The sequence below is a fragment of the Pipistrellus hanaki genome (assembly GCF_964339955.1).
Source record: "Pipistrellus hanaki genome assembly, contig: scaffold_108, whole genome shotgun sequence".
NCBI lineage: Eukaryota > Metazoa > Chordata > Mammalia > Chiroptera > Vespertilionidae > Pipistrellus > Pipistrellus hanaki.
The window spans coordinates 1-53,000 of record NW_028182229.1 but is presented as its reverse complement, the minus strand read 5'-3'; the positions used below and the strand labels follow the sequence as shown (position 1 = coordinate 53,000).

The window sequence follows — 53,000 nt, the reverse complement described above, 5'->3', positions numbered from 1 at the left end:
CATACATACACTCACACACACGCTCACACACACACATACACACACTCACACACACTCACACTCACACACATACTCTCTAACACACACACACACTAACTCATACTCACATACACCCATACACACACTCACACACACACTCACACATGCTCACACACGCTCACACACACACTCACACTCACACTCACACACACACTCTCTCTAACACACACACACACTAACTCACACTCACATACACCCATACACACACACACTTACACTCACACATTCACTCACACACACTCACACACACACACACAAACTCACACTCACACTCACACACACATTCACACAGACACACACACACACTCACACACACCCCTTGCTTTATCGCCCTCCCGGCCTTTTCATGGCGACACAATGCACACAACACGCTATTTTCCACATCCGCCCGCTCAGTGCACAGCTCAGGGGCAGCGAGCATCTTGGCTCTGTTCCGCCGCCTCCACCGCCATCGTCTCTAGAACTTTCTCACCTTCCCCACAGAAGCTGCTCCTTAAGCACCAACCCCAATCCTCCTCCTCCCCAGTCCCGGTGACCGCCGTCAGCTCTGTGCACTCGCCTGCTCCGGGCCTCCCGTCCGTGGACGCCCACACACGTGTCCCCGCGAAGGCTCATCCGCTCGGCGGGTCCTCGAGACTCACGCGTGGCACCAACAGCACTGCCTTCCTCGTGCTGCAGCCTGGTCCGTGGCTCCTCCATCCCCCCGTCCACGGCCACGTGGGCTGTCTGCCCCGCTGGGCTGTCTGCCCCACTGCTCTCCTCGGGGTGTGCCCTCCGAGTGTTTGACGTGTGTCTCCGCCTCGGAGCTGTCTTGCCTCTGTTCGGGGCCAGTGCGTCCGTGTCGTCCACGGCTGTGTCCCTGACGCCAGACACGCACTGTGGCGGGGTCATGAGTATCACGGCTGGAGCACGGCAGGAGGCCAGGGTCTGCACTCCGGAGGGGTGGGCTGTCCTCCGTCCCCGAGTCCGCCCGCCCCTCCGCCCGCACCCGCCCTGCCCGTGGCCTCCCGCCCCCCCCCCCCCCCACGTTCCCTCCGCCACCTGAGCCGGCTCTGATTAAGTCCCCTCCTGCTGAGAAGAGGAGGTGACAGCGGACGGCGGGGGGAGCCGTTCATTCCAGAGAGGAAATTGGATGGCGCGTCTCAGTCCTCCCGCCCCGCCGCCCGGTCCGTCCCCGCCGCCCGGTCCGTCCCCGCCGCCCGGTCCGTCCGCGCCGCCCGGTCCGTCCCCGCCGCCCGGTCCGTCCCCGCCGCCCGGTCCGTCCCCGCCGCCCGGTCCGTCCCCGCCGCCCGGTCCGTCCCCGCCGCCCGCCGCCCGGTCCGTCCCCTCCGCCCGGTCCGTCCGCGCCGCCCGCCGCCCGGTCCGTCCCCTCCGCCCGGTCCGTCCCCGCCGCCCGGTCCGTCCCCGCCGCCCAGTCCGTCCCCGCCGCCCGGTCCGTCCCCGCCGCCCGGTCCGTCCCCGCCGCCCGCCGCCCGGTCCGTCCCCTCCGCCCGGTCCGTCCGCGCCGCCCGGTCCGTCCCCGCCGCCCGGTCCGTCCCCGCCGCCCGGTCCGTCCCGCCGCCCGCCGCCCGGTCCGTCCCCTCCCGCCCGGTCCGTCCCCGCCGCCCGGTCCGTCCCCGCCGCCCGGTCCGTCCCCGCCGCCCGGTCCGTCCCCGCCGCCCGGTCCGTCCCCGCCGCCCGGTCCGTCCGCGCCGCCCGGTCCGTCCCCGCCGCCCGGTCCGTCCCCGCCGCCCGGTCCGTCCCCTCCGCCCGGTCCGTCCCCGCCGCCCGGTCCGTCCCCGCCGCCCGGTCCGTCCCCTCCGCCCGGTCCGTCCCCGCCGCCCGCCGCCCGGTCCGTCCCCTCCGCCCGGTCCGTCCCCGCCGCCCGGTCCGTCCCCTCCGCCCGGTCCGTCCCCGCCGCCCGGTCCGTCCCCGCCGCCCGGTCCGTCCCCGCCGCCCGGTCCGTCCCCTCCGCCCGGTCCGTCCCCGCCGCCCGGTCCGTCCCCGCCGCCCGGTCCGTCCCCTCCGCCCGGTCCGTCCCCGCCGCCCGCCGCCCGGTCCGTCCCCTCCGCCCGGTCCGTCCCCGCCGCCCGGTCCGTCCCCTCCCGCCCGGTCCGTCCCCGCCGCCCGGTCCGTCCCCGCGCCCGGTCCGTCCCCCGCCGCCCGGTCCGTCCCCGCCGCCCGGTCCGTCCCCGCCGCCCGGTCCGTCCCCGCCGCCCGGTCCGTCCGCGCCGCCTGGTCCGTCCGCGCCGCCCGCCGCCCAGTCCGTCCCCGCCGCCCGGTCCGTCCCCGCCGCCCGGTCCGTCCCCTCCGCCCGGTCTGTCCCCGCCGCCCGGTCCGTCCGCGCCGCCTGGTCCGTCCGCGCCGCCCGCTGCCCGGTCCGTCCCCGTCGCCCGGTCTGTCCCCGCCGCCCACACCGCCTCCCCTCTCCCGCAGGCAGCTCCGGACGGCCCCATGCCAGCCAAACGATGACCAGTTGTGGCCAGCGGTCCCTGAACGTGCTCACCGTCCTCTCGCTGCTGGTCTCGGCAGGTAGCGCCCGGGGGAGACATGGGGAGACGCGGGGGGCAGTCCCTTCTGGGGCCAGCCCAGCCCGGCCAGGGTTCCGGGTGCTGACCGGGGTGCCCACTGCCCCCCACCTCCGGGAGGAGCTGCTGCACCGCACACACCTGCCTGGCACAGGGCTGCGGGCGGCTGGGAGGGCCTCATTGGCTCTCTCCCTCCTCCCCTTGCAGGCCAAGGCCAGGGGGTGAATGGGCACCCCTTTGGGCAGAGAGGACACTGAGGGTGGGGGAGGGCGGGGCAGGGCCCTGAACCCCGGCAGCGTGACCCTGGGCCCCACCCCGGGGCCCGGCTCCTGGGTTGCAGGTGGGCTCTGCCCTGTGTCCGAGGTGGGCAAGGGCCCGGCCCTCGGCTTCCAGAGCGGAGTGCTGGCCCCGAGGCACCCTGACCCACAGCAAGGCTGGCCCCACGCCGCCTGACTGAGCCCCGACCTGAGCCAGCCCCCCTCTTGTCTCTCCCTCCCTCTCTGTCTCTGTCTCTGTCTCTGTCTGTCTGTCTGTCTGTCTCTCTGTCTCCATCTGTCTGTTTCTCTCTATGTCTCTCTCCCTGTCTGTTTCTCCCTCTTTCTCCCTTCCCCTCTCTGTCTCTCTCTGTCTCCGTCTCGGTCCCCCATACCCCCTGCTCACCCCCTAGGCCAGGGCTCCCCAGCCGCAGCCCATCAGTCAGCATCTCCTCCGGCTGCCCCACCCCCCCAGCCCAGCGCCTAGCTCAGGAGGCCGAGGGCCCCGAGCCGCAGTGCTGAGTCCTGAGGATGAGACTCTGAGGCCCGCTCTGTGCCTCGGTCCCCCGTGTGGTGGGAGCCCACAGGGTTAAGAGAAGGTGCCCCCTCCTGAGCCCACCCAGGGTCCCCGCACCCCAGAACGGACAGAGGCTGAGAGGGGCCTGGAGCTCCCTGATCCTGAGACCTGGGACCCCCCCCCCCCCCCCCCCCCCCCCGCAGCGGCCCTGGCGTCTCCGCGGAGAGGGTGCTGAGTGGGGCGGGGCCCGGGCCTCACAAGGCCGCCAGGCGGCTCCCTGGGACCCGGGAGCGGGGGCCGGGCTCTGGCCGTGGGGCTGGAGAGATGCAGTCGCCCGCGGGCCTTCTCAGCACAGATCGGACCGGCGGCCCTGCTGCGGAGACAAATGGAGCCGCCAGTGCTCCAGGGCCTCCCCACTGGTGTGTCTGTCCGGGCTCCTCCCCGTGACCTCCAGGGGCCCCGCTGGCAGCGGCCGTCCTGGGTGGGCAGCGGCCTGGGGCCGAGCAGGGCCCCTCCTAGGCCAGGGCAGCTGGCACTGGGGGGGAGGGGCACGGGGCAGCCCCGGGGACCGGAGCTTTCGCAGAGAGCCAGGGGGGCGGGGGGCCCGTTCTCCACACGGGGCCGGTTCTTGCCTGCGTGCTACTGCCCCTCAGCAGCCTGGGCCTTCGGCCGGTCCCCAGTGCACGCTGCAGCAGGGATGGAGCCTGGAGGGGCTCAGGCAGGCAGGCCCCCGCCAGCTCAGGCCTCTGCAGGCCTCTGAGCCTCCGTTTCTGCATCAGGCCCCCTGGCGGGGTAGAGGTGGATTCAGTGAGACAGCCGGTGAGTCCACAGCTAAGTGGCCTACTGTGTGCAGAGCGGCCAGAGAGGGTCCCAGGAGGCAGCAGCTGTAGCCCCGCCCACGGGAGGGAGCCGCAGTCGGGGGGCACAGTGTAAGCAGGGCTGTCGGGGAAGGACAGAGGTGAGGCTGGCACTGGGCCCCCACCCCCGGTGCCCAGGCCTTGGTGGAGACCCCACCGAGCCCGCGACCCTGTGTTCCAGTCTGGTCGGCGCACTTCCGGGTGTGCGAGCCGTACACGGACCACAAGGGCCACTACCACTTCGGCTTCCACTGCCCCCGGCTCTCGGACAACAAGACCTTCGTCCTGTGCTGCCACCACAACAACACGGTCTTCAAGTACTGCTGCAACGAGACCGAGTTCCAGGCGGTGATGCAGGCCAACCTCACGGCCAGCCCCGAGGGCTACGCACACAAGTAGGTGCCACGCCGGCCACGCCCCCTGTGCGGGGCCTCACCCCACCCCCTGGGGTGGTGTTGGGTGCGGGGGCCTGGAAGGAACCTGGGAGAGTTCGGGAGATCCGGTTCTCTCCTCTGAGCTTTAGCCTTTCCATCTGAGAAATGGGCACACAAGGCCTGCCTTTCCTGTCTGCTACAAAATTAAGTGAAGGAAGTTGGTGGAAGGCTTGTAGGCAAAAGCCCTTGGGCCCGGAATCCACAGACCCAGGTTCCTTCCTTCCTTCGTTATTTGTTCAACAAATATCGGTTGGTCCCTTGACCCAGAGATTAAGCCGACAGCCTCTGTCCTTAAGGTGATTAGGACACACCAGGCCAGGGCCCTGATGGAGGGGACCGTGATGGGGTAAAGAAAGGAGCTCCCAACCGAAACCGGTGTGGCTCAGTGGATAGAGCGTTGGCCTGCGGACTGAAAGGTCCCAGGTTTGATTCCAGTCAAGGGCATGCACCTTGGTTTCGGGCACATCCCCAGTAGGGAGTGTGCAGGAGGCAGTTGACCAATGATTCTCTCTCATGGATGTTTCTAACTCTCTCTCCCTCTCTCTTCCTCTCTGTAAAAAAATCAATAAAATATATTTTTTTAAAAAAGAAAAAGAAAAAGAAAGGAGCTCCCCGCAGAGCAGCAGTGGGGATATGACAGACATAGCGTGTCTTTCTGTCATTGTGAGTGACACTGAGCATCGTTTCACACGTGTGAGAGCCATCTGTGTTTCTTCCACTGTGAGCTAGCTGTTCGTGTCCTTCCTCATTTCCTTATTGCATTTTTGGCCACCTTCTTATTTATTTAAAGGAACTCTTTATATATGAAGGAGCTATGCATTACAAATATTTTCTCAATGTGTCTGATTTTTTTATTTTTTTTCTCATGACTACTTTTTCATTGCTATGTAATCAAATTGTATCTAATTTTTTTCTGTGTATTTTTTTTTATGTCTTCTGGGTTTTATGTTATACTGAGAAAGGCTTTCTCTACTCTGAGATTATTAAATTTTTTCTTTTTTACTTCTTTTATGTTTTAATTTTTTTTTACTTAAAATCTTTTTTTTTTTCCTCTGTTTGTTTTGTTAATCCTCACCTCAAGATATTTTTTTCCATTGCTTTTCAGAGAGAGTGGAAGGGAGGGAGGGAGGGAGAGAGACAGAGAGAGAGAGACATCAATATGAGAGAGACACGTTGACTGGTCGCCTCCCGCACACACTCCAACTGGAAATTGAACCTGCAATGTAGGTAGGTATCCTGACTGGGAATTGAACTCACAACCTTTTGGTGTGCGGGCTGACACTCCAAGCATCTGAGCCACCCAGCTGGGCCCATCAATGTGTTTTAAAGCCTTCTGGGTTTGCTTTCCATGAACTCTAGGATTAGCTTGTGTAGTACCCCTGACCCGCCCCCTCAGTGACCCGGGAGGAGGAGGCGAGGCGAGGCGAGGCTGAGGGACTGCCTGATGGAGGCAGCGGTCAGCGGTCAGCGGTCAGCGGTCAGCGGGCCGGGAGCAGCCCCTGTCTGCAGGAGGCAGGTTTGAGCAGCAGAGGCCAAAGGCGGGGACCCCCACCGCAGCCGCCCTGGCCGCCTGGGGAAAGGCCGGGAGTGAGGGGAGCAGCCGCCACCCAGGGCTGCGGCCAGAGGGCGAGGACCTGCAGGTGTTTGCACCGCACACACCGCACACCGCACACACCGCACACCGCACACACTGCACACCACACACCGCACACCGCACACGGCACACCGCACACACCGCACACACCGCACACCGCACACCGCACACACTGCACACCACACACCGCACACCGCACACACCACAAACCGCACACACCGCACACACCGCACACCACACACCGCACACACCACAAACCGCACACACCGCACACACCGCACACACCGCACACCGCACACACCGCACACCGCACACACCGCACACACGGCACACGGCACACACCGCACACCGCACACACCGCACACACCGCACACCGCGCACACCACACACCGCACATCGCAGAGCTGGGCTAGAGCTGGGCTGGCCCCCGCTGCTCTGGCCTCAGCACTCCGCCTGTGAGCGTGGGGGTGTGGGGGGATATGAGGGAGTATGGGGGTGGGGACGGCGATGGCAGTAACGCCCCTCGCGGTCTGAGTGTTGAATGGGCCGAGGTGTGAGCCTTCAGAGCAGTGGCCACCGCGGCTCCTTCATCACTGTCACTGCTCTTGGTCCGGAGGCTCCGGGCCCAGCAGGTCCAGCGCCCTCTGAACCCACCTCCCCCCGCCCCCTGCTTGGCGTCACAGACTCCCCTCTGCAGGGCATGTCTGCCCACAGCTGCTCCTGCCTCCCTCCCGCTGCCTCCCTCCCCCCGGGCTGCTGCCATGGGAACGCGGAGGGAAGCTGGTGCTGAGAGCAGCTCTGTGGGGGCCAGGGAGGGGGAGAGGGCGCTGGGCAGAGCAGTGGTGTCCGCAGCAGCCCCCCTCTCTGCGGGACGTCCCCCCTCAGGACTCCGGCCCCCGCAGCACAGTCTGGAGTGAGGAGGGCACAGAGGGGAGTATGAAAGGCCGGTGCCAGGGCAGCCAGGACCAGGGACTGCTGCATGGGGCATGGGGCGCAGAGCGTGTGTGCGTGATGGGGGCTGGCCCAGGGTGGGTGCCCGGCTGAGTCCCACGGCCCGTGGGGGTGTGCGGTGGCCGGTGGGGGTGTGCGGTGGCCGGTGGGGGTGTGCGGTGGCCGGTGGGGGTGTGCGTGGCCCGTGGGGGTGTGCGGTGCCTGGTGGGGGTGTGCGGTGGCCGGTGGGGGTGTGCGGTGGCTGGTGGGGTGTGCGGTGGCCGGTGGGGGTGTGCAGTGGCCCAGTGGGGGTGTGCGGTGGCTGGTGGGGGTGTGCGTGGCCCGGTGGGGGTGTGCGGTGGCCCGGTGGGGGTGTGCGGTGGATGGTGGGGGTGTGCGGTGGCCGGTGGGGGTGTGCGGTGGCCGGTGGGGGTGTGCGTGGCCCGTGGGGGTGTGCGGTGGCCGGTGGGGGTGTGCGGTGGCCGGTGGGGGTGTGCGGTGGCCGGTGGGGGTGTGCGGTGGCCGGTGGGGTGTGCGGTGGCCGGTGGGGGTGTGCGGTGGATGGTGGGGGTGTGCGGTGGATGGTGGGGGTGTGCGGTGGCCCGTGGGGGTGTGCGGTGGCCCGTGGGGGTGTGCGGTGGCCGGTGGGGGTGTGCGGTGGCCGGTGGGGGTGTGCGGTGGCCGGTGGGGGTGTGCGTGGCCTGTGGGGGTGTGCGGTGGCCGGTGGGGGTGTGCAGTGGCCCGGTGGGGGTGTGCGGTGCCTGGTGGGGGTGTGCGTGGCCCGTGGGGGTGTGCGGTGGCCGGTGGGGTGTGCGGTGGCCGGTGGGGGTGTGCAGTGGCCCGGTGGGGGTGTGCGGTGCCTGGTGGGGGTGTGCGTGGCCCGTGGGGGTGTGCGGTGGCCGGTGGGGGTGTGCGGTGGCCGGTGGGGGTGTGCGGTGGCCGGTGGGGGTGTGCGGTGGCCGGTGGGGTGTGCGGTGGCCGGTGGGGGTGTGCGGTGGCCGGTGGGGGTGTGCGGTGGCCGGTGGGGTGTGCGGTGGCCGGTGGGGGTGTGCGGTGGCCCGGTGGGGGTGTGCGGTGCCTGGTGGGGGTGTGCGTGGCCCGTGGGGGTGTGCGGTGGCCGGTGGGGGTGTGCGGTGGCCGGTGGGGGTGTGCGGTGGCCGGTGGGGGTGTGCGGTGGCCAGTGGGGTGTGCGGTGGCCGGTGGGGGTGTGCGGTGGCCGGTGGGGTGTGCGGTGGCCGGTGGGGGTGTGCGGTGGCCGGTGGGGGTGTGCGGTGCCTGGTGGGGGTGTGCGTGGCCCGGTGGGGTGTGCGGTGGCCCGGTGGGGGTGCCGAGGGCAGGGGACACGGCTCTGGACCTCGGGTCGGTTTGTCCTAAGACAGCAGACTCCCTGCACTTGCCCTGGGCCCGTACGATGGGGAGGAGCTGGCATCCCTGGAGGCGGGGAGCATGAGCAGAGGCCCTGGGCGGGCAGCAGGGGGCACCCACACAGACCGCTGGCTCCCATGTGGGGGGGGCAGGAGGGTGAAGGCAGGGTGCACCCCATCCTGGGAGCCCAAAATGCCAATGGAGAATTCCTGCCCAAAGGGAGATGGGACGGCTTCCCAGGTTCCACGGTCTGGTCGAAGGCTTAGCAGCGCTCCTCCCCGCCCCCACGAAGGACTGGGGTGAGGGTGCTGCTCTGGCTGGGACAGGCCTGGGGCAGAGGACCAGGGTGTGGAGGAGGCAGACGGGGCCGGTGGGGAGAGGAGGAGGAGGAGGAGGGTGGGCACGGGGAGAGGGAGCCAGACTGCTCACCCCCTCCTCTCCGGGACCCCGGAACAGCCCGTGCCCCGTCCTAAGCAGCCCCGCCGGTCCCCCGGGCGGTGCTCCCCACTCAGCCGCCGTCCTCTCTCCGCAGCAACTACACCGCGCTGCTGGGCGTGTGGAGCTACGGCCTGTTCGTGCTGACGCTGCTGGTCCTGGACCTGCTCTACTACTCGGCCATGAACTACGACGTGTGCAAGGTGTACCTGGCGCGCTGGGGCGTGCACGGCCGCTGGATGAAGCCCGACCCGCGGCGCTGGGGGGGGCCCGCCCAGGGCGCCCGGCCCGGCCCGCCGGCCCCGCAGCCCGCGCCGCCCCCGGGCCCGCTGCCCCCCGCCCCCCCGGCCCAGCACGCGCCCCAGGGCGCCCCCCGCAGCCCGCCGCTGGTGGCCTTCCAGAGCTCGTCCGCCTGGTGAGTGCCGGCGCAGGGCCCAGCCCCCATCACTCGGCGTTGGCCCGTGGGCGCGGGGAAAACCAGATCGCTGTGTTTGCCTGTCCACTGCCCGGTCCTCTGCCGAGAAAGACCCGGGGGTCCGTGGCGGCCACGGGGCCCGGGCGGGAGAGTCGGCCGGGAGGTGGGAGCGGGTGTGGGAGCTCAGCCTGGGGTTCATTGCGCTGAGCGCTGGTGAGAGCACTGCCGCTGAGCGTTAAACTGCGTGGTGAGCTTCCTGGCAGCCAAGGCAAAAGGGGGAATTGGTGGCTTTCCGACGTCTCACCCTCTGGCCGGAGGAAGGGGTCGGTCTGCGACCGGCCGGGCCATCTTTCTCAGAATGCAAGGGGACAGTGAGCCTGTGGGGGTCCTGGGGGTTCCGTGGTGGGTGCGCTGAGTCACAGGGAGGCATCAGGCTGAGCAGGCAGCGGCGCAGTGACCCTGCAGGAGGGAAGGGAGCCAGCAGGAGGGGGTCCCAGGGATCGGCTGTGTGGGGGGGCTGCCCCTGCAGAACCTGTTCATCCTGCCGAACTGTGTGCTCCCATCCATCACCGCTGCTGCGACCCCGTGTCTGAGCAGCCCCCGTGGGTGGAGGACGGGAGTGAGCTCACGGGGGGGGGGGGGGGAGTAAGGGAGGAGGGGCTGTCCCGGGCAGTGCAGAGCTGGAGGAGGGAGGAGGTCTGTGCCTTTGGAGCAGAGAGCCACCGTGCAGCTGGCAGGAGCCCGCCCCGGCAGGAGCCCGGCTGGTGCAGGTGCCCCGTTCAGGGGTGGGGTGAGGGGTGCCGCTCAGTGGGGGCTGAAGGGCAGCCGGGGCACAGTATCCCAGGACATCACTATGCTGAGCCCCGTTTGCCAGACTGAGGTGCAGCCCCGGCCGGCGTGGCTCGGGGGGTGGGGCGTTGTCCCGGGCACCGGAGGGTGCTGGTCTGAGTCCCCGTCGGGGCACAGGCTGGGGTGCGGGCTTGGTCCCCGGCTGGGAGCATGCAGGAGGAACCATCGGTGTTTCTCTCCGCTCTCTTCCTAAAAATCAATAACAGCGTGACAAACATGGAGGTGCAGAACCGGCACCACAGTGGTCACTGCCAAGGCTTTAACTTTTCCAGGCAAACACCGATCCGGGTTCAAGTCCCGCTCTGTCCTTTACCAGCCCGAAACCTCAGCCGGCCCCGCCACCCCTCCCCTCCCAGTCCCTGCGCCCCGGCGTGTCCTCAGGGTGAGCGCGCAGAGTGGCTGCTCAGGTCGCTGTGGCTGCGTCCTCACCGGGGAGCCACAGGCCGGCAGGACCGTGTGTTAGTGGCTAACGGGCAGGACCTTTCCCATAAGGAGGGAGTAAATAATTAATAAGGCGCAGCTAAATCAGCCGTGCTCATCGATCCGCTAATGGCCCCATCGGTCTCGCAGGAGGCAAAGCCGCTGTGCTCAGCCAAGTCTGACAAACGTCCGTGAAGCAGGCCCCGGGGGCGGAGAGGGGGCGGAAGGACCCCGGCGCCCCCAGAGCACAGACAGGGAGAGGCTGCCGGCCGGCCGGGTGGGGCTCTGAGAGGCGGGCCTGGGGCGGCAGACACGCGGGGCTGCTGGGCACGGGGAGTGCGCCACAGGCTGACAGCCAGGCCAGGCGTGTCTGTGCGCGCGTGTGTGTGTGTGTGTGTGTGTGTGTGTGTGTGTGAGGCCAGGACGCTCTGCTGTGTCCCTTCAGGAGCCTCTGGGGTCACTGCGCCCGGGTCCCCTCTCGCTTTCCGCTCCAGCCTCTCTCTTTCTCCCGCCCCGTCCTGTCCTGCTCTGGGATGTGGGTGAGCCCGCTTCTCCGGCTCCTGGAGGCCTCACACCCCCACCCCACCCTGTCCCCCGTTTCCCTGCACACAGGGAGCAGGGCACAAGAAAAGACCACATGGCCCTTGAAAAAAGTCACGTGACCCTGCAGGTGTCATGTGGCCCAAGGAAGAACCAGGCCTCTGCCCTGCCCTCCCCCCATCTCTCCTCCCCCGTGCCTCTGCGGGCGCCTGAGTTCCCCCAGACCCTCTTCCTGGTGGAACGCTGTGTCCCTTCCTCCGGGCAGTGCGCCAGGCCGGGTCTGCCCTCTGAGGGGGGACCCCCGCCAACAGGGAGGAAGTCCCCCCAGAGAGCCCCCGTCAGAGCCTCCTCTCCCTCTGTCCCTGCCCCGAGGGCCACCTCCACCGACAGCCCGGAGCCCCGGGCACAGCGCCGGGTCCGAAGGAAGGACCGGGGTCCTGGCCAGTCCCTCCGCGTGAGAGCCTCGTCGGGACCAGTCCATCCGGTCACCCTCCTCAGGCGGCTCCAGCCCCAGTGAGGGCGCACGGGGAGGCACGCCCATCGGAATGTCGCCGGCACCCCGATGTCTCCCCCCCCCCACTCTCTCTAAAAACCAATGGGAAATACCCTCGGGGGAGGATTAACCACAAAGAGTCAGGACAGTGACCCTCAGGTGGCCCCGGGCTGTGCTGGTGGCCGTGCCCGCTCGGACCTCAGAGCGAGCGGAGACGCTGTGCAGGGACCCGGGCATCGGAGTCCACATCCCTCCCTCCGAGTCCTTCCGCCCGGGGGTCCCGCAGCGTCTCACCCCCCCTCCCTCCGCCCCGGAGGTCCGGGGTGCCCAGGAGGGGCCCCAGATGTGCCCAGTGATGCCGGGGAGGCCCGGCGCCTGGCCCCAGGTCAGAGGTCCTGCTCACTGGCCTTAACCACTCTCTCCCCGTCTCCCCGTCTCAGCCTCCTCCGCCTCAGCCGTCCCCAGGAGCAGCCCGCTCCTTCCTCTGTGCCCAGCTGCTCAGCACTGAGTGCCCGGCTCCTGAGGACACGGAGGGGTGCAGGTGGCCTCGGCGCCCAGCGCAGCCCCCGCCGCAGCCCCGCCGGCTCCCGCCTTCACTCACAGCTGCCCCATCCGCACATAAATCTGTGTCCGGGCTTTTAATTCGCCATCACGTCTGGCGAGCTTCCGCCTGACCGGCCCGTCCGTGGCCCCTGCCGTGCTGGCTGCCGACCGACCCGTCCGTGGCCCCTGCTGTGCTGGCTGCCGTCCCGGAGGTGATGGACGGCCGTCACCGGGGACCGGGGCCTCGCTCTGAGGCTCCTGCTCCCCGCCTGCCCTGGTCCCCCGTCCGCTCGCAGAGGCCCGCCGGCCCGGACAGGAGGGCGCTGGTCCCCGCCCTGAACCCCCCACCCTGCCCAGGCCGGGCCGCCCACGGCCCACCTCGCTCCCCCGAAGCCGAGCGCCAGCCTCTGAACCGCCCGCGGCCTCGCCCTCTTTCCCCCAGGCAGGAGGCGGAGGGGCAGGGCACAGGCCGGAAGGCTGGTGGCCCGGGTTCAGCCCGCCCCCCTGGGCTCCAGCTGGAGGGCCTCCCGCCCCAGGCGGCGGAGCCGACCCCTCACCGGGGTGGGGTGGGGTGGGGGGCGGTCAGCTGTGCCCTCTGGCCACGCACCCTCTGGCCGGAAATCTCGGTGCCTGGTGAGGGTTTCCAGGGTGAGCCGGAGTTTCCGGAGCGGAGGACGGCAGCTCAGGCTCCTCCTTCCCCCCGGGGCCTGCCGGGCACCACGGGTCCGAGCGGCCTGCCCGCCAGCAATGGCCGGCGCCCACCCTGCCCCTCCCCTCCTGCCCGTGGTCTCCGCAGGGCGCACTGCCTGCTGGTGTGTGCTCTGTGGTCTGCGGTGCGCTCCGCTGGGCACCCAGAGCCGGGCTGGTCTGTCTGCTCCTCGGCACCCCCCCGCCCCCAGCAGGGGGAGCGGGCGCTCAGTGAGCGCGTGTGGAGGGGCTGTGTCCTGGCCGCCAGGGCCTGGCGCGTGTCCGCTTTAGGTTAGCTGTCCCCCCCCCCCCCGCAGCCCCCCCCACACCCCTCTCCTCCCCTCCCCCAGGGAAGTGTTTACACAGCTGCCGGGTTTGCAGGGACACCGAGCGAGGCCACAGCACCTGTCCGAGCTGATGGGCATCCTCAGGGGATCGCTGCCCGGGATATTGGTCCCCGTGGGGGGTTATCGGTGCCCGGGATATTGGTCCCCGGTGAGGGGTTATTGGTCCCTGGTGGGGGATTATTGGTTCCCAGTGAGGGATTATTGATCCCCAGTGGGGGGTTATCGGTGCCCGGTGGGAGTTATTGATCCCCGGTGGGGGGTTATCGGTGCCCGGTGGGGGTTATTGGTCCCTGGTGAGGGGTTATCGGTGCCCGGTGAGGGATTATTGGTCCCCGGTGGGGGTTATCGGTGCCCGGTGAGGGATTATTGATCCCAGTGGGGGGTTATCGGTGCCCGATGGGGGGTTATCGGTGCCCGGTGGGGATTAGTGAGTCACAGGCCGGGCAGCCCTAGGGCTCTTTATGTCAGCTGGGGCGCTCACCCGCAGCCTGCCTCAGCCCCGCCCTGGACCGGCTCCTCTGCCGGGCCCACCTCTCCTTTCCTCCGGTAATCACCGCCTCCTCTCCGGCGCTGCCCATTTATCTCCCCGGCCCCTATGACAGGCGGGAAGCAGTCATTTCCGCAAAGCCGCGCTACTTCCCACGCCGCGCCGTTCCTCTCGGCTGCGCGCCCCCCGCCGCCTCCTTAATGCGATTTTAATGGGCTTTCCATCACGTCTCCTTCCCGGAGAACCCTGCGCGCTTCACGCCGCCGTGTGCGAGGTTTAACAGTTACTCAGCGTTCCCAGAGCCAGGAGCGGGTGCAAGGGGCGCGTGTGCAGGGGGGCTCGCCCCGCCCCCGGAGCTGCCGGCTAGGTCTGCAGGAATTGGGGGAGCTCCTGTTAAACAGCCACCGGCGAAAACGAGATGATCAAACGTCCAATTAAATCACATGTGTCAAACACAAGGCCCTCGGGCCAAATCCAGCCCGCCAGGCCTTGCAATGTGGCCCGCACCGCGCTGTCATCACTGCACTCCGCTGTCAGTTTATGACATTGTCAGTTTATGACTGTTCAGTAAACCATTCGGCCCGCGATTTAGGCTGGATTTTAGATTTTGGCCCCTTCTCTGATTGAGTTCGACACCCCTAAATTAAATGAACTGTATTAACACACACAGCAATAGAACTCTCCCCTCCTGACCGTTTTGCCACATTTGCTACCGTCTCTGCTCCTGAGTGTTGACAAGTATCGCATCCAGACAGTGAGTCAGTGGCTACCCGCACCTCCTCCCAACCCTGAGTTCGGTGCCATCACTGGCAGTATTTACACCAGGGGAATGGGCGGCAGCTGCTACAAATCAGGGCTTGCCTCCCGCTGGAGAGCTGGTGGCCAATGTTTGCCGCCACCCACTGTCTTTTCCTGTGCCCGCGCTCACATATCCAGCCCCCTGAGTGGCCAGCCTGTGGAGAAGCGCCCGTGCTTTATGCCCCTGTGAGAGAGGAGCCAGTGTTCCCGGGACACCCACCGGCAGGCAGGGGCCATGGTAGCCGGGGCCGTGGGCAGGTGATTCTGGAAGGAAAGGTCGTCCTCCGTGCAGCTCCTGGTCCTTCCGAGCGAGAGAAGGGGAGACGGACAGAGTGGTCTGCCTCCTGCCACAGCCCTGCCCTGGGCCCCACACGTCTCAGCTCCGGCCACCTCCAGCTCCAGCGTGCATCTCCTCAGAGCCTGTCCGGTGAGGAGGAGCGGAGGCTGCCAGTGCGCTTTCCTCACCAGACTCTGAGCGAGGAGCCGCTCAGCGTGTGGTAAATGCTGAGGATAGAAGATAGGAGACATCAATGCGTCCGCCACGGGCGAGTGGCTAGACCTCAGAGAAGGCGTTGGCAACGGCGCTTTGAAGATGCACCTCCAGGATCAGCCAGACTGAGCGTGGCCTCCACCACGCCTTCCAACCCCGGGCGCCGCTGTATCCGGGCTGGGGGGGGGAGGAGGCGGGGGGGTGCGCCGGGCCAGGGCCCTGGGTCCCGCCAGCCTGACCCTCAGGCCTGAGACCGCGGGCGTGTCCTTCGCTCCTCTGAAGCCCGTTAGCTCGTCTGTGCTGGGCAGGGGCTTGGGGGGCGGGGAGAGATCAGGAGGATGGAGTGTAGGGGCTGGCAAAGTAGGGGCTCCACCACGTGGCACCCCTCTTCCAGGGACACGCCGCCATCCTGCACCTGCCCAGCAGCCCGGGAGACCCGCTGCCCAGCAGCCCTGGTGGGGACCTCACTGGGATCTCCAGCCTGGTGCCGCGGCCGGCTCTGCGCAGACGCCAGTTCGCCCAGCGCGAGGGGCCTGTTTCCAGAAGCCGGCGACTCTGGCTCGTGAATCCTGGGAAAGGCCGCTCCTCGCTGCCATTGACAGGGGATCCGGGAAAGCGGGGCCGCCGTGAGGGCGGTCGCGGGGGCCTGGCTGTTCTGTCCCCGGAGCCGTCAGCTCAGACGCACAGGGCCGCTGGCCGGGAGGCCGCGGGCGGGAGGAACCCCCTCGGGGGTCGGGGCGGACACGGACTCCTGCTTCCATTGCTCCCCTGCCGCTGGGCTCGGCCGCGGCGGCTGAAGCATCTGCTTCTAAGAATAGACTAGACGCTTGTTGTGCTGCGAATGCTTCCCACGTGGCTCTGGCTCCTGCAGGGCGACGGGAGCCAGCGCCTGCCGCCGAGAGGACCCGCTGCCCAGCGCCCGGGACGGCCCGTTCCCGAGGCGCCCAGAGGTGCGGGGGGGGGGGGGGGGGGGGGCTCCCAGGCTCTGTCATGCCCGGCGCTGGACGCTGGGGCCCGTGCATGGCATCCGTAAGGGCTCAGCGCTCCCTGGCCGGCCACCGGGCTCCATGCCGCCCCGCTGTGTGTCCCTGGGCAAGCCGCCGCCCTCTCTGAGCTGGACACCGGTGGGAGCACCATCCTGCAGGGGGATCACGAGGATGGAGCCTGAGACCGAGCCCAGCACCCTCTCATGGGAACCCGCTTCCCGGTCTGTCCGTCTTTCCGTGGGGAAGGGTGCCTGGCCAGTGCTTCTCACCCCCAGTCTGTTTGCCGAGGGCTGAGGTCCCAGCCCCTCCGGCCCTGGGAGGAGGCGGGCCCCGGGGATGAAGCTGGAGGCTGTGGGGGGAGGAGGGGGAGGTCATGGAGGAAGTGATTGGGGGGCGGAGGAGGCAGGCCTGCAGAGGGACGGACGGATGTGGGGTGAAGGGTGCGCCATCGGGAGACAGGCGTGCTGCCACGGCCGGAGGAGGGGCTGGAGGAGAGGTGGGCAGGGCCTGGCAGAGCTCGGTGGGTCACTGCCACCAGCGGGGGGCGTGTTGGCGGTGGCACAGGGAGGGGGGTGTTTCCTGAGGGCTGGGAGGGCTGGGGAGGGGCATGGAGAGGCGCCAGAGGGACAGGTGCGTGCCGGGCGGGCAGAGGGAGCCAAGGAGGGGGTGGACCTGAGACACAGTGCCCATGGTGGACGGCCTCCTTCCGTCCATGGTGCCAGCCAGGAGAGACAGACTGTGTGTGTGTGTGTGTGTGTATGTGCGCGCACGCGCGCCCACGAGTGTGGTATATGTAGAGTGTAGTATGAGTGTGTGTGTGTGTAGCACTGTGTGCATGGTCGTGTGCATGAATGTGTGCCCGTGCACACTCACATACTGGGCTGTCAGGCTCCAGGCTCGCCTCGCCTGCTGCCCTGTCCTGACCAGAGGGCCCCCCGGGGCGTGGGTTGGGCGGGCATCTGAGGCCGACCAGGCTGCAGAAACAGAAACAGGACCAGGTCCCCCGCACTGAGGGCAGGAGGGCCGGGCGCTGGGCCAGGAGATGGAGCTTGGGGGGGGGGGGGGGCGCAGGTGGCACCCTCAGAGCTAGGGGGCGCCGGCGTCGGAGTTTACAGGACGGACCAGAGCCAGGCTGAGGCTCGGGCACCGCGGACCAGACCCCGCCTCTGCCCTCGAGATGCTCGCTGAGCCTGGTCTCCTCCGTGGGTGCCCCAACCCAGCTCCCCACGGCTCCTACTCACCCATCGAAGCCTCGCTCAGGCCACGCCGCCCCCAGGCCTCCCTCCCGCCCGGGGGGGGGGGACTTCCCTCCGGCCCCCACGCCAGGGCGGCCGCCGTGGCTCTGTGCCCGGGCCTGGGTGCGGAGGGACCGTCTGAGTGCCCGGAGCCCCCGCGCTGCCGCCGGGCCTGGGCGGCCGCCCCTGCGTGTGGGCGCCTCCCGGCTGTGCTGCTCGCCGGCTTCACGGGCCTTTCCGCAGAGCCTCTGCCTGCTCTGGCGGGGGGACCGCACGGCGGGGGGACCGCACAGCGGGGGGACCGCACAGCGGGGGGGGGAGGGATGTGGAAAGTGCTCTGAGGACTCAGCGGGCGGCGGCGAGGAGAGAGCGGCCGGAGCCGCAGGGGCTGGGACACAGGCTGTGAGGAAAGGGCAGGTCCTGGCACTGGTGCCATTTACCGCCGCCTCCCGCCTCCCCGCGGGGCCAGGGCATCAAATATTTACCAACCGCCCGGCAGGAAGCATTGACCTTCAGGCGCAGACGCCGGGCAGCCTGAGCTCCTGGGAAGTGTCCCAGCGGGAGTGGGGGGGGCTGCCTGCAGGGCGTGAGGAACGAATCCCAGCACCAGGGACAGCTGCCCACGGACCCCCCCCCCCCAGCCAGAGATCCTCCCTGCTGTGCTCTCTGCCCCAGGCCAAGGCCCTGTCCCCTCTCCCTCACCCCACACCGTCTGCCTTCCCACCCGCTGGTGCGTCCGAGGGCAGGGCTCTGGGGGGCCTTTGGCAGCCCTGAGAACTGGGGGGCACGCACCTGGCCGTCAGTCCTGTGGTGCCCGCGGCTGCGCTGGCCCCATCGCGGGAGAGGCACCGTTACCCAGGTGCTCGCTCCGAATGCCCAGCCAGCCGCCCGCCCCGCCCCCACCCAGCCCGCTGCCCGGCCTCCGGGGGGCCTGTGGCCCCGGCAGCTGGCAGCCCAGGCTGGATCCCAGCCCCACCACCCACTGGACACCACGTGCCCTGAGCCTCCGTGTCCTCCTCTGTGCTCCTAAGGGGGGCAGCGCCGTGTGCAGCCGTGCACCGGGGAGCGCCCGTACGCCAGCCCCCACCCCTCCGCTAGGACAGGAAGGACCCTCCCGTCCCCGCCCGGAGCCTCGTCCCCCGGAGCCCATGCCTCCACCTGCGGGGAGCGCCGGTGCTGCGCCGCCTCAGAGGCCGCCCGCCCGGAGCACCAGCTGCGCCCGGAGCTCCTCTGACCGGCCCCGGCTCAGACGGCGCCTCCTCCCGGTGCCTTCCCGGCGCTCTGACTCTCTGCTCATGCCTGGGGGTGTCTGAGGAAGGCACCCGGGAGCCGGCAGACGGGCCCGGGACGGCCGCCCGGCCCTCTCTGGCGGTGGCGTTTGGACCGGAGCCCGCCGACGGGCACCTCGCCTATTGGGGTCTCCGCGCTCACCCCCGGGGCTGCAGCGTGGGCTCCCCTGTCTGCGCCTGCCCTGGCCCAGCATCCCACTCTGCCATCAGCCCACAAACGGACCTGGGTCAGGGTGTGCACATCTGACACGTGGCGACGCCACACCGCCTCCACAGAGCGACCCCATCCCGCCCCCGTCGCCGCGGACACGCGGCACGGCTGTGTGATCTCTGCGACGTGGGGGGGGGGGGGGAATGGGGCGTGGGGGCTCCCTCTCGGCGCCCGCACCGTCTCGTCACAGCTTTCATGTGCGTCTCTCATTTCAGGCTTTGAATCTGCAATTTGCCAGTTTCCCTCTCTCCTCTTGGCAGTTCCTCTGCCGCTGCTGGGTCCTCGGAGTAATTCCCTTTTCCCTGGAAAGCCGCCCCGTCCATCACGCTCGGATCCGCTGACAGGGCTGAGCGGGGGACCCGGTTCCTCTCGTTAACGTCTGTTCGTCTGTGCTCTCTCTGCAGCCTGGCTGCTCCCTGCCCGCCCGGCCGCCCTGGGCACATAGCGGCGGCCCCAACCGGTGAAAGCTGGGCGTTTCTGGAGCCCACGGGCCAGTGAAGAAGGACCTGCTGGGTGGGGGTCGGGCTGGGGAGAGGCAGGGTGTGGCAGCAGGGGTTATGGGGGGGTTACAGGGGGGAGGTATGGGGCGGGGAGGGAGCCTGCATCTTGAGTAGGGTGCTCCAGGCGGCCGGGCATGGGTGCCCTGGAGCAGAGGGAGGCTCTGTGCCGGAGCAGAGGGAGCTGCGGTGCAGGCTGTGGGCAGCCCAGCTTCTCCGGAGACCCGGAACCGATGGGACGAAAGCGTGGCTCGGGGTTTGCTGTGAGGCCCAGCTCCTGCGGGATGGGGCGGGAGTGCCGGGGTCAGCAGCTGGCCCCGCAGGCCCTGAGACCGGCGCAGGCTCTGGGTAGAGTGCGAAGGCCCGGGAGCCAGGAGGAACCGGGGGACCCATCGTCCCAGCCCCAGTCCAGTGTGAAGGCAGGAGAGACCCAGGGCCCGGCTCCGGGACGGCTGTGCAGCCCGGCCGGTGTGGCTGAGTGGCTGAGCGTCGGCCTATGAACCAGGAGGTCATGGTTGCGGGCTCGCTCCCCGGCGGGGGTGTGCAGGAGGCAGAAAATCGATGATCTTCTTCAGCTTAGTCTGCTATTCGGATGAAGACCCCTGGTTTCTCTTGGTTTGCATTCGTTTGTTATGTTTCTGTCCACCCCTCCCCCCACCACCACGGTATTTCTCCATTGTTTATTTATCAAGAGAAACTATTCCCGAGCTCAAATAGTCATGCTTCATGGGTCAGGGGCAGGGGCAGTGACAAACTTCCGTGGAATTCAACCCGAAGACATTCCTTACGGCCCAAGGTCACTCTGCCCCTGAGCTTAGCCTCCCCGCTCCCCGGCCGCTCCCAGGACGCTCATGGCCGTGGACCTCACGGGGGCGCCTCTCGTGGCTCAGCCACCGTGGGCGGACAGGAAGCTGCAGCCCCAGGAACACAGCCGTGGCCCCGACGAGAAATCCCGACGGAGCACTGGACGAACGACCCCATTTTTTATTATTTTTAAAATATATATTTTATTGATTTTCTTACAGAGAGGAAGGGAGAGGGAGAGAGAGATAGAAACATCGATGAGAGAGGAACATCAATCAGCTGCCTCTTACACACCCCCTACCGGGGATGTGCCCACAACCAAGGTACATGCCCTTGACCGGAATCGAACCTGGGACCCTTCAGTCCGCAGGCCGACGCTCTATCCACCGAGCCACACCGGTTAGAGCCCCATTTTTTTTTTTTTTTAACTTGATGAAACACATAACAAATTTACCATTGAGCCACTGCGCACACTGTCCAGTGGCCGGAAGTCCACGTACTTGTGGCTCAGCCATCACCAGAACTTCCTGTCCTCTGTCCGTTCTTTTAGAGCACCCTTCCCGGAATCCTTCCCCCTTCCGTGGGTTCTGTGTGGAGTGGGAGTCCGCTAAGGCTGAGAGAGTCTTTTTTCCCCCTTCAGCCAGTGTGTGTGGTTCATTACCATTTCCTGAGATGGCAGACACAGTTGGCCTCGGTTCTGTCATCTTAGTTTTGATACGCTTTCTGCTTTTATCGTTTTTTGTGGGGGTTGTCAATTTTCACCATATGGCCTCTGTTTTCTCTTTTATGTGTATGTCTTCTGACAATATGGAAAGCTGTGTTCTTGTCCCATGGATATCTCCGTAATTACACTGTGATATTGTACCCTTAGCCATCTATTTCTAGACAGTGTTTATTTTCCCCCTTTTATGAGCAGTGTCCAAAAAAACCAGTCTACTTCCCCGTTCTCCCTCCAAATGATATTGTGTTATTTTTCTATTTGCCTTTGTACCTCTAATGTCATTTACACATCTAAATGATCCTTTAGGCCCAGCCAGTGTGGCTCAATGGTTGAGCATTGATCTATGAACCAGGAGGTCACAGTTTGATTCCCAGTCAGGGCATATGCCTGGGTTGTGGGCTGACTCATCAGTAGGGGGCGTGCAGGAGGCAACTGATGAATGATTCTCATCATTGAGGTTTCCCTCTCTCTCCCTCTCTGAAATAAATAAAAATATATTTAAACTAGAGGCCCGGTGCATGAAATTTATGCACTGGAGGGGGGTCCCCTAGGCCCAGCCTGCACCCTCTTCAATCCAGGACCCCTTAGGGCATGTCTGACTGCTGGTTTAGGGATCGGGTCTGAACCATCAGTTGGACATCCCTCTCACAATCCTGGACCTAATCACTCACCTGCCTGCCTGCATGGTTGCCTCTAACTGCCCCCCTCCCCCACTTGCCGGCCTGATCACCCCTCACTGCCTCTGGGTGCCGACCTGATTGCCCTTAACTCCCCCACCCTGCTGTCCTGGTCACCCCTAACTGCCCCCCACTGCCGGCCAGGTTGCCCCACGCAGCCTGCTGTTCAGACATTTGGTTGTCTCTCACTAACCCCCTGCCAACCTGGTTGCCCCATGCAGCCTACTCATGCAGACATTTGGTGGTCCCTCACTAACTCCCCTGCTGGCCTGATCTTAGGCAGCCATCTTGTAAGAGCATGAGGGTCAATTTGCATATTACCTGTTTATTATATAGGACCAGTGTTTAGACCTCCAACTATAAATGAGTAAGACATCGTTTACCTCTCCTTCCCGCCTCTGCATTCCTCACTTGCATCAGTTCTCTGTTTCCTCCTTCGTTCTTTTCGGTGGTAGTCACAGTCCTTACGTCTGACTCAGACGCAGAGTGGTCCTGCCAGTGTGCCTGGCAGTTACGCCCTCCGCCTGGGGCCTGTTCTCTAGGAATTATACAAGGAGGGACACGGGAACTACAATTCACAATAGGTTCATATTTTTTTTCTGTTGACTTTCTACGTAAAGGATGGTTCATCTGGGCTTTAAAGTCTTCATCCATCCATCCATCCACCCATCCGTTAAATATTGATTAAGCCTCTGCTACGTGTCAGTGGCTGCTCTACACCCTGGCGATAAAAAGCAAACACCGCCCACGGGCACCTCGCGCTTCCTGTGGCCGGTGAGGGAGAGGCGAGCCGTCCACCAGGCCGCCAGCGAGGCCGGAGGCGAGCTGAGAGCCGTGTGCTGGGAGGAGAGAGCCGGGCCCTGGGACCCGGCTGTGCTCCGCGCAGCAGGAGAGGCTCAGGACCCGTCTCTCCGGAGCCCGTGCCGCGCCCTGCGCCCCGCGCCCCGCTCCCCGCTCCCCACCCTCCGCGCCCCGAGCCCCAAGGGGCAGAGCTGGGGCTGGCTCAGCCCCTAAGGAGGACCCGCTCCAGAAAGATGGGCTGTGTGGCCCCATCAGAGCCGTCCCTCCGTCTCCCCATGCGGACAGCACGCCCTGGAGCTCGGCGCAGGAGGGGTTATCGGTGAGGAGCCTGGATAAGATGCAGTGGCCCTCCTCGGCCAGGGTGGCTCAGTGGGTGCCAGTGTGATTCCCAGTCAGGATGAGTGGCTGGGTGCCGGGCCGTTCCCCCATCGGGCGTGTGCAGGAGGCAGCCGACTGATGTTTCACTCTCATATCAATGTTCCTCCCTCTCCCTTCCTCTCTCCCTAAAAATCAGCAAGAAATTCTTTTTAAAAATGGAGGGGGGCGGGGGGTAACCGAAACCAGTTTGGTTCAGTGCATAGAGCATCGGCCTGCGAACTGAAGGGTCCTGGGTTCGATTCTGGTCTAGGGCATGTACCTTGGTTGTGGGCACATCCCCTGTGGGGGGCGTGCAGGAGGCAGCTGGTGAATGTTTCTCTCCCATTGATGTTTCTAACTCTATCCCTTTCCCTTCCTCTCTGTAAAAAATCAATAAAATATATATTTTTTTAAAAAGGAAAAAATATGCAAGTAGCAGAAAACCAGCTGCACCGGCGTGGAGGCGGGAAGCCAGCGGCACCACCAGCCCCGGGTTTCTCCCCGCGTTCCATCTCACTGCCTTAGTGCGGGCCCTTCCCTCTCCGCCCTTCCATTCCTGTCCCCTTCCCAACAGGCTCCCACTTGCATGGCATTGGTCAGACGGGGTCATGTGGTCACCCCTATCTGCAAGGGAGTCTGGGAAGTGAGTATCTGTGGCTGGGTAAGGGCCCTCCTATTGGATATAAGACAGGGGTTCGCAGTGCCTCCCACAGATGGAGTCTGTGCCTCTGGTCCCTGCTGTCCTTGCTGGGGGGTCATTGTGAGGGGAGAGGACTAGAGCCGTTCTGCCGATGGAAGCTGTAAATGCCGTCCCTGTGCGGGGGCCTGGTTCCCTCTCCATGACCTTGTGTGCTATGGCCCTATCCAGTGGAGGGAGTGCATGACTCACAATGGCTTTTATTATGTTTATGAAGGATATCAGGACCTGTCCTTAATAATTTTTAGTTGGTTATAGCAAAGGTGTCCATGTAGCTCTTCATCAAAATCAGAAGACTGTTGGGTGTGAATGGGAACAATGTTAAAAATTGTGTCAGGCCCTAACCGGTTTGGCTCAGTGGATAGAGCGTCGGCCTGCTGACTGAAGGGTCCCAGGTTCGATTCCGGTCAAGGGCATGCATGTACGTTGGTTGTGGACACATCCCCAGTGGGGAGTGTGCAGGAGGCAGCTGATGGATGTTTCTCTCTCATCAATGTTTCTAACTCTCTATCCCTCTCCCTTCCTCTCTGTAAAAAAAAATCAATAAAATATATATATTTTTAGAAATTATGTCAGAACAGCAGCTGTTCACTGGGACTGTCCCAAGCCAAGGCGTGTTGTTGAGGGAGAGGAACACTGTTGGTTTTGTGAGTGAATCTGATGTCTCACAGATGGAAAATGTCTGTGCTCTCTAATTTAATCGTCAGCCTGTGCTATTAGATTAGAGATTCTCTGGAATTTTCTACGTGTCTTACTTGCAAATAGTTGGTTTGGGGAATCTCCAACACACTATGCTTTTTTCTTGTCTTATTGCATGGAACAGGGTTGCTAGTACTATATGGAACCACTGGAGGCCCTGTGCACAAATTTGTGCATGGGTGGGGTACAGCTGGCTTGCCCCAATTCGGGATGGGGGGGGCAATCGGGGGCGGGGCCAGCTGGAGGGAGGGGCCACGGGCAGTTGGCCGGCCAGCCCTCCCCCTGGTTGAACTCCCAGTGGAGGGGACATTTACATATTAGCCTTTTATTATATAGAATTACATAGGTTAGTGACAGGCTAGCTTGTCTAGCTTCCAGTCGTAAAGTCAAACATTTCTCAGTTCCCAGAAGACAAAGGTGTGAGAGGAAAACTGGCTCCTCCTGGCATTGGGTCTGAGAGAAAGGTACCCCGTGTGTCCGCCGGGGGAGACACCGCTGATGTCCTGTTTCCTCTGCTTCCCCCAGAAGACCCCGTCGCCTGCCTCAGGACCGGGAGTGAGACCTGCAGTGCCGGCACAGCCTCCACGGAGGACACCTTCACCGGAGGCGCCGGGGAGAGCGAGGCGGCGGCCGCGGAGGCAGAGAGGGACCGCCTGCACCCGCACCCCGTCCTGCAGACTTTAAGACCAGGAGCAAACTCAGGCGGGTGCAGGGAGGGTGCCCAGCCGCCTGTCCACAGCAATAGTCCCATTTGGGCCGGGGGCTTCTGGGAGTGAGGCCCGTGGACTCTGGGTGGCCAGCGCAGGCTGCCCCGGCCGGCCGGCCCCGACGGGAGGATGCGGGCCTGTGCGTCTGCGGCTTCCTCACCCCGTCCCCTCCGATCGCGGCTCCTGGGCCGTGCCCGTCAGAACAGTGAGTGTGCCTGTGCGTGTGTGTGTGCGTGTGTGTGCGCGCGTGCGTGAGCGTGTGTGTGCGTGTGTGTGTGTGCGTGTGTGTGTGTGTGTGCGTGTGTGTGTGCGTGCGCGTGTGTGACTTGGGTGTCCTTTTGTTTGTCTGGTTCTTATTGGGTCCCTCCCAGTTCTCGGAGGGGCACGTGCCCCATGCGGTGGGGTCCTCGCCAGCGTCCGGGGCACCAGGGTTTGTGCGGCGGGCAGCTGGGCGCCGGAGGGGCCGGCAGGGCCCGGGGCTGCGGTGTCCTGGGCGGACGCCGGGGTTGAAGACTCCGGGGCGGGTCCATGTCACAGAGCCAGGCCCAGAGCACAGTGATCACAGGGGCGGGTCTGACTGTCGAGGGCAGGCGCCCGGCGGGGGTCTGTGCACAGCTGCTGTCTCCCCAGCGAGGGGGGCGGGGAGCCCCCTGCAGAAGCAGCTCCGAGCGAGGAGGGAGCCAGGGCCACGCTGTGACGGGGGGCTAGCCCGAGGGTTAGAGGTCAGGGGTGTAGGAACCAGAGTCCAAGCTTCCAGATCTGAACGCTAAGCCAGAGCCAGCCTGGGGTGGGAGGAGCACTGCAGGCCGCGGGCACAGCCAGGGCCGGGCGCAGGCGGCACAGGCTCCGAGGTCAGGGAGTCCGAGGAGACCTGGGGGCGGGGCCCAGCGGGAGGGCGCAGCGGGAGGGCCCAGCGGGAGGGCCCAGCGGGAGGGCCCAGCGGGAGGGCCCAGTGGGAGAGCCTCATCAGGAGGGCGCAGCGGGAGGGCCCAGCGGGAGGGCCCAGCGGGAGGGCCCAGCGGGAGGGCGGAGGGGGGGTGAGGGCCCGGACTGTGCCCGCCTCACGCTCAGATGGAGCAGAGAGAGCCGCCGGTGTGAAGTGTTAGCGGACCACCTGGCTTTTCAGCCTCCAAACAGCCCCGCCGAGAAGGGACTCTCCCATTTTATGGGCTGGGAAACTGAGGCTCAGAGCGGCCGTGGGGCTTGCCCAAGGCCCCTGGGCAGGCTGGGGCAGACCCAGGCCAAGGCCTCAGACCCTCTCCTCCTGCCTGTGGCGCCCGAGCCCAGGGGCCAGCTCAGCAGGGCCAAGTCGGGGAGCCTTCACTTGGAAGGCTCCTTTCCCTCGGGTGCCAGTCATGCCAGGACACGGGCCGGGTCTGTGGAGAAGCGGCGGCCGGGGAGGGGGTGTGGGCAGCCATGCAGCCCCTCCTGCGCCTGTGTGCGGGGCCTCGGAAACAGGAGCCTGTCCCCGGGCTCAGGGCGGCGGGCGCAGACCCCGTCCACACGTGAGCCTGCGTGAGGAGCAGTGTGACCGACCCCGGCAGGTCCATGCCCGCTGCCCTCCGTGCCCCGGAGGGAGGAGGAGGGAGGAGGAAGGGGAGGACCAGGCTGGCACCGGGAGCTGCCCCAGGTTCTGGGTGAGGAAGCCGCTCATGCCCTTCCTCTGCCAAAGGAGCTGGTGGCCGTGCCTCCTGCCCGGGGGCCTGGGCCAGAGGGCACCATCCCATGGACCCGCTGGGCTGGAGAGTGACAGCCTGAAGGAGGCGGGGCAGCCTGCAGAGTGACAGCCTGAAGGAGGCGGGGCAGCCTGCAGGGGGCGGGGCAGCCTGCAGAGTGACAGCCTGAAGGAGGCGGGGCAGCCTGCAGAGTGACAGCGCCCCTCCCCCTCCCCCCCCCCCCCCCCCCGCCCCTGGCCTTGGGCAAGCCCCCTCCTCTCTCCGCCTGTTTCTCATCTGGCACACGTGCAGGGTGGGCACGGGGAAGGTCACAGCCTCGCTGCGGGGTGCGGAGGTGAGGGGTGAGAGTGTGGGGGACATGCCAGTGGGGTCCCTGCGGGTGCGGTGCGGGTCTGACACGTTCGAGAGGGACGGACAGAGCCAGCCATCTGCAGCGACCCCCCGGCTGGCCCGGTGCCTCCGTTTCGTTCTTACGGGAGCTGCTGGCTGTGGCCCGGCGTCTGAGGCGGTGACAGGAATGACCCGGAGAGAGGCAGAGGGGACACCCGCCCGGGAGCTGGTTTCCGGCGCTTTGTGTGACTCGGGTCCGTCAGCGCTTCTTCCCGCAGGAGCCGCCGTCCCGAGCAGCTGCTTCCCCTCCAGGCCGGGCCGGGGGGGTGCGGCGCGTCCCGGACTCTGTTCGGACCGGAGCTGTGGCCCCGGCCCCTCGCCCTCCCCTCACTCTGAGCTCCCACTGCCCGGCTGCCTCGGAGCTGAGCAGGTCCAAAATGAAACAGGCCTTAACCAACGCACACGCACACTGCACACACACGCACACATGCACACACACGCACGCACATGCACACACGCACAGGCGCTGTGCATGCACACACGCACACGCACACATGCACATATGCACACACGCACAGGCGCTGTGCACGCACACACGCACGCACACGCCACACGTGATTCTGCAGGTAGATCCCGCCTCTCTCGCCGTCTCCGTTGCTTTAGGAAAACAGCCGGCAGGCAGCTGGTGGGCCGGGGGCCCAGCACCGGGAGGAAGGACTTGGGGTGTCAGGGGAAACGTGGCAGAAATGGAGGTGCGGGCTCCGCTGAGACGCCTGCCGGCTCACCAGCAGGTCCAGGTCCCACGTAGGTCCCTTCAGACATGAGGCTGTGGGGTGGCCGTGCCCGGGACCGCCCCCCAGGCCCCCAGCAGAGCCCACGAGCCCTGTCCCTCCAGGAAGGTGCCCTGCCCCCGGCCCTCCCGCTCCGTGTCTGTGGGGGGTGGTGCTGGAGACAGGCTCCGGGGCCACAGGCTTGAAAGAGACCGTGCTGCTTCTGGTACTTTCCGCCCGGCTGGTGGGTTCCATGGTGGGAGAGAGCCCTGGGCGGCCCGGGCGTGGCGGGGAGGCAGTGTGCCAGCTGAGCCGCCCCGGGGCCTCGCCTGCCCTCCCATCGGGCTCCCGGGGGCTCCTGGTCAGAGGGTGTCTGCCTGGTCCCCGCAGACATCTGAAAGGTCAGGGGGCGGCCAAGAGCCGGTGGGTGCCCGTGCCCTGCCCACCGCAGACACTGCACACCTCCCGCAGCCAGGCGGGCCAGCCCTCCTCCCGCAGGGCGGGGGCGGGCGCACGCAGCTCGGGGTCAGGGCCTGAGACGCACACGCTGAGGGCGGCAGGAGCGAGGCCAGGCCCTGGAGATCCATTGTCCACGCGCAGTCACGCACCCACTCAGCAGCCCCTGCCCGCGGCCCGCGCTCACCGGGAGGGCCGGGCGGGCGGGCGGCAGGGCAGACGCCGTCGGGGAGAGGCTGGGCCCCCTGCGGCGTGCTCAGCGGAGCCCAGGGCTTAGGGAAGCTCAGATCACAGAGCCACAGGGAGCGCTTACCTCGCTGTCCATGACAGTGACCTTGGAGGTGTGTGTGTGTGTGCCGCCCCAGTCTCTGGCCCAGGACCCCGCCGGCAGCTGGTGCTAGACTGAAGGGTGTGGGCGGTGGCTGTGGCCATGGGTCCCCGTCCCTAACGCTCCCTTCCTCACGTCAGAGCCCCGCCCGTGTGCCCGACAGCTGAACCCCGGGCCCCCTGCCCGCCGCGGGGCACCACTCCTGGCTGTGGGGCACAGGGGCTGGCTCCCCACCGTTCACGGGAGCAGCGGCTCCGGGGCTGGGCAGTGAGGGCCCCGTGGAGTGCCCTCACCTGCCTCTGCACACACAGACCAGACGCCGAGGCAGGTGGCCGGCGGCGTGGTGGGAGTGACGGAGGGTGCGGCCGCCCGGCACAGGGTGGCCACGCCGGCACCACCAGCGACCAGAAGGGCCTCTCGGCACCTCGCGGCTCCTCACGTGCGGTTTCTCCCTTCTCTCCCGTTTTCCGTGTCAGAGCCGGGAGGGGGAAGTGGGGGGGGGGTGCGGGATACATCACCGCCAAGCTACCGAGCGGCAGGGCCTGGGATGTGCAATAACCATGGGGACCCCGAGGGGGCGCTGGGTGACCCAGCCAGGCAGGGCCCCGGGGCCGGCGGGACAGGGGCCCGCAGCTCCCGGTGGGCAGAGGCGTCCCCTCCCGGGGAGCCCGTCGCCACGGGAACAGGCAGGGCGGGGGCTCCGAGCCGGTCACCGGGAAAACCAAAAACCAATATTACTCCTGATAACAATATTCCTGACAATATACGTCCCACGACGCCGTGTCTTACACTGACCGCTGTTGCACTGCTTTTGTCTTTCTATACACAGTAGTTTTTATAACGATGTCCTTAGGTTTTAATAAAGAGTGTCCGTCAGCTGGTCCCTGCCCTGTTCTTGTCACTGCCGGGGAGGGGGAGGGGGAGGGGGGGAGGAGGAGGGAAGGGGAGGGGCAGGGAGAGGAAGGGGGGAAGAGGAGGGAAGGGAGGGGAAGGGGAGAAGAGGGGGGAGGGGAGGGGGAGAGAGGGGGAAGGAGGAGGGAGGGGGAGGGGGAAGGAGGGAGGGAAGAGGAGGGAAGGGAGGGGAAGGAGAGATGAGGGGGGAGGGGAGGGGGAGAGAGGGGGAAGGAGGAGGGAGGGAGAGGGGGAGGGGGAGGGAAGGAGAGGGGAGAAGAGGGGGGAGGGGGAGGAGAGGGGGAGGAAGGGGGAAGAGGAGGAGAGGGGGAGGGGGAGGGGAGAAGAGGGGGGAGGGAGAAGGGGAGGGAGAAGGGGAGGGGGAGGAGAGGGGGAGGAAGGGCTACTTCCCCGTCCTGTGCAGGCCTCGCCCTGTCGCTGGTGCGGGTGGGAGCCCTCCCCCAGGCGGGTGGGGGGGCGGTGAGGGGAGCAGGGGGAGGTAGGGGGGACCCAGAACATGGCTGGATGCCTCTCCAGCCAGTGAGTCTGCAGGGAAGGGCCAGGCCCCAGCTTCCAAGAGGAACGAGCGTTGTCATGTGTGCCAGTTTTCATGGCTTGGACACTCTCGCCACGGCCCCCTTTAAGCTGCGCTGTGTCGTGTGTGACATGTGTGTGACATGTGTGACATGTGTGTGACATGTATTGGCCTGTCCAGCCACTGACTCGAGAAGAGATGCAGAGGCCATTACACAGCACGTTGGTGGAGGCATGACCCCCATTCTCAATGCATTTAACTATATGTTTATAGAATTTCAGTCTTCACTGGCTGCGTTTAACAACCGGCTCACAAAATTAACAACAGGCTGCCGGACCCCGTGCACGCTGCTGCCAGCATGCCCGGAGCAGGAACCCCCACGCTGCGGGAACACGCAGTCATTCAAAAGCGTGAGCGGGAGTTCTGCAGGGGACCTGGAGGGACTGCCAAGTCAGAACGGCAAAGCACAGACAAGAGAATGTAGTCTTGATCACATTTTTATGACATAGTAGCCCCTTCCCACCATAGCATGAAAGCTCAGAAAACCAAGGTGACAGCATCTGGGGTGTAGGGGTGTCTGTGGGGAGGAGAAAAGGTAGACAAGCCAAAGAGGAAAACGGAACACAGGAGCGCCAATAGAACAAACCACCCACATGCTAACACAATCTGTCATCCGTGTACACGTCTGTGCCTGTGTGTCTTCATGTCATTAGCATATACACGGAGTGGCCAGAAGATGATGATCTCTGAGCGCATAATAATCTGGCCACTCAGTGTACATCCTATATACCAAAAGGCTAATATGAAAATTGTCCTCTCAACCAGGAGTTCGACCGGCAGGCAGGCTGGCTAACCACCCATGTCCCTTCCCCCTGGCCAGGCTGGCCGGACCTCACCCATGCACGAATTCATGCACCGGGCCTCTAAAATATATATATTTTAGAGAGGGATAGAAACATCAGTGATGAGAGAGAATCATTGATTGGCTGCCTCCTACATGCCCCACACTGGGGACTGAGCCCACCGCCCAGGCGTATGCTCTGACCGGAATCAAACCCTGACCTCCAGATTCATACACAGGCCGACGCTCAACCACTGAGCCCACCAGCGAGGCTAAAATTCATTCTAAAAGCCAGTCCTCACTTGGACATTTGTTTAGGTTGTTTGTTGTGGTATAACAAGCCATCCCCAAACCCAGTGGCTCAGCACAGCCACGGCTGTGGGACTCTGTGGGGTGAGTGTGGGAGTTCCCCACTTCCCAGGATGGCCGGGATCACATGACCTGCCTCACACGCTGGCCCTTGAAGCTGGCGACAAGCTGGGGACCCAGCTGGGGCTCTCGGGTGGGACCTGGGTTCCCCCCGGGGGGAAGAGGGGGGTCTGAATACAGCTGCCTGGGCTTCCTCACAGCATGGCCACTGGAGTGAGCAAGGGGGGGGGGCAGAGGGGGTGACCGAGAGGAGGTACAAGAGTCAGATTATAATGGACCCTGCAGACCCCCGTAGGAGGGGCTGGGGCTCCGATGAAGCCTGGGAGCCTTTGCCAGGCTTTGGGCAGAGGAGCGACAGACCCTGGCTCAGTGCTCCGAAAGGCTCCTTCTGCTGGCTGCGCGGAGAACAGACTTCAGGGATCGGAAGGAGGGGCTTCTTCCTGGCAGAGGCAGCGGTGGTGAGGTGAGGTTGGAGTCGGAAATCATGTTGCAAGTGAGCTACTCTGTTTCCTGACAGCTCTGAGGCGGGACGGGGGGGGGGGGGGGGGGAGGACAAGGAGCACCAAGGGTGAGTGCAGGGGGAGGGAAGGGACAGAGGAGCACCAAGGGTGAACTCGGGGGGAGGGGGGAGGGACAAGATGCACCACGGTGACCCCAGGCCCCGGGCGGTGCAAGAGAAAGACCAGGCTGCAGCCAGCAGGACGGGCTTGGGGGCAGTCGGGAGCTCAGTGGTGGCCACAGAGCTTCAGAAGACCCGGAATTGACGCCCATGGGACTGTCGTGGAGGGCCTGCTGGAACAGGAAGAGGTGCCCAGGCCAGAGGAATGGCGTGGTCTTCACCGGCCTCTCGGCGGTGGTTAAAGCCTCGAGACAGGATCACTGAGGGAGCCAGCGGTTAATGCAAGGAGACAGAGCAAGAAATGAATTCTCCCGAACCCTAACCCTAACCCTAACCCCTAACCCTAACCCTAACCCTAACCCTAACCCTAACCCTAACCCTAACCCTAAACCAACACTAACCCTAACCCTAACCCTAACCCCTAACCCTAACCCTAACCCATAACCCTAAGCCTAAACCAACACTAACCCTAACCCTAACCCTAACCCTAACCCTAACGCCTAACCCTAACCCTAAACCAACACTAACCCTAACCCTAACCCTAACCCTAACCCTACCCCTAACCCTAACCCTACCCCTACCCCTAACCCTAACCCAAACCAACACTAACCCTAACCCTAACACTAACCCTAACCCTAACCCTAACCCTACCCCTAACCCTAACCCTAAACCAACACTAACCCTAACCCTAACCCTAACCCTAACCCTACCCCTAACCCTAACCCTACCCCTAACCCAAACCAACACTAACCCTAACCCTAACCCTACCCCTAACCCTAACCCAAACCAACACTAACCCTAACCCTAACACTAACCCTAACCCTAACCCTACACCGACCCTAACCCTAACCCTAAACCAACACTAACCCTAACCCTAACCCTAACCCTAAACCAACACTAACCCTAACCCTAACACTAACACTAACCCTAACCCTAACCCTAACCCTAACCCTCACCCTCCAAGCCATACCCTATCTCCAAACATAACCCTAACCCTAAACCTCACCCTAGTCCTAACCTTAATCCTAACCCTAACCCTAACCCTAACCCTCACCCTCCAAGCCATACCCTATCTCCAAACATAACCCTAACCCTAAACCTCACCCTAGTCCTAACCTTAATCCTAACCCTAACCCAAACGCTAAACCTAACCCTCACCCTAGCCCTAAACTTAATCCTAACCCTCTCACCCTAGCCCTAACCCTAACCCTAACCGTAACCATAAACCACACCCTAGACCTAGTCCTAGCCCTAACCCTTGCCCTCCAACATGTTCAAGGTCAAGGGGATAGGAAGAACCAGCAGAGTAGGAGGCACTGGCAGAGGGCGCAGGGTCCTGGGTGCAGGTGAGGAGAGGGCGGCCAGGAGCTGGGCCGAGGGGCATGCTGCTGACCCGGGAGGCCAGGAGCTGGCTCTGGCTGAGGACTGAGGGTTCAGGTTGTGGTCAGTCTTCCTTCAGAGCAGTTTTAGGGAGTCCATGGGGCAAAGAACTTGCTTGGGGGTCAGAAGAAGTAAAAAAAAAATTTTAAAAAAATGGGGCTATTTGCTTTTTCAAGAGGGAAAGGGATGGGGCCAGAGGGCCAAGCAGTGGGGGTCGAGGGCTTGCGTGGCACTGGGAGAACCACTGGGTGTGTGGACGCTGTGCTGAGAGCTGATGACCGGGGAGCTGGCCCAACACCTGTCCTCCGCCTGCACCCACGGGCGGGGCCTGGCGCCCAACAGGGACCCACACAGGCGGCCCGGCCCCCTGCGCCTGGGCTCTGATGGCCCTCACCCACGTGCCCTGGCTCTGCCCTGACCCCCCCCTCCCCCGCCTCCGAGAGGAGTGGGAGCCCTGAGCCGGGCAGAGGCCCAGCGCCCTGATGGGTGTGGTCTGGGCAGCTGACATCCTTTTAAAAGAGCACCCTGTGCTGTCAGTCACCCCCTTTTCGTTAACCGCCTCAGAAAATCACCCAGCGGCTGGCGGATAGGCAGGCCAAACCCCAGTGGGGGGGGGGGGGGGGCGGCAGCACGCGTGACTGCCCGGGGAACTGTAGCCGGAGGGAGGCGGGATGTGTCTGTGGCTCCTGGCCGCGCTTCTGAACATGACAGCGCATGGCTACCTGCTTCCCTTCCACAGCCTGTCCATCCGGGCTCAGCCAGCAGGGGCTGCCGCCTCTGTTTCTCTAGAACCGGGGAGACGGGGCCCAGAGCGGGAGGGCAGGCGTGGGCATGGGGTGTCACAGGGCATTTCTTATCGGGAGAGGCGGCGAGTGCAATGTGTGCTCAGTGACCCGAAAGGGTTTGAAGCTCGTGTCACATTTTCCTAAACACACATCCACACGGGGGGTGGGGAGGGGGGCAGGGGGCCTCTTTGTCAGACCAGGTCCTGGCAGCAGCCCAGGCCGCCCGCACGCCTGCCGGCTGTGCCGGGGGAGCAGCCAGAGCCTGCCAGCCAGCACCGGGCCGCTCCCTTCCCGCTCCCCTCGGCCTGCCCAGGTGGCCGGGGAGGCCCTGCTGTGGAGGAACGTTGTCTGCACCAGGGGGTGGGGGGGCGGGGCGTCCCCTGGGGGAGCAGCCTGACGCGGGCCAGCTGTCCGCGGGGCCACAGCTCCTTCCCCTCTGGGCTGCCCGGCCTGTGCGTCTGGGCAGGACCCTCCTCTGGCTGGTGCCTCCGCCGCCCAGCGCCTCGGGGCCCTGGCTCTGGTCTCATGGAGGCCGCTCCCTGCGTCTCCGGCTCTCCAAGGCCAAGTGCACGGCAGCCCGAGACTGCCGGCCACAGAGCCCGCGAAGCCTGCCGCCTGACTTCCGGCCTGACTTCCGGCTGGGGTCACCTTGGCAGCAGCTTCCTCCGGGACCCCGAGCCCGCTGTCCTGCTGCGGGAAGCCCGGGGGCATGGAGCCGCCCTGGGCACCAGTGCACCAGCATGCCGAGGCCGAACCCGGCGCGGACCAGACAGGCGTCAGCCGAGCTGCCTCGGGGGACCCCTGACCAGGAAGAAGCACCGACGCAGGAAGCCCAGTCCCTCCCAGGAAGTCACAGCAGACAAAGGGCCGATGGGGATTTGAACCCAGACGCCCCGCCTTCAAGGCCAGTTCCCACCGTGCTGGAGGGCGGGAGGGGGAGGGGGAGAGTGATGGACTCGATTCGGGCCCAGGCTGGGAAAGGTCCGAAGGGGGAGTGAGGGGCCTCCACTGGGAGGAGCACTGACCTATGAACCAGGAGGTCACTGGATGATTCGGTCAGGGCACAGGCCTGGGTTGCGGGCTTGATCCCCAGTGTGGGGCGTGCAGGAGGCAGCCGATCAGTGATTCTCTCTCGGCATTGATGTGTCTATCTCTCCCCATCTCCTGTCTCTCTCTAATCAATAAAAATCCTATATAATAATAGAGGAATATGCAAATCGTCCAGGACACCATAAGGTCACGACTGCTCAGCAGGCGGCATGCACAGCAGGTGCGGGTGGGCGGGGCCTTACAGCGTTGGGTCCTTGGGGACGGGGTGGGGCTGCAGCAGGGGGGTGGGGTGAGGGTTAGACAGGCACACACAGAGGGAGGCCTCTGCTGCAGACCCGCCCCTGGGGGTCCGCAGGTCTCCCCCGGCTCTGGCCTACCTCTTTGGGCCAATCCATCCAGGAGCTCCCGATGGGTGGGCGGGGCCTACCTCTTTGGGGCGATGGATCTCGGGGTTCCCGCACTGTGACCGGGCACAGGCCAGGATCCCCCCACACACACACACACACACCCTGCCGAGTGCGTGAATTTCGTGCACCAGGCCACTCGTATATTTAAAAAGGGAGAAGCTGCAGAGTGTTCCAGCCCTGGGGTCCTGAGACAGCCTCCCAGCACAGCCCCGTTCACTCACACGGTTCCCGGTGTGCGGGCCCAGAGCTCTGGTTTCTGCACCTGGACCAGGCCCGGCGCTCGGCGGGCGGCCGCCCATCGTGGCCCTCGCTCTGGCTCAGCACGCTCGCCCTCAGGAAGGGCGGCCACTTGCCAGGACCGTGCAGCTGCGAAGAGGCCCCGGGGGCTTGGAGCGCGGGCCACCCCCGAGGCCACGCCGCTCCCGTGGCCGCAGACGGCGAGGGGAGGACGGCCTGGAGCTGCGGGCCTCCATGGCTGAGCTGGTGGCCTGACCCACTGGCCTCGCTCATGGCGGAGGGCACAGCCAGAGGTCAGAGCAGCGAGCCCGGAGCCGAGCACAGCGTGACGCTGGTGTGCGGGGTGTGTGTGTGCGGTGTGTGTGTGTGGGGTGTGTGTGTGCAGGGTGTGTGTGTGTGTGCGGGGTGTGTGTGTGCGGTGTGTGTGTGCGGGGGTGTGTGCGGGGTGTGTGTGTGCGGGGGGTGTGTGTGCGGTGTGTGTGGGGGGGGTGTGTGTGTGCGGGGTGTGTGTGCGGGGGTGTGTGCGGGGTGTGTGTGTGCGGGGTGTGTGTGTGGGGGAGTGTGTGGGAGTGTGTGTGGGGGTGTGTGTGCGGGGTGTGTGTGTGGGGGGTGTGTTTGTGTGCGGGGGTGTGTGCGGGGTGTGTGTGGGCTGTGTGGGGGTTCAGCCCGCTGGGTGGGCTCACGTCCCTGAGGATGGCCAGTGCACAGGGTTGTGGAGGTAGAAGCCGCCTGGGCACCGATGCCCTACGAGGCACCCTGTGCCGGCTGATTGGAACACTCGCGGTTAATCAGTGAGTGAGTTTGCACCTGTTGGTCCCCCCGGGCACCTGGCCGGCTCTCTCTGGAAGAACCGGCTCTGGAACATCCCATTGTTCCCTTTCCCGCCATCCAGGCCCCCAGAGGCTGCTGTCCCAGCTCCACGGAACACAAGCACAGAAGGCCGGGTGCCCCCTGGCCAACCAGCCAGCGGGGAGGGCCCTGAGCACTGAGGGGAGAGGCTGGTGCCCTCTGCCGGGGTCTCACCGGGAGGAGCTGAGGCAGGCCCGGGGAGGCGGCGTTGAGCTGTGAGCACGCAGCGGCGGGAGGAGCGCGGTCTGCAGGCCAGCTGCTCGCTCCCAGCTGGCTTCGGAAAAAGACAGAATATTCCTCGTGCCATCTGTTCCCGGCGCGGCGCCGCGGGCCGGGGCTCCAGACCCCGTGCCAGGCCCGAGCCAGCTGCCCCGGGCTATTTAGGGAAGCGGCTCGGCTCCTGCACCTCCGCCTTCGAGGCATTTCCCGCGTCACTCACTGGGAGCGGCTGCCCGCCTGCCCGCCTGCCAGCTCCCCGCCCCGCACGGCCTCGGCCGGGAAGACCCGCCTCCAGCTCCCGCCGCCCGGTGTCTGGGCTGGAGGGCAGGGAGGCAGGGAGAGCCAGGGTGCTGGGTGGCAGGCGACACGGAGGGAGGGGTCCCTGCACCCCCTCAGTCTCCTTTGTGGGAGCCACTCCTTCTGCCCACCCCCAGGCACCGGGCCCCCAGGCGTCCTCCCTGTCCAGGGCCCATGCCTCCTCCCTTCTCTCCTCAAGGACGGCCCCCGCCTATGAAGGACAGGTGCTGGGTGGCCGGGCGGACAGCGGTCAGCGTGGAGAGCTGGGGTGGGGCAGGGGACAGACGGGGTCCGTGGGGAGGTCAGAGCCTCCGGCACCTCCTGGGGACAGACTGCGAGACTCTGAGCCACTCCCCACCCACCCAAGCTGTAATGGCCATGGCTCCCGATTTCACCACGGGGTGGCCTGGGCCTCGGGGCCTCGGGGCCTCGGCAATAACTGGGCTCACTTCCCCGCGTGGCTGGGGAACGTGCGTGTGGAGTTACGTGGGCTCCTACCGCTGGACGGTGATCCAGGCACCGTCTCCCTGGGCGGCAGCGCTGAGGGAGGGCAGGCCGGGGCCTCTGGCCATCACCCTGACACCGGAGAGCCTGCTGCCCTCCAAGCCAGACCTCGAACCCCAGTGCGGGTCACCTGGCTGCCCCAGGGGGTGGGGGGAGGGCCCGCCAAGGGCACAGGCGCACCTCCATGGCAGCCCTGTGGGGAGCAGGCTGTGCCTGGGTCACCTTGGGTTTATGCACATGTCACGCCCTCCCAGGACCCAGGCAGGCTCCCCAGATCCTCCCAGAAGCACTTGTGCTGGAATAAAGCGAGCGAGGCCGGAGGCTGGCTCAGAGCGGATTGAGGTCTCCGGGGTCACAGGCACTCAGGCAGAGGGACACGGGGGTGGGGTCGAGCGCGGGCCCGGGCCAGGGAAGTGGCTGGGCAGCAGCGGGGGCAGTGAGGTCAGCTCGGGGGGTCCCGGGGACCCCCGTCCGTGCCATCCTTCAGCTTGTGCTTGCAGAAGAGGCTGTAGAGCACCCGCAGCGTGCTCTTGCTGTCCTTGTTCACGATGTCTGTCCGGGAGAGAGGCCGCCGGTCAGCCCGGGCAGGGTGGCCGTCCCCGTGCCGGGCCCCAGGGCTGTGCGGGGACTGGGGCCCCAGTGCTAACTCCCCGAACCCCAGGCATGCCGGGCAGCTGGGCATGCTCAGCCCGAGGCCCAGGCGGGACCCACCACACAGCCCCGCCCTCCCGCCACCCCGTCCTTCCCACACCCTCCTCCGGGGCAGCTCGGCCTCCGGGTCTCACCTTTGCAGCTGCCCATCACCAGGGCGCGTCCCCCACCTCCTCTCCGGGACCCTCCCCCACGGGGTGAAGCCACACTGCCCCCCACAGAGCAGGCGGCTGGGTGCACCCACAGGCCCTGTCTGCCCCCCGCACCGCCCACCCCCTCCACACCGGCCCCCTGGCCCCGCTCACCTTCCGGGCGGACGGGGCAGTCGAGCAGCCCTTCCTCCTTCAGCAGCTCCAGGGCCAGGGTGACGTTGTGCAGCTACGACGACAAGACCCACAGAAGCTGGCAAACGAGGCAGCCCCAGCCCAGCCCCGGCCCCGTGCCAGACCCCCCTCCCCCACCACGGCCAACCACGCACCAGGAGGCCGCCTCTAGTGGGAATGCAGCCCCTGCGGAGAGCACCCCGGGGGCCAGCCAGTCAGGGAGGGCTTCCTGGTGGAGGCAGCCTGGAGGTAAGGCCGCCATGGGAGGGGCTTGGCCAGGGGTGGGAGCACCGGTCCCTGCTGGCCTCCTCTGAGGTCGCCCCGGGCTCTGGGGGTGGCAGACACCCTCAGAACCACCTGCGTTTCACGGGCAAAGCACGGACGAGGGGCCCCAGGCTGCCGGAGGCCACGGGGATGGTCTGAGCTCACAGGACGGAAAGGGCTGGAACCAGGGCCTCGCTCTGATGCCGAGCACAGCAGGCTGGAGATGGGGGTGGGCGAGGGGGGCCGCCGGGCCCAGGCCTCCGGGGCTCTGACCCCGGCTTGGCCGCTGGATGGCCGGGAGCAGGGAGCAGGGCGCTCGGTCCCAGCCTCCCCTTACTCACCGGCGGAGTGGGTCCCACCCCTCCCTGTGTCCTCAGGGGGTCCTGGGTGGGGAGCCCTGTCGGCCCCCGGCTCAGAGCAGACCCTGGGTCTGGTCACCTCCCTTCCCACATCTCCTCTCTCCCCTGGGCCTCCGGGACCGTCAGGTGGAGCCTCCCCTTCCGTGTGGGCAGCGGAGAGAGGAGTGGGGGGAAGTGGGACGGCGAGCCCTAGAGCTGGCTGAACCCCCGGTTCCCTGGGACCCCCAGCAGGTCCTTCCTCCCAGGGTCTCAGCACCCCACAGTCCCCTGGGGGCTGGACATCCCAGACTGGTGGCCGGCCTTCCCAGCCCTGCCCACAGCGGGCAGTGCACATGCCGGGCAGTTCCCATGGCAACCCAGCCAGGGCCAGAGGCAGGGCCGGGCGGGGAGTCCAGCCTCGCCCAGGCTGCCTCTGGTCAGCTGGGAGGTCGGGGCATCTAGGTTGGATGTCTGTGTCACCCCTCTGGGTCAAAGGTCACAGGTCAGACAAGTCCCGGGGCCTGGCTGGGCTCAGTCCCTCATCTGGGCCGTGGAAAAGCCCACCTTCCTGCCTGCCATTCCCAGGCTGCTGTGGGGTCGGTGGAGACCACACCCACTGAGGGCAGAGACCACGCCTGTTGGAGGCAGGTGCAGAGGGATGAATAGCAGGCCCGGATGTGAGGAGAGGGGCTAAGGGACCTGGATAAATCAATGGATGGATGGATGGGTGGATGGATGGATGGATGGATGGATGGATGGATGGATGGATGGACAAGTGGGTGGATAGGTAGGTGGATGGATGGGTGAATGGGTGGACAAGTGGGTGGATGGATGGATGGATGGATAGGTGGATGGATGGATGGATGGATGGATGGATGGATGGATGAATGAGTGGGTGGGTGGGTGGGTGGACAGGTGGGTGGGTGGATGGATGGATGGATGGATGTGCGGGTGGGTGGATGGGTGGACGGGCAGATGAGTAAATGCATGGATGGATGGTGGAAGGGAGGAGGGGAGGGATGGGTGGGCAGCAGGTGAAGGGTTTAATTAATTGGGTGAATGAGTGAACCAGAAAGTCAACAGATAGGTGTGCGGTGGTGGGAGGGGGAGTGGATGAGAGGCCCCCCGGCAAACACACGTTCTCCCCACGCTTCACGGCACTGGAGGTGAGGGGGCAAAGACGGCCGAGCCCACTGCACAGATCTGTCCACCCAGAGGCAGACCTCAGGGACGGTGTGGACACTCACCATCTCCGCAGGGGAGCTGGGCGTGAGGTGGAATTCCTTCAGGTTCAGGAAGAAGCCTTCCAGCTGTCCGATCAGCAGGAGTAAGATGACGCCATCTGCAAACTGCAGAGGGGGGTGCTGGGCACAGGGCCTGGGGGTCCCCTTCTCCTTTCCCAGGCCCAGCGGCCCTACCAAGCTCACACGGCCTCTCTGGGCCTCAGCTTCCGGGTCTGAGAAATGGGGCCGCGTCCCTGACCTCGAGGCATTGCTGTAAACGCAGCCACAGCAGGCACGGAGCAGCTCTTGGTGCCAGCACTCGTGTGTGCTGAGGAGAAGGCGCTGTTCTCCAGGCAAAGAGCCCCTTATTGCGTGTGCAGCCGCACCCGGGCCCGGCAGCTCCGGAAGCTCAGGAGCGAGTGGAGTTAACGGTAAAATTGTTCCCCGGGGAGGAGGCACAGCAGCACACGCTCCCGGCGGCCGCCGATTAGTATTCCTGCGGGTCCCGCCTGTGTGCGCGGAGATAAAGTGCGTCCTGGCACCGGCGTGTCCTGTGCCAATGCGGCCAGCCCAGCACTTCAGAGACAGCACGCGCCCGGATCTCGGAGGAAGGCGAAGACCTCCATGGAGATGCCTTCCGTGGGGCTCTGCAGGGCCTGGCTGGCCTGGACCCCTTCCTGCTGGCACACCCTGGTGGTGCCACCAGACCCCAGGCCTCCAGAGCCCTCCGCCCACCGCCTCTAACCGGCCTCGCCTGTGCCGCCCTCCCCGGACACCGCCGCTGTCCCAGGGGAGAGAGGGAGAGGGGGATGCGAACCCCAGAGCCACCCACCTGGGTGTCCAGGTCCTGCACGGACAGGCCCAGGCGTTCCACCTTCTGGTTGACGAAGGTCACGATGGCCTGCCCGGGGAGAGCAGGGACCAGCCGGGCTCAGGGCGCCACCCTCCCCTCAGGGACAGGAAGCCCCCTCCACCCCACAGCACCCAGCGCCGCAGGTGTGGGCCAGGGCCCCGATTCTTCTCCGTTATCCCCTGGCAGGTCCAGTGGATGGACGGGCGGCTGGCTGGGTGGATGGGTGAATGGATGGATGGATGGGTGGGTGGGTGGGTGGGTGGGTAGATGGGTGGATGGGTGGGTAGATGGATGGGTGGGTGGGTAGATGGGTGGCTGGGTGGATGGATGGATGGGTGGGTGGATGGGTGGGTGGGTAGATGGGTGGGTGGGTGGATGGATGGATGGGTGGATGGGTGGATGGGTGGGTGGGTAGATGGGTGGATGGGTGGGTGGATGGATGGGTGGGTGGGTAGATGGGTGGCTGGGTGGCTGGGTGAATGGATGGATGGATGGATGGGTGGGTGGGTGGGTGGGTAGATGGGTGGATGGGTGGGTAGATGGATGGGTGGGTGGGTAGATGGGTGGCTGGGTGGATGGATGGATGGGTGGGTGGATGGGTGGTGGGTAGATGGGTGGGTGGGTGGATGGATGGATGGGTGGATGGGTGGATGGGTGGGTGGGTAGATGGGTGGATGGGTGGGTGGATGGATGGGTGGGTGGGTAGATGGGTGGCTGGGTGGATGGATGGATGGGTGGGTGGATGGGTGGGTGGGTGGGTGGATGGGTGGGTGGGTGGATGGATGGATGGGTGGATGGGTGGATGGGTGGGTGGATGGGTGGGTGGATGGATGGGTGGATGGGTGGGTGGGTAGATGGGTGGATGGGCGGGTAGATGGATGGATAGGTGGCTGGGCAGGTGGATGGGTGGGCGGGTGGGTGGGTGGATTGGCAGGTGGATGGATGGATAGGTGGGTGGGCAGGTGGATGGATGGGTGGCTGGGCGGGTGGATGGGTGGGCGGGTGGGTGGGTGGATTGGCGGGTGGATGGATGGGTGGCTGGGTGGGTGGATGGGTGGGCGGGTGGGTGGGTGGATTGGCGGGTGGATGGATGGGTGGCTGGGTGGGTGGATGGGTGGGCGGGTGGGCGGGTGGGTGGGTGGATTGGCGGGTGGATGGATGTAAACTCTGTTTATAGGCTCGGGGCCCGGTCATCCTTTACCCTGCGGCACGTGGAGCCCCACCCCCCATGCTCCACGGGAAACGGCCCGGGTGGGTGGGTGGGGGCGTGCGGGGGCGTGCAGGGGCGTGCGGGGCGGGGAGAGGCGGGGCCAGAGCTCGGGGACTGGGGTCTCTCACCTCCTTCACGGCGCCCACCTTCTCGGGAGCCAGCCGGAATAGCTCATCGAATACGTCCTCTGCAGATAGACCACAGACTGCGGTGACTCGCTGTGACCTCGGAGCCGAACTTCGAAGCCGAACGGCTTTCTCCCACCCGCTCCTCGGCGACCCCGGGCCTGGGGGCTGGGTTTTAGCTCAGGCTCCTGGAGTTTAACATCGGGCCTGGTCCCAGCCCTGCCTCCCTGCTGAGTGGCTCAGGAGCATGGCCACCCTCTCTGTGCCTTCGCTTCCTCCCTGTGAAGTACGGCTGATGATGCTCACCGGCTAGGGTCATTGCGATCACATTTGTAGCAAAGATGGAATTCGGTGTCGGGGCTGGGCCGCCATGACCTTCAGTAACGTCCCTCCCTCTGCCACACGCCCCATCCCTTCCTCTGGAAACTACCAGTCTCCTCCAGCTCCCTGCTCCAGCCCAGGCCACGGAGCTGCCTGCCTGGCAGGGGCCAGCCCGGGCTGACACGGCCCCGGGTCCCTGGGCGGGCCGCGGTGGACTGGCAGAATGAGGGCAGCGAGCTCCCCCCGAGGCCCGAGCCTCAGCGCACACGGCCGGGGAGGCAGCTGAGCCACGGCCACGGGGCCTGGGGACCAAGCATCTTGGCAGCTCGGGCTCCTGGTCCAGCCTCAGACGCCCGGGCCCAAGGCCTGCATTCTCACTCTCGGCAGCTGACACTCTCCCCCAGGGAGACGGGTTCTCACACAGACTGAGCGGAAATGACCTTCAGCTTCTGCCACGCAGCCGCTGTGGGACTCCCGGCAGCCACTTGCCCTCTCTGTGCCTGCTGTTCCTTCGTTAGTGAGGGGAGGAGCGGCACACGGGAAGCCCCGTAAACCAAGAACCACAGTGCAGACCCGGGGCCCCTACCGGACCGCTCGGCCAGCGGGCAGGGAAGTGTCCCCGGAAGAGCCAGGAACAGAGCAGACAAGACCAGCGCAGCACGAATGGCCAGAAACGGTGTGAGGAGGCCCTGCCCCTGACCATGTGACCGGTCTTCATGCCGCCGCTAACAAACACTGCTCCTGGGCAACCCAGTGTCCTCCTGCCGCCCCCACATACACACACTCACTCTCCTCCGGCCGGGCCCCGCCCTCGCTTCCTGCCTCAGGCACCCTCCCTCCGCCCTGTTCCTAGAAGCCCTGGCCAGTCATTATTTCCATCGCCAGGAGAGGTGCCCTTGGCACAGCCCCTGCCCAGACAGCCCTGTGTCCTGTGTGGTGGGAGAAATGTCAGGGTGGATGGATGGATGGATGGATGGATCGTGAATTAATAGATTGGTGGGTGATGGATGGATGGTGGATAGATGAATGGATGGGTAGATAGATGGATGGATTGGTGAGTAGATGGATGGATGGATGGATGGATGGGTGAGTGGATGGATGGATTGGTGGGTGGATGAATGGATGGATGGGTGAGTGGATGGATGGGTGAGTGGATGGATGGATTGGTGGGTGGATGGTTGATGATCAGAAAGAGATAGATGGTGGATGAATGGATTGGTGTGTGGGTGGATGAATGGATTGGAAGACAGATTGGTGGGTAAGTAAATGGATTAATAGATGAACAGCTGGCCAGTCCAGTTGCCTGAGGAATGAGTGAGTCAGTGTATGAAGGAAGGAAGGAAGGAAGGAAGGAAGGAAGGAGGGAAGGAAGGAGGGAAGGAAGGAAGGAAGGAAGGAAGGAAGGAACGAAAGAAGGAAGGAATGCTGGGTCAGTAAGTGACCGGTGAGGACCGGTGTACAAAAGCAGCAGCCACAATCACTGTTAAGCACCCGCTATGTGCTGAGCACAAAACCCTCTCTGAGCCTCATCACCAGCCTGAGGTGTGTGCCATCATCACCCCATTTACAGAGGAGGGAAGGGAGTCCCCGGGGTGAGAGCTTCCCCAATCTCATGACTAACAAACGGGAGGCTCCCTGTGCGGGCCCAGGCCACCTGGCCCCGGAGCCCAACCCTTCACAGCTCCGCCCTCACCCCATGGGGACGGAACATCTGTCTGCCTACAGGAGCCAGAGCCTGAGCGGGAGCAGCCAGGGCCAGGCACGGACAGACGGGCCAGCAGGAAGCTCAGGCACATCAGGCCCCCACGGAGCGGGCACAGAGCCGCCCCCGGGCCTGCACGCCGCTGTCACACGCACACCACAGATGGACTCCCGCACGGCCGGCGGCACTCACTGGCAGCTTGGTCCTTGTCTGCGCTGGGGGGGGGGGGGGGGGGGGGGGGGGAGAAAAATGCAGAGAAATGGTTAAAAACCTTGAGACCCAACCTTTTTACCACGACGAGGCCTGACCCTGGCAAGGTTTCAGAGAAACCGGCGTCTGGTGCCCCTGGTGCTGCGTAAGGGGGGGGGCTTGTTTTGGGGTCGCTCTTTAGTTCGGGGAGGGCTGTGTGCTATTCAGACAGTAAAACGCACCAGTCCTCCGCGCAGCTTCCACACTGTCCCGCACATGTGCGGCCCCGCCCTTCTCGGGGTGTGGAGCCGTCCTGGCACCCGTGTGCCCTCCGCCCCCCACGCCCTCCCCCGCGGATGGCACCCTGCTCTGGTTTCTCCTGCCTGCCCCTGCCCGTGCCTGTCCTGGAAGTTCCTGTAAATGAGATCACACAGTAGGCCCGCCTCTGGCTTCCTTCCCTCCATATTTACTGTTTTGATTTTTTTGTTTTTCTTTTCACTTTTTTGTTAAATTTTCACCCTGCCCCTGTCCCCTAGAAGCAAGGCTCTGAGCCCAAAGCAGCCATGCTCTGGGGAGCCAGGGCCCCTCTGCAGGGGGCTGGGGTCGGGGGTTGGGGCAGCTGGAGAGAGAGCCAGCTCCCAGCACAAAGGCAGAGGTGCCCGTGGGGCCCAGGACTCCGCTGGGAGCCAGAGGTGGCCCTGGCCGTGCTGTCTGAGCTCACAGGGCAGAGGGGCGGTTTTGGGGTCACGAAGGGTGAAGAATGTGGTGTCATGGGCTCCAAAGGCACATCCCACTCAGGGTCCCCAAGTCATTCCGCCTGGAACTCAGGCCCGGCCGGGGGCTCAGAGCAGCTCACGGCGGTGCTAGGCCTCACTGAGCCGAGGGGCCGAGGCTCCCCCAGGGTGTCCTGGGAAGTTAAATGGGCCTCGGCCCCAGTCCGCTCACAGGCGGGGGGCCCGGCCACCCCTCACCCTGCGGCCCTGGAGCCCCACCCCCCACCTCCACGGGACGAGGAGCCACAGACCGGAGGGACCTCGGGACCGGGAAGCCCGGGTGGAGGAGGTCGCCTCACACGCATCCTCTACGGCCCTCACCACCCCCCGCAGGGAGGAGCACAGCCCCACTCTTCAGAGGAGCAAGAGGCTCAGAGAGGGGAGGCGACTGGCCCAGGGTCACACAGCTCACGCCGCAGAGCCAGGGTGCAGGCTCTGAGCCCAAGAGCACTGACCGCTCCAGGGGGCTTCGTACGGCCACGGCCAGGGCCTGCACAGAGCGGCCTCCGCAGACGTTAACGGGAAGTGAGGGCCGAGGGCGCTTCTGCAGGCAGCGCCTCTCAGACCCGCCCAGAGCCCCGCCCGGAACGCGGCCCTGCCTCTGGGAGGGCAGGGCTCACTGGGCCTGCCGCTCTCCGGACAGACAGACCGACAGCCGCTGAGCAAGGACAGAGCTCTCGCCCTGCACACGAAGGCACTCCCTCCGTAAGTGCTGGGGTACGAGTGAGCGCGGGTGCCCTGCCTCCCTGCACCAGGAGGCCGTCCAGGTCAGGGTCACTCGGCGCCAGTACCTCCCTGCCCCGCATGGCTTCCCAGGAGGGCTCTGGCCCCAGGGTCCTCCTGGCCCCGGGGCTGTGGGTGACCTCGTGGCTGAGGGCCAGGGCCCTCTGATCCCAGCTCTGCTTGCTTGCTGGTGGCAGAGGGGGTGAGGGAGCTGGAGGAGGCGGGCATGTCTGGGGAACAAAGGGGCCCCTGGGTCCCCACAGGCCTGAGGGACAGGCAGAGTGTGAGGGCCCCCCAATCCCACCAAGCCCGGCCCGGCCCTGCTCCTCCCTCACCTGCTCGCGGTGAGCTGCTCCACTGACTTCTCCGACTTCAGGCCACTCTTGGTGCTCTGAGGACGGAGGGGAGGGATGCATCACCCAGCGAATGCAGGGGCCCAGGCCTCGGGCTCAGCCTAGAGGCCAAAGCAGCCCCTCGGAGCCCAGTCCCCCCAGGGTGGCCTCCTGGCCTCATGGCTTGGTCCCCTATGGTCCTTCCCATGAGCCTGAGACCCACGAGGACTCGGACCCAGTCAGCCTTGTTCCCCAGAAACCCGTCTCATCAGCGCCTGGCTCACAGAGGTCAGTAACGAATGAATGGTGAGTAGATGGATGGATGACTGGATGGATGGATGGATGGGTGGATGGCTTGATGAATGGATGAGTGGATGGATGAATAAATGGATAGATGAATAGATGGGTCAATGAATGGGTGGGTGGATGGGTGGATGGGTGGGTGGGTGGATGGATGGATGGGTTGATGAATGGATGGGTGGGTGGATGGGTTGATGAATGGATGATGGATGCATGGATGGATGAATGGGTCAATAAATGGATGGGTGGATGGGTCAATAAATGAAGGATGAATGGATGGATGAATGAATGGATGGGTGGATGGATGGGTAAATGGATGAATAGATGGGTCAATGAATGGGTGGGTGGATGGATGGATGAATAGATGGGTGGATGGGTGGATGGATGGATGGAATGGATGGATGAATAGATGGGTGGATGGGTGGATGGATGGATGAGTCAATGAATGGATGGGTGAATGGGTCAATGAATGAATGATGGACCCAGGATGCTCGCCCCACGTGATGGAGCCCAGGCCCAGCCTCACCTCCATGGTGATCACCTCCACCTGCACGTTGGGCGGGAGGGGCAGGCCGGGCTGGAAGCGCTGGGCCAGCGCCAGCAGGAGGTGCAGGGTGGCCAGCAGGTCCTTGTTAAAGATGGCTGCGGGGAGGCACACAGGTCAGCTCTGGGGCCCGTGAGGTCTCCTTATCCTCACAACCACCCCCTGCAGCCCCCCGAGACTCCCCCCCCCCCCGGGAAGCAGGGGCCTGGAGATCTGCATTCCGATCTAAGAACAGTCACACATTCAGATCCAACAGCAGCCTCAGGCCCCCGCCTCTGCGACCACGGCCCAGGGCACCGCCCGCTGGGCCGGGTTACACACGGATGTCCTCTGACCGCTGTCTGCCCCTGACACCGGCCACGGGCCCTGCCTGGTTGGACGCCGGCTGGACAGATGGTTAGGTTTAAGCTGAGCATGACTTCGGTCTTGGCAGCACCAACAGTAAGAACACCAGCTGCCGACCGTGAGGCAGGGAGAGAGCGGCGAAGGCAGGGGCGTACGCCCAGCACGAGGTGGGTTTGCAAATGGCGACATCACTGCCGCCTGACCTCTCTGTGTCCTTCCTGCCTCAGTGTTCCCATCCGGGAAGTGGGGAGAACGCAGAGCCTGGGAGGGTCCGACATTCACTGCGAGCTGTGCGAGGAGGGCGCCTGGGTGCTTTGCAGGCGCCGCAGAGACAATGGGAACGAGCTCACAGGAGGGGCTGCCATGCCCCCCGCCGGGCAGAGGGGCACGTCACGGCTCTTGGCACAGTCCGCCGTGGCTGCGCTGTGCCAGGCGGTGAGCACCATCCTCTGCCGGGCTCCCTGCAGTGACATCCGGGGCCGGGAGTGCCAGGCTGTTAGCTCTGCAGCTGACCGCACCTTTGTGCCCACTCTGCACTGCCCGAGGCCCTGCCTCCTTCCCGGCCCCGGGTGCGCCCAGACCGAGGCGGCCGAGCCGAGCCCGGCGGGGAGAGAGGCTGTCTCAGACACAGGCCCGCTCCGGCCGCCCGGCCGCCAGCCCGGGGGCCGTACCGTCCACGCTCCACCGGGGCTGCTCCTCCTGCAGGCAGCGGTTGGTGGCCTCCAGCACCGCCTCGAGCTTGCGCCTCTGGTTCACGGCGGTCAGGGCGATCTCCTCCACCTCCAGCCGCGTCCCCGCCAGCCGCTCTGCGTGTGGGAGCGGCAGGGAGGGCAGGGGAGGGGGGGGAGGGTGACAGTGTGGGCTCCTGCGGGGGACCAGCGCTCAGGTAGTAAGAGCGCCCCCTCCCCTCCGCAGTGGGACAGGCGGCTGCGGGCTGAGCGAGCCCCGCCCTCACCAGGACCCCGCTGTGCCACCCCTGCCTCCCCCCCCTCCACCCCCGCCGTGAGCATTCTGCAGGGCAGTGTGGCCGGCGTTAGAGCCCCCTCCCTGCTCTCTTCCCTGTGAGACCGGACAGGGACCAGGCCCGCAGCCCTCAGTGTCCCTCTGGGAGATGGGTCAGGAGCAGCCCTCAGTGTCCCTCTGGGAGATGGGTCAGGAGAGCCCTCAGTGTCCCTCTGGGAGATGGGTCAGGAGAGCCCTCAGTGTGCCCTCTGGGAGATGGGTCAGGAGAGCCCTCAGTGTCCCTCTGGGAGATGGGTCAGGAGAGCCCTCAGTGTCCCTCTGGGAGATGGGTCAGGAGAGCCCTCAGTGTGCCCTCTGGGAGATGGGTCAGAGCAGCCCTCAGTGTCCCTCTGGGAGATGGGTCAGGAGCAGCCCTCAGTGTGCCCCTCTGGGAGATGGGTCAGGAGCAGCAGGAGCGGCTCTGGCCTGGCCACGCCTGCCCCACGGTAGGTCCGTGCTCAGGAAGCCGCGGGGAAGCTGGGGGTGTGCCAGGGCCCTTTGGAAGGTGCTGCCCGGCCCCAGGCTGAGCCAGCACCAGATCAGACTGCCCGCCTGCAGGGCCTCCCAGTTCGGTGCAGACAGACCTCAGACCAGGCGGAGCTCCCACAGCAGAGGGAGAGGATGGGGGGAGGGAGAGGATGGGGAGAGGGAGAGGGATGGGGAGAGGGAGGGAGGGAGGAGGGGGGAGGGAGAGGGGTGGGGGAGGGAGGGAGGAGGGGGAAGGGAGAGCGGTGGGGGAGGCCCGCGGACCCCGAGGCAGCCTGAGGGGCTTTCGGGCTGAGGACAGGGCAGCCCTCCACGGCCTGCTCCCTGGGCAGCGGAGCCGGGCGGCGGGGAGTGGGTTTGCTGTCCGCGGCCTCTCGCAGCGAGCGCTCCACACGTGCCCGAGGGGCAGGTGCAGGGGGAGAGGCCCAGGCTCAGCAGAGTCAGCAGGTGGGGGTGCGGGCGGGCGAGTGGCCCCCTTAGGGCGGGCCGGGCAGCCGCTCACGGAAAAGGTGGTGTAGGATGAGCCCGTCGAACATGTCCTCCTCCAGGCTGCGGACCACGATGTGCTCGGGGAGCAGCTCTGCGTTGATCCACTCCAGCAGCACCTGCCGGGCCGGAGGACGGTGACCGGCCACTCCCTCCGGCCCCTTCCCGCCCCTCGCGGCCGCCATGGCCCTGGCCGCCGGTGCGCGCAGGAGCACAGGCTTCTGGCCGATGCCTGGTCAAACCCACCCTGCCACTGCCCGCCCGGGCCCCGACCGGCCGGGCCCTCTCTCTGAGAGCGCCATCCCTCCCGGGGGCGGGGGCCGCAGGCTCTCTCAGTCTGCGCTGAGGCCAGCTGGGAGCGTGTACGGAGGGTATACAGTCAGCGCTCAGGCAGTGCCCCTCCACGCAGCCACGCAGCAGGCGCCGGGCCTGCGGTCCGGACGGGAGGGGGGCCTCACCTGCTGCAGCGCGGCGAGCTTGGGGTCCTCCCGGGACGCGGGGGGCAGGATCCTCTTCCTCTCCCCTGGAAGCAGAGCGGGCGTGACACGCGTGTGTGGGCGCGCAGGCTGGTCCCCGAGAGCTGTCACCGTGGAGCAAGGGGGACTGGGTCCTGCTGCTTCACACACACATGCACACACACAGGCACAAGTGTACTCACACACAGTCCACACACACAGATGCACAGGCACCTACACACACAGCCACACACAGAGACACACCTGCACACACACACACACACTCAGATGCACAGGCACCTACAGACACACAGCCACACACAGAGACACACCTGCACACACACACACACACACACACACACTCTCAGATGTACACCTACAGATACACATATAGATACACACAGACTCAGACACACACTTGCACTCACAGATACACAGACACATACCTGCACACAGACATAGTCACAGACGCATATGTACACCAACTATATACACACACAGAAAGAGGCCCCTGAGCACCAAACACCCCAAGCGGCGGGTTTTCACACAGGCCGGTCCCTCCGGGCCACTTGGTCCCTCCATCCCGGTCCTTCGGGGCCACTGGTCCGCTCCGCTCTCCCTGCCTCTAAACCAGCCGTAAAACAAACCCAACGGTTCTCTGATAACAGGCCTGTGCCCTGGAGCAGCCTTCCTGGCGGCTCCCAGCCCTGAGCCAGCGGCGAGCAGACAGCCCGGCCGTGCACGGAGCCGCCCAGACCCTGGGCCCAGCCCCGCCCCAGCCACTCGCCCAGGCTCCGGGCCCCACGCGTGTTTGCAGGCTGGACCCCCGGGGCCCGGGGGAAGGCATGTCAGCTCGGCCCGTCTCTCTGCTGTTCTAATGGCTCCAAATGACACGAGTTCGAGCCCACGGGCCTGGCCTGGGTCTCGGGGGGCCTCTCGAGTGTTTTCGGTCCCAGGGAGACGTCAGGGCGGTGATGTCAATGCCACCCCCCACCCCAGAACACAGGCATGTGATGGGCCCACACTCACTGGGTGGCTCCTAGCCTACCCCCCACCCCCCTCGCCCTAAAGACACTCAACCCACCCCCCACGCCCCCTGAGATGTCAGATCTGCCCAGAATCCGCCTGGGCCGCCTGGTGGGTGTGCAGCCTGAGTCCTGGGGCCGCCCGCCTCGGGCTCAGCTTACTCCGGGGTTCCCCTCTGCCCTGCGAGGGGCTCTGTGCCTCAGTGTCCCCATTTACACAGCGGAGGTGAGAGCGCCCCCTCAGAGCCACCAGTGAGATGCTGTTCACAGAGTCCCTCAGCACAGCACATAAGGCACGCGGGCAAGTAGCACCCTCCTCCACGCCGTCACCATTAACCCGGGGACGTGCGGCTGTGCGGGGCAGGGGTAGCCGTGGAAGGTTCCGGAAACGGGCGGGGTATTGGGCACAAAGCCGGAGGCGTATGTTCCGAACAGAACGGTGCCCAGTGACCACCTGTGTGAATGCATGTTCCCAGGCGCGGCCTGTTTGGCTCTGGGATGCAGACCCCACGTCCCCCCGCCCGGACCCCCGCCCGGACCCCCGCCCCGCCCCGCCCCGCCCCGCCCGGACCCCCACCCGGACCCCCGCCCGGACCCCCGCCCGGACCCCGCCCCGCCCCGCCCGGACCCCCGCCCGGACCCCGCCCGCCAGGACGCACCTTGTGGGAGCTCCTCCTCCGCGGGCGCGCCCGCCGGCCTGGGCGCCTGCAGCAGGTTGTAGAGGGACTCGGGGTCCATCCTCGCCGGCCCTGGGGGGGACAGGGCGTCACCGTCCACAGGCCCAGCCCTCTGTGCCCCTCTTCCAGCGGGAGGTGCGGGGCAGGGGGAGCTGGCCCGGGTGGGTCTAGGAGGGGCAGGTCCCGACCGAGGCCGCACACTGCGCTCTGGACGCTGGGTGGAGCAGGGCACAGGCCGGGGGCACAGGGCTAAGGACACGGGGCCGGGGCATGGAGCTGGGGGCACAGAGTGAGGGCACGGCCTGTGCACAGGGTGAGGGCACAGACTGAGGGCACAGGGTAGGGCACAGGGTGGGGGCACGGGGTGAGGGCACCGCCTACGCACAGGCTCCACAGGGAACGGGGCATCCCCCGCCGGGCACAGAGTGGCCAGCCCACCAGGTTCCTGTAGCACAGGAAGTCCCCCACACATATCCCACCCCCACTGCACCCCACAGTCAGGGCCAGGGGCTGGCCACTCCTCAGACTTCTCCCACCCGAGCCCTGTGCGGCCTGTGGGTGGCGGGTGAGCAGGATGTGTTGTCTACAGCCCTGAGCCCCTGCGGGGGGAGGGGGCGGGGGTGGAGGAGGGTCCGAGCCTGGTCAGCGGGCGCGGAGCACCGCCAGCCTTTGAGTGAGGGACGGAGCTGGGGGCACTGTCAGCTGGACTGGCCCCACTCCCTGAGGCCTGGCTCCCGGGGTGGCCTGCCCTGCCCGGCCCCCCTCCTGAGCGGGGCTCCCTGCGGGGGGCTCTGCCTCCGGGCTGTTTGGGGGCCTCATGCCCCTCCCCATGGGAGAGGCGGCACCCACAGCGCCTACAGGAACTCACTGTGGGGCCCAGCTCGCCCCCCCCCCCCCCCCCCGCCCGCAATGAGCCAGGCCTCCTTCCTGTTCCCCTGGCGACTTCCTCTCCCGCGGTGGGCGGGCGGGCAGCTGCCTGGGTTTCTCTCTGCAGCCCCGCCCCCCTCGCAGTGCCAGCCCCAACGGCCCCCGGGCCCCCGTGGTGCCAGCCCCAGCGGCTCCCGGGCCCCCCTCGCAGTGCCAGCCCCAGCGGACCCCGGGCCCCTGTCTGCAGCACAAGCTCTGGGTCCGCTCCACCCTCGCGGAGGCCGCCGCGGGCCGGAGCCTCCACAGCGGTAGCCAGCCTGGCACGCGGCCCATCCCGCCCTGAATGAGGCGGGGGGCACAGCCGCCGGGCTCCCTGAGTCCCCGGGCCCCTCCTGGACGCGGGTTCCGTGAGGCTGTGTCCGGAGAGGAGGACAGGCCTGGCCGGCGACACGAGGCCTCGGCTCCCGGCCGGCTCCTCCTCTTTCTGGCTGTGTGACTCTGGGCCGACTCCCTGCCCTCTCTGGTCCTGCCGCTCCCTAACACAGAGGGTGGATCTGGAGC

At 65.8% G+C, this 53,000-nt stretch overlaps 2 protein-coding genes and 1 long non-coding RNA gene across 4 annotated transcripts; 2 read left to right on the top strand and 1 right to left on the bottom strand.

The window, feature by feature from the left end:
• The first annotated feature begins 2,453 nt into the window (after positions 1-2,453).
• SHISAL1 (shisa like 1) lies at positions 2,454-24,549 on the top strand. Its single transcript, XM_084907473.1, has 4 exons — positions 2,454-2,550; positions 4,356-4,569; positions 9,030-9,347; positions 24,501-24,549. Coding segments are annotated over exons 1-4 (597 nt in total). The 5' UTR covers positions 2,454-2,486; the 3' UTR covers positions 24,502-24,549.
• A 2,063-nt stretch (positions 24,550-26,612) lies between these two features.
• LOC311616201 lies at positions 26,613-29,123 on the top strand. The gene is made up of 2 exons (XR_014793862.1): positions 26,613-27,211; positions 27,267-29,123. It is a non-coding gene; the product is annotated as an uncharacterized lncRNA (long non-coding RNA).
• An 8,422-nt stretch (positions 29,124-37,545) lies between these two features.
• Positions 37,546-51,979, bottom strand: PARVG (parvin gamma). 2 transcript variants are annotated; one of them, XM_084907472.1, is made up of 13 exons: positions 51,958-51,979; positions 51,555-51,644; positions 49,874-49,938; positions 49,432-49,534; positions 48,113-48,247; positions 47,079-47,194; positions 46,256-46,311; positions 44,428-44,450; positions 42,216-42,274; positions 40,857-40,901; positions 40,049-40,150; positions 38,182-38,254; positions 37,552-37,777 (listed from the first exon to the last, which is right to left on the bottom strand). In XM_084907472.1, the coding sequence occupies exons 2-13, from the start codon at positions 51,631-51,633 to the stop codon at positions 37,668-37,670; spliced, it is 966 nt and encodes a 321-aa protein (XP_084763598.1). In that variant the 5' UTR covers positions 51,634-51,644; positions 51,958-51,979; the 3' UTR covers positions 37,552-37,667. The 2 variants fall into 2 exon arrangements, with proteins under 2 accessions (XP_084763597.1, XP_084763598.1); XM_084907471.1 differs by lacking the exon at positions 51,958-51,979 and having other exon boundaries at positions 37,546-37,777; positions 40,857-40,925.
• Positions 51,980-53,000: the final 1,021 nt, after the last annotated feature.

Bases quoted from the DNA above. Each gene is read 5' to 3' on its own strand.
- SHISAL1 (XM_084907473.1), top strand. From the start codon at position 2,487: ATGACCAGTTGTGGCCAGCGGTCCCTGAACGTGCTCACCGTCCTCTCG. The intron at 2,551-4,355 runs GTAGCGCCCGGG...CCTGTGTTCCAG, and splicing joins CTCGCTGCTGGTCTCGGCAG to TCTGGTCGGCGCACTTCCGG. The intron at 4,570-9,029 runs GTAGGTGCCACG...CTCTCTCCGCAG, and splicing joins CCCGAGGGCTACGCACACAA to CAACTACACCGCGCTGCTGG.
- PARVG (XM_084907471.1), bottom strand. From the start codon at position 51,633: ATGGACCCCGAGTCCCTCTACAACCTGCTGCAGGCGCCCAGGCCGGCG. The intron at 49,535-49,873 runs GTGAGGCCCCCC...CCGGCCCGGCAG, and splicing joins AGCTCGCCGCGCTGCAGCAG to GTGCTGCTGGAGTGGATCAA. The intron at 40,926-42,215 runs GTGAGAGACCCC...CTCCCCGGGCAG, and splicing joins AGGTGGGCGCCGTGAAGGAG to GCCATCGTGACCTTCGTCAA.